Genomic DNA, 70,706 nt, shown 5'->3' with positions numbered 1-70,706 from the left:
TTTGGCTGGTGCTCATAGTGACTTAAAGCAAGTGCAAACCATAAAAAAAAAAAACATTTGTGAAATAACCAGCATCGTAAGTGGCCTCACTACTGTCAGAGGGAAAACCGGTGAGCAAGTAGCAATGGAGGGTAATAGGTAGGTACAGGGCTCCTACTGCTGCCATGAACTCATCCCGAATAAACCAGAGCAGTGGGCAGACTACACGAGGGGCCCTCAAAGCCGACTGTGCGTGAGGTTTGTCTCTCTCCATTGCCTCCCCAGGGCAGGGCGGCGCAGGGCAGCACAGCCTCGGGCTGTCATTCCTATGGGAGAAAAGCTAGACACAAGGAGCTGTGAGAAGGGCCCCGCCCCTCGCCGAAACCGACGAGGGGGCTTACAGCTCTTTACCACCCCCACCCCACCTCCCTCATACATAAAAAAAACAAAACAAAAAAAACTCTCCCTTCTTTCACCCTCTCTCATTTGTCCTGACCAGTTTAACCCAAAATTCTTCTCCTACAAAGACAATGATAAGGACAGTTTCACTGACTCGTACAGTCTCATTGACCAGAATAATCTAAGTCGCTCAGTGCAAAAAGCAAGCTGAGGACAGGTTGCTTGACCTTCATACCATCACAAATAACATTGCTAAAGCACCAAAAACATGTGCTATCAATAGAAATAAGACTTGGTATGTGGTATGATGCAATGGCATTGTTTGTTCAGGCTGATTACAGTGGTTTATGTCCTAAGTTTTCAGCAAAGAATTAGAACGACAGAAAAAGACTGAAATCGATATTAGAAACTTCTCCACCTTAAAAAAAAGGTATGGGAAATTGGAATCTGGTAGACTTAAGAAAATCTGTGCCAGATAAGTTACTTTATTACAAATTGATTGGAGACAGATACACATAACTGTAATATGTGTGGTGTTTTTTCAAATGAGGATTCCATCTAGAGCAGACCATCCAAATAACAGGTTTGTCTTTTCCGACCCGTTCTAATTCTTTGCCTGCAGCCAAATGCAAACACCGGCAATGAGTGAAGCATGTGACTAGGGTTGTTGACTAGGAAGTGCAGTTAATGCCATCCTACCTGAGCGCAGAGACCAATGTAGTTCACACTACAACACAATTCAGTCACACAGCATTGTTTATGACTACACATGGCAGTTAATACTCACCTGCCTCCGCATTATAGATTATGTTTTTGCAGAGAAGGTCGTTGTGGCAGAGAACAACGGGGGAGCCCAGCACAGACAAGCTCTGCTGGAGCCACACCAGCTCTTCTCGGAGGCACCGTGGGCTGGGCACCTCCATTCTCAACCTGGAGGGGGAGAGTCAAAGAGGGTGAACACTGTTTATTGATAGAGGTAGGCACATTACAAGTATTAATAGAAGGACAGATGGAGATAAAGTCAATAGGGGGAACCTAAAAGTCGACTTAGAAATAGAGGTGAGGCCAGAAATAGGAACAGAAAATAAGAAGCATGACAAGTGAAGAGAGGGAAATTAATAACTAATTTTACAGACGGACTTTGCGATACTCTTATGAGGGAAAAAGTGGAGGAAAATGAAAAGTGATTAATTGCCATCAATTGCTGCAACATAAATTAATCCACAAAGAGACCAGCTGATCTGGGTATAGACTCTCTTTTTATGTAATATTTAATACATTTACAAACCTACGATGAACATACATCGAACATTACTGAAAATAATAAGCTCCATTAAAAGAATAAGAAAAGGTCAACTGAAATCCTCCCAATTTTACTACTGAAAAAATGGATGCTGTGACTCAACTTAAGTCCTCACTTATGCTTGTTTACAACTACATTTCCTGCCCATTAAATTAAGTTTTATTATAACAGTGGTGACACCATTACTGACACACAATGCTCATAAACGATGCTACTTGCAAACAGCAGTATAACTATTTTTGTCCATTTTTATTTTCTAGGAAATGTCTTTATTATATGCAAATAAGACATTGCTTTTCCGTTGTTGCTTGCTTTCGTTTAGTTAATTTGTTTATTTGTCAGACAATGCAGTGCTAAATGTTGTTGCACCAGACATGATCACGAGCTGACGATAAACAAACATTGTGCAACACATAATGGAAAGAGCTGGCTTCAATTATTGCGGGCGTAAGCCATGTGCTAAGAACTCCACCTAGTTAATCGTTTTGCCTTCTACATAGTTGAACACCGAAGACGCTGTGGGTGTCGCACAGTCTTTCGTAAGTCCCGGCATTTCCCTAACAGTGTGGGTGCTGTTCGAGGAAATTTACAGCTTGAAAAGTCAGTGTTTGTTTTGGATTCACTTTGGGTGTCACCATACATGAAGGTTGTTGTTATTACAAACTACAGTGTTCAAGCAATCGAGACTCAGTGGTGCAAAAATGCCATATTGTCATTACTAAATTTGCATGCGACTTAGCGCACCTGCATTGTTTTTCGTTGGTACTCACACACCCGGAATACAGGGTAACTAAGGTAAAGTATTTAGATGAAGATAGAATTACAAGGTTTGTTAAGGGTCATCCTACAACACAGGGTTGCACAACGAAATGGGAGTGATGCCAGACGGCAGCAGCATGAACAGGATTAATGAGCATTTCTCATATTTTCAGGGTGCTGCGCTTTTGTGTTTCTTGTTGTTTTAAAATAAACTGTTATTAACCAAAGATGTGAGACATCTACTGTACATATGGTAGCAGAAACTCCTGTATTGTGCCATTGCACATGGGGTTGTTTGGATTTATGAATAACTTATTACAGAGGTAAGGAAGCCATAGTTCCACGTGGACAGATAGGAGAGGCAAGATAAGAGATAAGATAATCCTTTATTAGTCCCACAGCTGGGAACTTGCAGGATTACAGTAGCAGAGAGGATAGTGAAAGCCATACGTTTCCAAACAATGTGATTAGAGCCTGTTTTTTTACTTTCCAGCCTTCTTTAAAAAGGTCTTAAAAGATCCAGAAATCACATATTTATGCCTTAAATTCTTCAAATCTATTCATTAAAGGGCTTATTTTTTGTTGTACTTTATGTTCATTTAAATGCAGGGTTGGTCATAAAATATTACAATAAGCCAATATCCTCCTTCAAGTGACTCATTATTCCCAATTTATACTTTTAATGAGTATACCGCTTTTCAAAAGGTCTGTCCTTGCTTTTTTTATCTCAGTAATTAGGATTTAAAATTTGGTGTGAATTCAAGTCTAAGTACTATTGTGAATTTTTTGTTGTTCTATGTATAGCTTAAATAAAACCTGTAGATAACCGGTTTGGTGAGTCCTCAACTGTACAGTTGTTCTATACCAGACTGGTACATACAGGCACTTTGCCAAACGACGAGGCCACGTCCCTTTTGGTAGGAGAGGGAGCCGAAGATTCTGTAGATATCAATGTGTGTGTATTGTAATTTTGACATGTTATATTTTAATAATTTTTTATTAAACCATGTTTGTTTTATAGACATGTTTGATTATTGTTTTGAGAGCTTACCTGAACCTGAGCATATATGATACCTTAATAAATGAAAGTTCATAGCTATCATGTACCCTCAGTCTTTTCCCTGTCCATTTAGTTCAATGGCCCAACACAGTGGCGAGATATTGTTTTTCTGGGCATCTATACATATTTTACTGAATCACTATCATAAGGCAAAGTGTTGTTTGTGAAAAATCAACCTGTTAATAGCCAACTGTTTGATCTATAGGCTGAGATTTAGTTAGGGACGACTGCCGATGCTTTACTGTTTGACTTAACTGCAGCAGCCTCCCACTCAAGCTCATGTTAGCTATCCATAAGTAGTAACGAAACTGTCACCAGCATCATTTACCCTTTTACCACACTGACAGTGAATATTCACACATCTTAAGTGCCTCACATCTCAGCGGGAAAGCCTCAGTTAACCCCATACACAAAAGCTTTTCAGCTTGGAGACATGCATCATCTTCCTCGGTTCTTGCAAACTCTTGCAGTCTAGGCAGGGCGTGGGATTGTTTTCTCTGAAAAGGGGGCGTGTTGATGAGAGCGTACTCTGGATGATGTATTGCCGGTCTGATGTATAACACATTTTGCAACTCAGCCAGGACTGTGAGAACAGACTGAATTAGGTATTTCAATATAAAATTAAACAGGGAAAAGTCAAATCAGCAGCATTTAAAGATGTGTCAGATTTCAGAACCATCTTCTACATGGCCTCACCTGGCATTTCGCTCAGGGTCCTTGAAGTACTTGGGGATGAGAGCAAAGTACTTGCCCATCTTCAGCCACAGGTCAGACTGGGGCACCCAGCCATTGTGGGCATGGATGGCATGGTACTTGGCCAGCTGCCTGGCAATGAGACTGCAAGGTAGAAAAGACAGAAAATGGGAAGGTTTGAATTAGAGCAGCAAGCATCAACATGTGAATGGGCTGCAGTCTAACAATTTAGTTGTGAAATTTATAGAAACATTTTAATCCATGCAAAGGCAAATATTCCTATAAAAAAGTAAAGAAACAAAAATTGTAAGAAGAATCAGGTTACACAAACAAATCTGTTTTCAAAATAGTGTTGTTAAGGTACACCAACAACATGTGCATGTATGTGGTTGTGTCGGTATGTATGACTGTGACAGTCTGTCAAGCCTGCTCAGTTAGCCACAGGGTGGTAGAAAAAGGTTACAATATGCTTTGTTGAATACAAAGGAAAACTCGTTTTACCTAAAGACAGGTTGGCTGCGAATGTGCTCAGGCTCCAGGGCAGTTCCTTGGAGAAATTCATAGCAAAGGCCGTTGTTGAAGGTGCAGTATAGGTGCGGCGCACAGCGGTTTGCGTGTAGTACTCTGAAACTTTTCACTTCATTTTCCCGGTCAACCAACAATTCTGTTTTGTTGCCATAAATACGGACCAGAACCACATCTTGAACTACCGCACCCACGTAGCAACCCAGCAGCTTATTCGTTATCCCGTCTGTGAAAAACTGCGGAGAGAAATAGAGAAAAGAGTGGAGAACAGGTGAATCAGGGGAGAAATCCTAAATGATCCTGTACTTCAGAAATCTGGCTTGACGCCTACTTGACGTTAGACAACAGTAGGACCATCCTCCACATTATACCATATAAGTACCATAAAAACCTACGTTGTTTTGTGTATTACATAAGTTCTGAGACGAATCTAGCAAGCATCAAAAAAGGAGAGAAGAGGAATGAGTGTAGTGTCGGAAAATTAGGGCATGTCTGGGTTGAGTCAAGCTGAACTGCCACTGCTGTGAAGCTGGGACGTTTTTTGGGGGGGAGAGGTGGGGGATGTCAACATACCAGCCCTAATTGTTCACCAGATAAGGCATTGACTGAGAAAAACAGGTCTGGAATTTTATTTGGCATGAGGAGGCTATGGCAGGCATTTGCTGAGTTCCCACTTCTCTCTCATTGATGACTATAAGCAAGGGTTGCGAAGCATGTGACCAGCTCCATTCCTCACTGTGTTTACCAAGAGGAGCCACACCCCCAGTCTGATCCATGGAAAAGAAGAATACCTCACGTTCTGGGTTACATGTATGCACAGGATTTAATGCTGACCTTATGTCTCACCAGGCATCTCTAGAATCATGTAATGTATAATGTTCCCTTTTTTGTTTGCTACTTTATCTCGATTTGTCAGATCAAAAGAGGGCACTTATAGGATAACACGAAGTGATCCAAAGTAGCCTGTGGTCATGCTCTATTTGTCATCTGTGTTTCTAAGTTAACAAGAACAGACCATGTACACTCAATACAGAGTAGAGCCTCTCATCTCTTCTCATACATTACAGAAACTCTGTCAATGGGTCGCAGCATGATGACAAATGTGAGTTTAGCTGCAAAGTACACCTACTCCTTTACTCTCTGTATACAATTGCTACTTGGTGCCTTATGTTAAATGTAACCACTTCGACGGAGACAGTCTGATGAGCAGGTTATGGTTTTACAGGCTGCGCGAAAAGCAGGCAGAAAACTCCCCATGTTAGATGCTATCCTGAAGTGACGCAGATGCTATTTGAAAAGGCAAACCATTAAACCCGGAGGCGGAGAAATGACCGCAGTACCTAAATGATCCAGCCAGCAACAGCTATTTCAGAGTGAAATGTTTCCTGCATTTCAGCTGCTAAATGTTTCATTATAACAGCTGGTGTCGTGTGTCATACTGTTAGCTGACTTGAGTTTTTCACTGGACCACGTTGCTGGCTTGCACCGGTTTTTTGCAAATGTGAATTAACGCTGTATATATATATATATATATATATATATATGCAAATGGATGGGGGTGGGTTGAGTCATGTCATACCATGCAAACTAAAGATACCAATGTTTAAAATTACATAAAAAAAAAAAAAAAGCACCTTCAGTTTGACCTCGGATGGCTTCCAGTTCGGTCTCAGCTCCTTGATCAGCTTCAACGCACCGGATCTGTAGTCGCTCTCGTCCACTGTCACGTCTATCCTGGGCACCGCCGGAGCCTCTTCGGGTACGTGGATGTAGTTGGCCATGCTAAGTCTTTATTTCTTGTAATATCTCTTAGCTCTGACGATCACTGTGCTGTTAGCAGGGGCTAAATGCGCAATGTATGACAATATGCGAGGAGCGGCGGATATGTGTGGAGCAGCGTTAGCACGTAGTCGGTGTGCGGCAACGCCTCTCAACAAACACCACCCACCAGAAGAAGAAAAAGTTCCTCTGATGCATGCTGGTAGTCGAATGACTCACTAGGAGCGCTTGTTTAGGAGTCGGCTTGCACCGGCGGCGGAGCTTAATCGTTAAACACATAAATACGCAACGTAATGTTGATATTAACAGCACACAAAAACGTATTAGATACATTAAAGTTCCGTTGCGAATATAGACTAACATAATAAGGGTTACAAAGTCAAAAATACGATTCAAACTTGGAGTCGCTCGGTCCCGGTGGATACATACAAGCGTACACCTGTAAGACACTACGCTTCTGACGTCACATCCGCAATCTACTTGAATGAAATGAGCTTTGTGTCCAGTCTGAGCGTTTTAAATGTCAGAGCTGGGAAGGCCTGATGTCGAACACAGAGAGGGGGTAAACCCATTTAACTCAAAGTAATCCGCCTTTTGAATCTCATTAACACACCCACCCAGGTTAGGGGTTAGGTGTAAAGAAAACACGAGGACGTGGAAACAGAATGTAATTCAGTTTTCATTAGTGGATGTTGGAAACATTATAACCAGCTGCGTTAAAGCTATACCAAATTGTCTTATTCCTCATTACATTTCACAACTAAAACCTAATATATATATATATATATTAATTGTATAGATATTTACTTAATAACAGACAGTATAAGGAGAGAAATCGAGCCTTTTTTGTGGTCTCATCATGTCAACTTCCATCTTGTTTCTGCTGTCTATATCTATGAGTTCATGTACATTATTTATTATAAGGATATAGAGTTACTGCATGTCATGAACAATTAACACCAATATTTGTTTTGCAACAAGGACTTAGGGCCAGCAACTTGCATTACTACTGCGACCTATATTTAAAAAAAGTCTGAGTAAACACTCCCCTTAAACCCCCAGGCTCAGTCCCTCTAAATATATAAGTCTAAATATACATTTTATCAATGTTGACACCACTGGGGTTTTTCCATCCTGACCATAAGCCAGTTTGAGCATGTAATGTCTGTTCCAGGCTGTCATCCAATTCATGCTAGATCAGCCCCGTTGCTTGGTGACATACTTTGTAAAACATAGGGGATCGCATTGCACCAATTTTCCTGCCCTCCATTTCCATCAGAGATTTGAATTTTATCTTGATGCATGTGTCACCATGGGCAGTGTTGTCTCACCTTGTAAACAATGCCCTGCTCTCACACACACACACAACACTTACACTTGGTAGAGCTGTCCAGTGCAATCAGTCAGTCATTTCTACTTGGCAGCTCCAGTTGAGTTAAGTAGAGGGTGTCATCTTACACAGGGATACCTTATCAGTAGCTCTATAGGGAAAGCAGTGCTTTTTTTCCACGTTTATTGCCCTTATGTCAACAGTCTCTTCCTTTGGACACTTATTTCTAAAGTTGTAAATTAGGGAAAAGAACTGGAACACGCCCCTGTATCCCCCTCACTACTAAGCTTATTACACAAGTATTGTTGCCTTACACACATAGATTTTTACTCGTTTCACTTAAGGCTCAATGAGTGAAGCACAAGGTTGCCATAGTAACCTTTATCAACCAATGGTAGTAGCTAAATGTGGGCAGGTTGTGGGCAGGTTCCTGTTGGTGAACCACTGACCCAAAAAAACACACATCTACGGTATAAAACACAAACCTACAGGTTAACTCACAAGTGGAAATTGCAATTTGACTTCTTATGATAATCTACATTTTCCATGTAGAGATTACTCTTTCCATTTTACTTCTAAAGTTCTTGTCCTTTTAAAAGTGGATTTTCAGGGGGTTTACAAATAGCAACATCTCCAAGAGCAACATGTCCAAGGAACAATAGACAGCATTATGCAAGACTGATAATGTCTATTGTTATAACGCCGGCTGAGGCACAGGAGGAGCCGTAGTTGCTATTTAGATAGAAATTTGATCAAGAATCACTGAGACAACATAGCAACAAAAGGATTATCTTTCTTTACCACCCTGTATTGCTGAACATATCCCATTATTCTGAGTAAAAAGTGTCAGTGTCTCTTACCTGCATCTATTTCTCATATAAGTTTATGATATATTTGCATTAATGCTAAGACTAAATGAAAAAGCCTTTTCTAGACTTAACACTCAAGTGCTTGTTAAGTACACTTGGTTTTGAAAATTATTTATTTCAAAGGAAAAATACATTCTTTAATTTACAAGTTTCTTGATAAGAACCAAGATAATTGCTACTTCATTCTTGTTGGTTCTTGTCATTGACAATACATTTTTTTTTTAAAAATGGAAATGACAGAATGATCATTTCCTTCTCATGGCTTTCTTCAGGATCAACAAGTTGCTGAATCAAACCCCTCATGCTCAGTCAAAGTAGTCCTCGATATCAATGTTGGGGTTGAGCAGCTCATCTCTGTACGGGGTCAGATCCATCTGGTTGAGGATCAGGTTCTCAAAGGTCTCTTCCAGGTCTGTTTCCCCAATCAGCACAGCTCCCACCATCCTACCTCCACTGAGAACGACCTGGAACAGACACACAGGGGTAAATCGTGTGAGATCGGATGGTAGACTTGATAAACTCTCCGGTGGTGGATGAAATTATTCTGACGAAATCCACAGATGTTGTCCCTTTACATTTTTAACTAATAACCAGCTGATTCTGTTTTGCTTCTGGCTCATTGGCAGCATTAAATCAAACCCGCAGAAAAACAGTGGTTTCTTTTTTTTCCAAATGCCATTGGCTACAACAAGAATGTCAACCAAGCAACTTGTGATTTTTATCATTATTTTTGGGGCATTTTCTAATTTATATGACAGAGGACAGTTAAGAAAAGATTAGAGAGAGAGAGACAGACAGAGAGAGGGGGGTGTGACATGCAAGGCATGATCAAAACCGGGCCATGGTGGTTATATGGCATGCGCTGTAATCGCATCACCCAACATGTGATTTTGATACTGGTTACATAACAAGCATTCATTTGTGTATAAAGTAAATCCTTTTTTGATGTAAGTGAATTGTTATTGGTAAGTGAGCCACACAGGAAGTATTGTGGCGCTGCTAAAAAATACTGGACACAATAACACACAAGAGCGTGAGTGCGTTGACTTTGTCGTCAGTCCCACCTTGACATACTCCTGGCCTTTGGTACAGCGTACCAGCAGCTCCTGGTCTGGTCCCAGCCCCTGCCCATTAAACTTCCCCAGCAGGACCACCTGTGGAATGACCAGCAGAGAGGAAGTTGTTTAAATGCACAGTGTGACTGAGTTTTGAGCTAGATAATAATTGAAATAGCACTGTGAAATGAACCTTGAAGGGTCTTGAAAGTAATGGGTTATAATTTGAGCAGTAGATGATTAACATATTAGTTATTATTTAAACAACTTTATCCCCCCTGCACTAAAATGTCACGCACCTTGTAGTTGAAGAATTTGGTAATGTGTGAGAAGAGTTCGAAGCAGAAGTCCAGTTCTATTGGTTCTGACAGGACGTGTGCCGCCATGCAGCGGCCGGCGTACCAGCCCATCTGACGGGCCTGAGTCCACAAACGCATCTGCACACAGCACACACACTATGAGATTCAAATCTATAGTGGAAGTGTAACACAGTTTTTTTGGCAGATGCTAGATTGTGGCCACAGCTACAACTTCTTATCTGCTCCCTAATCTCACTCCTCATGCCTAAAGCTAATCACGGTCGATGGGTAAGTTCTAGCATCTACCTTGGTTTTTTAGCATATGGACTATTTTAAAACCCTGATGAAATGTACTCGATCAGCTCTCCCACCAGTGCCATAGGACTGAAACAAGCCTGTTTTCTTGATTGCCTTAACCGACTAATTTTTAGAAAACCTGTCCTTTTTTACAGGCCAAAATAATATTGTATATGTTCACAATGTTTAAATATCCATTTTCAATGCTATCCTTCTGTAAATTTAAGTACAGTCTATGTGTAAATTACTCATTAACTTATATCAAGGATATCAGGTTTGTCCTTCAACTCTAGTGAAAGTTTTAATGTGTTTAATGACTGATTAAAAATCAGTTAAGTTGCTTTTGATAACTTGCAATCAGGCACTATCCTATACACTGTAGTTTCTGAAGATGCAAAGTCTGAGGAATAACACAATTGGTCATGCAATGATTTGTCAGTTAGTTTACCTGCTGCCACAGGGCGCTGTGTTCCCAGCATGCAGTGCACATGTCTCCTGCAGCATACACATCTGGCTCTGATGTCATCATGTGGTCGTCTACCTGCAGGCCGCCATCGTCTGCCAGTGCAAACTAAATAAGTAAAACCCAAAAAAATTACGAACCAATATAAAATTAATACTTTATGTTCACATATTGGAGAAACAAAGTAACATCATTTTGTTAAGGTGGGTCTACATGGGAAAAGGTTTTCCAAAGTGAATTCAACACCAGATTCTTGCCCTATAACGGCTATTGAATTAATGAAAGCTGATCTGTCCTTCTAGTGATATCTAGAGGCCTTAATACCCAACATAACCTCAGGCTGTGTACAAGAAGATTCAGAATTGTAGTGTTGAAGCAATTAAAAGAGTACAAGAGAGCTAATTTCTCCTTTACACAAGCCTGCCTTCACAATTCTTTCAAAGACGTTGTCATTGATACATAGTCCTTATTTGCCACTTGATGTGCTTTTCCTACTTGTTGGTCATTTGTGTGACCATATGATGAATAAGAAACAACAAGAATTACTGGAATCTCATTGAAAACTACAAAGATACCCCCAAGCAAATATGATTTGTGTTTTATTTGGGTGAGTTTACTTACATTGTTGCCGTGGAGAAATGGCTCGGTGTTTGGCACGACACCGGTGGCACTGACAACAAAATCACAGCCAAATGTTTTACCATTTGTCAGCTGGATGTAAACTGGCCATGATCCTTCTGTGAAGAGAGAAAAGCTCAAGGGGTGAAAAGTTGGAGGTAAAAAAAAAAAGGGAGCGGGAAAAGGATGAGTCACAGGTCAAATACAAGCAGCTGGTCTAGTTCTCACCATTCTCAGGTTTGAGTGTTTGCTGAGGGGAATTGAGCAACTCCGCGGAGGTGAATATCTTTTCCACCTCACACTGGTATTCCAACGAAACTCTGCGGGACACCTGAGGACATGCGAGCAGAGAGAGGTGAGCCAGGAGGAGAGGAGCAGGGTTTAACATAACAGAAGTTCAAGACATGCATACAGTAGTATCTACACAAATAGACTTCCCAAGCTGACCTCCATGCTTGAGGACTGGTACAGAGGCTCTCAGTAACAAAGCAAACAAACTATCTCACCTGCTCTGCTCCTCGTAGAACTATTCCCTCATGCCAGTCTGGACCGAGGGCACTGCCAGCCTCTGTGGGACCAGAACCAAGCCTTCGTGCATTTTTATCTGGAAATTCCACAAAAAAACAAGAACCGTATCAACTTGGGACAGATGCTACTGTATCAGAATAGAAAAAGCGGAAATGTAGGTGTAAGACATTGGAAAAACCCTAATATGAAGACCTGCTGTGAAGGTCTGGGATGCTCCTGGTTCTGGTTTCTCTGTGGTATAGCGAGGTCTCCTACAGGGAGCATCTCTTTCTGGTTTGTCCACCGCCAGTGACGGAATGAGGAACTGTGCTGCCCCGGCGTCAAAAAAGGTGTTTCCTATGGCTTTATCCTTAACAGCCCAGATCACCTCGCAGCCTTCCACTTCATACCTATAGTGAAGATGTTCAAAAACACTGAGTGACTGGACAGCATGAATAATCTCTGAACATGGTGGTAACGTTTTATGAAGGGCTCAATGCTTTTCAGTTGGAAAAACGTAAACATTTTAATTATAATAAATATGACCGAGACATAGGAACCCAATCACACATTGTCCTAAATAGTAAAACATGAAACTTTTGTTTCAGTATTTTGGTTAAAGTTTACTTACACTAATTCCAGGGCAATCCCACCGTTGCCAACAACTACAATTCTTTTTGCTTTGGATAACTGCTTCTGAAGATCCTGACACACAAAAACATGGAAAACTGTTTAAAATCAACACATGTTTTTGGGGTTTTTTAACCCCCGACAGAGGAGGTTATGTTTTCAGTCAAGTTGGTTTCACTTTTTTCAGATTTTAAGGACATTTCTAGACAACTTCTACATTCAAATTAGAGAACTGTTAATATATATACATTCTGTTAATACCTACATGCTTTAAACAAAGGCAACAAGAAATTGGAGCAGCTACATTTGTTGAAATGTTACAGGATGTACTTTTACACACAGAGCCAAGGCCCAATGCTTGGAATTTACTGTACCTTAGCAGAAACAACACATTTACAGGAATAAAGGGGAAGGAAGTAAATGGCACATAGCACACATTTGTATATATATATAGCTAAATGGTGTTCTTTCTCTTTGAACAAACTACTTCTTGTTACTTATTTCTTCAGTGTCTTAAGGAATTTCAGACCTTTGTGTCAATAACAATGCAAACACCCAGAGTGAAGGTGTGGTACCTGGGCACTGTCTGTGTCCCGTATCCCTAGGACATAAGGGTTGTCGTAGGTTAGGAGCTTGGGTCTTCCCCCGCTGCAGATACACAGCTTCTCATAACCAAATACCCGGCCGTCTGTGGTTTCCACAGACTGCAAATAGAAAGGAAAAAAGAGTAGAGATTAACTTTCCCATCAAGCTTTGAGTTTAGTTTTTATTTTCGCACTTAAGTAAAGAAGTGTTCCTTTTCACACACTCGTGTTTGGACATATAACTCATACTCTTATCACAGTCCTATTATACTTTTCTTTGATCACTTGCTGTAAATGCATGTCCACAAGGTGGCAATAGTACACAGATAATAGTCACCAAAAAGCCTTTGTTGAGATATGTTGCAGGAAATCAGCTTGAATTGTATTGGAATTATAAAATTATAATCAGTAAACAGCTACTGGGGAATTACAGCATGGTTGGCTTATTAGTTACAGTTGTTAATTACATACAAATATTACTAGCTGTCACCATTTCTTGATAAATCGAGGATACCAAACCAAAAACATGTTATCTTAAGCCAGCAAAACATAAAATACAAAATGATTGTATTAACGCACACTATCAAGATCTATCTGTTTCTATTACACTCTGCAAAACAGCTACTTACATGTGATTGTGTGTGAACTGATTTCACAGGAGAGTGGATGACAGTAAGATTGGGAAACTTCTCCTCCAAAACACTGGTTGGTCGCTCCTCAACATCGAACTCTTCCAGTGTCTTGGACACCTTGCCATGGAGAACAAAATAAATAGGTACACATTATCAAGTGCAAATTGTGTAGAAGGACAGGTGTTTGACATAATACGAACCAGGATATGTCCATAAAAAACGAAATAAGTTTTAATATCTGATAAACGTACATTCATTGATTGTATGAGATCACGTGGGAAACAAACCCTGTCAGCTTTTAGTGCACAATATGTGTATGTATGAAGTTTCCCCTAAATTCCACCACCATCATCATCATCATCATCATCATCCTCCTGACCTGTTTATAGTTGGTCACTGCCTTGATATGGGGACCTGCTGTAATCAGAGCCACGTCAGCTGATGGAATCTGGGATGACAGCTGTCAATGAAAATGAAGGTTAATGTTTAGTAGATATAGGACATGCATTACTGAAGAACAGCCTATGCACCTAGCTAGGTTCATAGATGTACTGTGTCGACCTTACGTGTTACTAAACAATTAATTGTCACCTGCTCAACACATGTCACACCCGCGATGCCACCTCCCACGATCACAAACCTAAATGTTTTCTCTTTTCTGTCTGCCATTCCTTACAGAAAATTGCCAAGCTAACGGTATAGGGCTAACACTAGCTCTCTTTGCATTTTCAGACAAAATGGTGGCTTTATGTTTGTTCTCTCTGGATGGACACGTTGACAAACATTTAATACCCAACTGGTAATAGGTTGTTGTATTTAAATGCTCCAAGAAAATTCTTGGGTGATAGCTAGCTGACCAAAATTTCCTTTAGCACATGACAACAGAGCGTAGAGGGAACGTAACTTCCGTGTTTACAAATAACTACGGCAAGCAGCAGGGAAGTTTTCCAAGCGCACAAACTGAGGGACGCGCTTTGACATGCGTTTGTGCAAAACCAAATGGTTATGGAAGCAGGAATATCTCATACTAGCTACATTACATATAAATATACGTATGTGAAAAAAATATTTTAATCGAGGTGTGAAGTTGTTGTATGATCGACTGTTTCAACTTTCCACTGTGGAAAGTGGAAACATTTAATATGCATGTCTTTATCACATTTAAAGACATACAGGATAACAGGAATGTTTTAGCAAAAATGTATAATGGCTGGATTCCATATAACTGGTTTAGTTTCAGGATCGTGCTAGAGTATTTGGAATGGCTCCCTGTTACACTGTCATGGCTTACTGGGACATTCAAACAGAACAAGACCATGGAACTAGTAACACCTGTGCTTTCCCTACTTTAATAAGTGAAAATGTCTGCTGTGGAAAGGTTCTAACAGATTAAGGTAAATCAATTCAAAATGATATAGAAATGATTTGAAAAAGATTTGTTTGTTTAACTTCTTCAACAAAAACAAACGGAGCTTCCCTTCCAACCATGCATTTAATTTCTATTTGCAGGAATATGTGATACCTAATTATATATTCAAAGTTTTGTTCGTGGGCAAACCAAATATTTTAATGACTTTTTTCACATAGCTGCAGTGCTAGATATATAAGGGTCAGTTATGTCCCCATATACTCAATCTACTTAGACCTACTTTACAGTATGAGAGATTAAAAACCCAATTATTTTTCTTTACCCTATAGCTAAATCCACCTACTCATAATTTGCATAAGCATTTTGTGCGTTTGTCAACAATTGTTGAAAGTAAAGACAAATTTTGATACCACAAATTAAAATTAGAATCACCTTCAATGGCTAAGTAGGAATAAACAAGATTCATTTAACAGCTTTCAGTGTCTCTCCCTTACACAGTGTTATGGACGAACATACGGTAAAAGTTAAATATACTGAATGCATAAATTGCTCCATATTCAGAGCAGTATATCCAGTCTTTTAGCGAATCATTTGGCAAAAAAGGGTATTATTGCTAGAATCAGAAAATGTTACCTTATGTTGATTTATTTGTTTTCTAGTTCTAGTGCCTGCAATAAAACACATGTAAATCAATTAAGCAGTAGGAGCAGGCTACAGTCCTTTGTTTTAAATTTTAGTGGTATAGAGAAACCCTCTTGTTTATATTTGGATCACAATCGTGTCTTTAATGTCAGAGATTAATGTAGTCACTTTAATGAATCAGATCTAAAATTCCATCAAAACATTCATCCACCGCCATTACTGCAGTGATAAACAACTCACCAGCAGATAACAGTTGAAGTACAGTGCCATTTGTGATTTTACATGAAGTAATCGACAGATCTTGACACGATCCCCATTCTCTGTCAGGGTGGCGGATAATGGCTGCATTGTTTTTGGATTCATCAGCTAAAGCCGGCACTTGTTCTATTTTTGAAAAACCTTTTATGCCTGTGTTAACCATGCATGGGAGTATTGATGTCAGTGTCTGAGATGATTGGGTCACTGGTAATCAAACGCAGGTTAATGCTGTGCGTCATAGCTCCCCTCTTGTTTTTCATTACGATACCCTGAATAACCCCTACGGAAAGACAACACATGACTATATGGAATACAGTACTGTGATCACAAATATATAGGAATTTGGACAAATGGTGTTTTTTATGATGTAAAAGCACTGGCTGCATATATATATATATATATATATATATATATATATATATATATATATATATATATATATATGAAGGAAGTAGATGTTTTTGTGGATGCATTTAAATATGCTGTGGGGCCCTTGACTATATTATTGAAACCATTCTGCTTTGAAAATGAATCAAGCAATTTTGACATTACTTTAAAAGCCAACCAAATGCCACATTAAAGTATTTAATCTATGCATTGTTAAAATAACAATGCATCGATTAGATAGTTGCAGTACAATGCATGTAAAAAAGACTGAAGTTGAGTTTTATAAGGGGGAGCCCGGAATAATGGAGGTTGACAGCCTCCATTATTGATCACGTCATGGGATCACAGTTAATTAACCTGACCATATTTATTGGGCTGTAAATGGTAAGGGTTTTTATTAACTAGAAGTACAAATACATACAAGCATGTTATATATTTCAACAAAATAAAAAAAATTCTGAACAATTTGCTGTCGAAATGAACATTAATCACAATACAATGCAAACTTTATTGTCCACTGTATTGGAAATGTGTATTTTACCACACCTTTGCACAAGCCAACATTAAGATGATATGAGGTGAAAAAACAACATAGAATTATCACTGATATCTAATTCCACAAACAGAGATTTATCAACTCATAACTTAGTTTGTTGTTGACAAAAGTCATTTAGGAGATATTTCATTCAGGATTTTTTTTTTCCTCAAAGTTAACTTAGAGCAATAGTATGACATTTTTCTTATTTGCTTTCTTGTCTTTATTCTTCTACTGCCAGGAGTAACTGTTAGCTTAGCAAAGTTAATATCTGTAAAACACTGTATTGTCTCTGATTTTACCACGATTACTACAATAATGATATTATCATACTTGTTTTCAGTGCTTACGTAGACGTTTATCATCTTCTTTTTTATCTTGCCCTATATAAAAACCTGAAAAATGCAACACACGTCTGAATTCAGCACTGATTTGTCTGTATGTGTCAATCAATCAGTGTGTCGTTGTCCATGCTGTTGCTATGATGTTTGGGGCTCCTTCTGACAGAGTAGTCTGTCTTATCTAGAGTTCGAGGAGGCTCATCCTTCCTTCATAAATCACCCCTGCAACTGAAATCCTGTGTTATGCACACACTGCTAGGGTACATTTTTGGTGGCACAAGGTGGTAATGCCGATATAAAAAATTGTATTAAGACAGCCAGAAAGCAGTATGCAATAGCTGTCACAATCAGCTAATTAGCCGGCAGCCTTTGCTGCAGAGAGAAAAATAATTGTGTTGTATTACACAAATGCAATCATTGTCTTCTGTGTTTACAAGTGATATCATACAGTTTTTAAATAAACGTATAATAAATGTTTTGGTAGATTTGAACTTTTCATCTGCTGAGGGGCTGTCCATCGTGTTGAAAGTTGCACTTGGTACAGTGGTGTGTTAAGTGTAAAAAATGAAATATTGCCACTTTAATGGGGTTATCTGTTGGACCATTTCTTGGCTTGGCCCGAAAAAATAAATAGCTAGTTGTTTCTGAACTACATCCAAGCTGAGCTAACTGGCCCTTGGTACAAACTGCATATTTATTATATTATATTATTATATATGTTGAACTATTCCTTGAAAATATTTTGCTAAAAGATGACATAAGATTGCATAAAAGCAGAGGTTTAATTTGTAACAAAACAAACTAACAACTGGATTCAGTAGGTTTAGTCTAGCAGTTCACCAAATGACAGTGGGGGGCCTAAAAGGCATTTGGTGTATACACTCTCTAAGGCCTCCCTGTTACCAGGCAATTACTCAGACATGCCATGGTCTATAGGTTAACATTAAATCACCGTATAGGGAGAAAGGCATTCCTCCCATGTTACCTGTGGCAACGCCCAGCACATGACTTTATAACATCTTTTTAATGCAGCTGATCTACTCTGATGTCTTACTTTCAGGGAAACATGATGAAATAAATCAGGAGCTGGATACTGAAATGTAATACACGTAGGAGTACTAACAGCTCATAGCTCCTGCATGCATTTGCTTTAATATGTAATGATATGGCTTTAAACGCATGATGATTGAAAAATATATATTTTCACAATTTTGTTATCAAAATCAACATTTATTTCATATGGCTTTACATCTGCTTTCTTTTATTTATTGTTTTGTCATTCACTTTGACATATTGTTATAGTCACATCATGCCAGAATGGAACAGCATTAACAGAGCCACGACACGCACAAAGTCAGAAAAAGAAAGAACATATATTGACTTTCATGTTTTAAATTAAAGGCACTGTTTCTTAAAGTTTATCAAATAAACAGGAAAACTCTGTTCGTAATCACCATCAGTGTCACCTTTAGTCACGTCATTCTCACAATCATTGTTACATAAGATTTGTGGTTACATCATCAGAGCGCTGGGAGGATCCTCAGTCGCCACTAGAGAGGCAGGAAGATGGGAGGCTGCAGTAGGTCCCTCTTGCCGTAGGTGGAGGATCCCACATTGGTGGGTGCGTAGACGGTACCTATAGTGTTACTGGAGCGGACCAGGAAGTCTGCTAGCCTTTGGGTGACGCAGGTGGCTGTGTTGCACTTTCTTTTCTCTATGTGGTGGCTGGGGTAGGTATAACAGAAAGTACAGTAAAGTACAGAAAGAGAGGATTTAAGAGAGGAGTAATGAGGATTTAATACAGCTGCCGGTTCCAGTAAATGCCTTTACCTGTTCATCGCTGTGAGCCCCCTCTGCGGTCGTGTACCCACGAGGTCGAGGAAAGGGTTGGAGATTAACCCAGGAGCCAACCAGCCGTCACTGTCTGGGAGACCACTTTCCATCTCGCTGGATGAGCCGGGACTGAAGTACCTGAGTCAGAAATGGAGAAGGTCCAAATCGTTTCACACTGATAGCTGATTATACCCTCTTCAAAACATCAACTAGTCCCGGGAGAAAGAAGACAAAGTGGGCACTTAGCTCCACATGAGTTGCACAATGAAGCACTTTCCCACTAAAAGCACAATTGGCTTCCACCTCCAGAGTTATCAATGCGCTGCTGCTCCTCACACAGAACATTACAGTCCTACTTGTTACACAATTTCCATAATACTCAGCTGCTTGTCTGCTGACCTCAGATCTGATACAATCCACATTTCAGGAAATTGAAACATGCACAATTGAATTGCTTGCCACTGTTTAAACTCTGCCCCTTATGTTAGACTACTACATTTTTATTTTACAAGTCGTTTAGCCAAAAGAGCTCAGTGCTCTGCTTGTAGTGTGTACAAGGGCGGCTGTGGCGTAGTGGAGAGCAAGGTAGTTCTCCAATCAGAGGGTCGGTGGTTCGATACCCGGCTTCGGCAGTCGATGTGTCCTTGGGCAAGACACTTAACCCCAAGTTGCTCCCGAAGGCTTGCCATCGGTGTGGACTGGAAGTTGCATGAATGTTAGTTAGAGTCTGATGGTGGCACCTTGCATGGTAGCCTGTCATCAGTGTGTGAATGGGTGAATGATATGTAATATACTGTAAGTCGCTTTGGATAAAAGCGTCTGCTAAATGACTGTAATGTAATGTAATGTGTACACTTACCTGTAGCTCGGGGCAGGGGTGACGCAGCGCAGCAACACAAGCAGCATGAGGAGAAGCACAGGCACCCTCAGGTGATACATTGTGTAGGGCGATTAACTGGATCAACAAAGATACAACAAAGTATGATTTATTGTTAGGGAGGTTTAGGGCAATCCAGAATGCAACATTTGCATGCAATATTAGTTGTAATTATTTGACCTTGCCAAAAGACAGCACAGACATTTACCAATGTATGTACATTATCAGTACATAAGGTCTGAATTTGAAATACATGAAAGTGTGTCATTTCATTGTAAATTCGGAATTAGATTTACCATTATGAGAATAAACAAAAAAATGTATAATTCACATATAGTCTAATTTAAAGCTGTGCTCAATGCTTCAGTAACAATATTACACCGGCAATAACCAAGCACTAACCAGTTCAACACTTATGTTATGATTATTCATTTGTTTCCTGTAGGAAATAGGTTTGCATCTACCAACTAACAATTAATCTTTTTTTTTCAATTAGTTAGTTAATATAAAAAAAAATCCCCTTCACAATTTCTCAAACGTTCCAGTGATGTCTTAAAAATCCTTGTTTCTTGTGAGCTTCAGTCCAAAACCCCAATATATTAAATGTTTTATCACATAAGTAAAAGAAAAGCACCAGATACTATTGCTAATACAGCCACCTGCTTGAAAAATGACACACTGGTTATAAAATATGTTTTTTTATTCTGTCTCTTGATTATTTCAGCGCTAGATACATTATACACACATATACACACACACATAAATACAATGTGTACATAATGTGTGCTTTTAAAGCTTCTGTACCTCACACTTCTGAGTAAAACCCATATTCCTATTTATGTTTGATTGCTTCTGAGACCTCCTTACATCAAAATAGAAAATCCCATTTTTGTCTGAATCATTGTATGCACAATTCCCTTTAATGCAAAAAGACATATTTGGTTTCTTAACACCAAATCATTTCAATCTTCAATTAAAAATGTAAAGTTAATTTGACACAAAGGATTAAAAAATATCTGAAAAACAAGTAAAGATTTAGCAAAATATCCTATTCTAGCCAACAAGAAAATTATTATTAATTTCCTGTAGCACCCTCTCTGTATATATCCTCAAGAATTAGACTCAGCCACAGGTCCTGTATAAAAGACAAACTAAGCCCTTTCAGTAAGTAAGTGTACTAATCTACTAGTAAGTAAGAGTACTTACTTTCTGTTGTGTCAGTCAGTAGCCAGCAGATCCCAGTCACTAGAGCACTCCAGGGTTTGTCAGACTGTCACACAAACCGACTCCAACAGTTATAGGCTCATCCCTCAAACCACTTGTGACATCAGCTCTGTCCAAATATAGCCCTGCATTTTCATTTACAGAATGGGGTGGACGAAGGTGGGGGTGGGTGGGGGGTGCACGGGGGTGTCGGGATCCAACAGGGTTCTTATATATACGCCATACACACACTCAGCTGTACCTTAATGTACACTCTCAAACCTCTGCACATGCAGAAAAATGCAAATTATCTGTACACACACGTCTTCGTACGTCACCATCCTCATCATCACCTTCGTCATCATTGTCATTAGCCTCCGTGATGGGACTGACCCACCATAAACCGACACCAGGGACAGGAAAGTTGTCTTCCCATTTATCTTGAGACATGTAATCAAGTTTTAGGTCACCAAACTCTGGCCCTGCCTCCGCCTCCCTATGGGCTTCATCGACGATGAATTATAAATGTGAAGATTAATTATGGTTAATAATGAATGGTGTCTCATTATTTTGACGGGACACGTCATAAACAACTGAAGAAGTACTAATTAGTGAAGTGATGCTAAAACCTATGAGTAGCACTTGACGCACGTGACCTGGAAATCTGACTAGTTAGCAATTACATCAGCAATCACCTGTCTTTGCAAAAGTTTCTGCAAACTTAGTTTCAAATCTTAAGTATTTCTCTGTAACTTTGAAGCTGCTTTTTCTTATGCAATGTTTTATATCAACAATGGATCAATGTGAATGGTGTTTCTGGTACCCGTAGATTATTATCAACCAGCCCTGCAGTTTCCCTCAGCTCTATGTAGCATTTTAGCATCTTCCAGCTAAATGTTTTGGTTTTATGGTCTTCCCCTTTACTCTTTTTGTTGACTTACCGCTCTCATCTTTGTTTTTGTTTTTTGGTGAGAAAGCTCTTAAAACTGACTGTACACTGCCTGCACAGAAGATTAAAAACTATCTGGTAAACTTCTTGGAGCATTTAACCTTTAAAAAACCAGATACGTTCTTCAAAAGTTGTCGATTACCATAGATCGAGTTAAAACAGGGTGAATATTGGATTTACAATTGTCATTTTGTCAGAAACACGACTCCAAATTAATTTTAATGATGCTGTGTCTTTTGGATGTTTAAATAGGTAATAGGTGTCACTACTGCCCCCTTGTGGCCAAAGATTTACAGGTGAAATAATTTATGTTAAAAAATGTATGACTAACGTCCACTTTATACCAAATAACTTATCACTGTCACAAACAAATTTCCAATGTCGGAATAACATCATGAAAGTTTTTCAATAGTGGTGGAGGGTTCCCCGTGGCTTCAATCTTTTGGTGTAAGGTGGTCTTTAAGTCTCAGCTCACGCAAATGTATAAGTTCACTGACTCCTATCTCTCTAGACCTTTCCAAAAATGTAAAGGTTTGTGCATTATATCATATTTACACGCAGTCCTGCAGCGAGCGGCATCCACACATACTGACTGCGTATGGCGCAAAAGGACGAGGAGGAACCCTGCAACATTTGGAGAAGAAAAACCAGGTAGACAGTAGAGATGTTGGGGTGAAAAGAAGGACAGACTTGTCTATGCCAGCGTCTGCTTGGTGCTGCTTGTCTCTGCTCCATCCAGTTTTCCTTCTTTTAAATTTCCACCATGAGCACGGTGGAAAATAAGTCTTTTCAATGAAAATTTCACAACTGTCAACAATGTTACTAAACTCTGATTGGTGCATGGACATCAACTTTTACTAGCTAAGCCACGCCCACTTCAAAGCAGTCATAAAAAAAATCTGCTGTAGCTTAATCAGAAATTGTGTGCTCGTATAAGACCCCTCTGCTGACAAAAATGGTTTACATAGTCTTCAAATCTCATTTTCTGCTAGATCTTTAGCCTTAAAACCAAATCCTTTGCTACATGGGAGCGGATTTGCTTTCAACTGAAACAGGGCTTTGTTTTGATTAAATAAATAAAAATGAATGTTGGATAGTCTACTGTAGGAGCAGTCATAAAAATGCAATTATCAGAGAATGTGAGAATATTACATTTAAAATGACTACCTTGACCATGTGTCTGATGTTCATCCCACAGCCTCAGTGAGGAGATGCCACCACAGGCTGCAGGCTGCTGGTAAGTGCTGGGGGTTTTCACCGCACCATTGAGAGAGATAAAGTGCAGTTCTAATGGACATTTAACACCCCTAAAACCCACAGAGGTCCAATGAACACCTCCTTATGTTTCCTGTAAACTGCCCAAGAAAACCTGCAGTAACTACAGACAGAGAGAGAGAGGGACAGGATATTTTTCATATTTCTCTACTTTTACATGGATAATGTCGTTTGCATGTATAGTATAAGCTTATAACTTAAGTTATTCAACTCATATTTGTTATTTGCATGCAGATTTCTGCAGCACATATAACAAACAATGTAACTACTTCAAAATGATAGTCTGGCTATGTACTGTACAACTGATTTTGTTAATGCGATTATATCCGGTGTCATTGGCAAACATTGGCTAAATAAATAAATAATAATTATTTGATTTAATATGTAAATAACCTATTAAATATTTAACTACTCTAGTGGATATGAGCAGGGTGTTAAGAAAGGTTAATATGCACAATCTCGAAAGAAAGGACACGATGGAAGGAAAGACAGGACAGAAAAAGCAGAGAAAGGGAGAGATTGAAGAAATAGGTTGGTATGTAGGATTTTAAGTCTATTTTTGTAAGCAGTCTGGGGAAACGTCTTTTGTATGGTTCTGTTTCCTTGTTTCCTGGATTGCTTTGGTATTCTGAGGAGCAATATGTTACAAAGGCTCAATTTCCTGCTCCTGTCACAGACATTAAGCCACTAAAACTCAACTAACCCTAAGTTTACAGAAAGCTGAGTGATCTTTAAGGTATCACACATTCTTCTAAGTCAACTCTTATTTCCTCTATAGAGCAGCTTTGTTTCCATTTTTTACATTCACTGCAGAGATTCAGGCTTGGAGGCTCCAATACACATGCTCAGTACGGCTTTATTAGTATTCATCCAGCGATGGACATGAGAGGGATCAAGGGTCACTGGGGAGTGATTAGTAGATAAGTAGCCAGTGACAGTAAAGGTAACGGTGGCGTGGCCTCTGAGGATGACAGTTCATGTTCATTATTGTTAACTGGGGACATCTATTGCATGATGAACTACTTAAATGACAGATACTTAGTATGTGCAGTATCTACAAACTCCAACTCACAGTCACAGAGATCTTGGTGGAATAACAGCCTGTATTGTGTGTGTGTGTGTGTGTGTGTGTGTGTGTGTGTGTGTGTGTGTGTGTGTGTGTGTGTGTGTGTGTGTGTGTGTGTGTGTGTGTGTGTGTGTGTGTGTGTGTGTGTGTGTGTGTGTGTGTGTGTGTGTCATCTCTTGCTAGCATGATGCATCTACAGACTCAAATATACAGTTAACGTCATCGACACCTACCTGTACTGGGAAAACAAATGAATGACTCCTCGGTCAGGAATGCTAGTGGTTTGTTGTTTTGTCTGACTAATATTGCTCGATTGTTTCCTCCAGCCTAATTATACCACTTTTAATGTTTTTGAACAATACGCCGGTGATGCAGTTAGGCCCCCAGCGAGTTTCCTATTCATTATTGTTGAATCGTAGTTCTCTAATTCAACAGTAGTTGTTTAGAGAAAACATTCAAAGAGAAATAAATTAAAGTGAGCCTTAATTCTGTAAACATTTTAGTGCAACTGATTTAAGACAGGAGACAAACAAATCCTAACTTTTATCTAAACTCTACAAACACACCCAGAATAAGCACCTAACTCTGCAGTTCACCTAAGTTCTACGTTGCTTTATAGCATCTTTTAATTAATTGTTTTGGCTATACAGCCTGCAATTTGAATGTTTTCATTCACTCTCACGGCTCTCATCGTCATCATTTCCATTTGCAGCAGGCATTATGGGGGAAAAAATTAGAATACACCAACTGCACACTTCTACCAGTCCAAAGCCAAACAGAACAAACGGTTAGAGACTAGCTGGTGAACATAGCGGGGATTTTTCCGCTAAATTAGCAAATATTTCTCTCAGGATTTGTTGGCGAGCAAAACCAGAATTATTACATTCACCAGGTGGCCAACAACACAACTCCAAATGAAAAATAATGCTGCCACAATTTTTCTATCATGTTTGCCCTTCAAATATATAAGGTAAAGGTGTCAGTATGTCATTTACAGCCTGTTGCGTTACCCCCAAGTCGCCAAAAAATTAATCACTGCAGGTTTAATTAATAATGACGTACGTTTAAAAATCAATTTGCACTTTAAGCACATAAGACACCTGTGAGGAAGGAACATCATTTTCACATTGTTTGTGTCCACAGCATGACATTGTGTTAACACAAAGTTCTTGAGACTGCACATCAGATCAAAATTTTATGTGACAATAATAACACACTTTCAGGGAATGATTCATTGACATAAAAAATGGCGCTTGGCCGTAAGGTTTACGTCATAATGTTTTTCAGCCTTGGCATGCTGGGCTGCTGTGTATTTCATGTATGAGTCACAAGTTAATATTTTGAATTGTTGGTCAATGTGCACATCAAGTGCCATTTTTATACCCTGTACTGTACTTACTAAATTCCTACTTAGTTTCTAGAGCTGTGAAAATTAGAATGCTGGTAGCCTATTTTCTCTTTTGGACTAAGTGTAATTTAACAGCTCTTCACTGTAATAAAAGAGGAGAACAACACTTTTAGCATTGAGCATGCTATAGCTCTTGGGAAAAAGCCTTCCCTCTTGACAATCAAAGTAAATGTGACTTTCACATTTACATTTCTATAAGAGTCCCAGGTGGTCTTGGTTGAGACCACATTGGTGGACATCTCAGTTTTGTGTGCCGTCAGTTTCTTTGCTGTGTGTTGTCTCTTCCTCTAACTCTTTGTCAGCTGTGAGATGGTCCTCTTTTTCCACCTGTGCATCCGTCTCATCGGATACTTCGTCCACTGACTTCAGCCCGTCTATCTCTATCTTTGCTTCCTCACTTGGAGGAGGAGTGAACTCAACAGTGGTCTCTGTCAGGGATTTGAGCTGTGGTGTCTCCTGGGTGCTATTTGAGGAGTTGTGTCTGCCATCTTCGGGGAGCTGCTCTGTTCTGTGAACTTCAGCTCCATCCTCCAGTTCTGTTGCGATCCTTGCCAAAACTTTGGGAGCATGAGGCGCTTTGGGAGTTTGAGGGGGGCCGGGCTTGTCCTCAGTGGGTTTTGATTTGGTTCGAAGTTCAATTTCCTTTGAAGCTTTTGTTTTTTGCGTCTGTGTATCCCGCTCTGGCTTACGAAATTGTCGTCTGAGGAGGACGATGACGGCAATGATGAAGAAATACGAGGAACCACTGAGACAAGTGATCAGACCCAGGAAGATAATCCTGAAAGTAGAGACAAAAGATGGACAGAGGATAATAAAGGGAGGACATCTTTATTGCTACGGTGTCTATAGTGGTGGAGAAACAATTTTAGAAAATTTATATTTTCACATTTGCAGTGGAAAGCGTACCTGTACATATCAGCGTCATACATGCGACATGCCCCCCTGCCTCCACACTTCTTGATAGACCACTTCAGGCAAGTCGAATCAATCAGGGCTCCGAAATACACCGGTGCAGGAAGTCCACCTGCAGACAAGGCATCACCCAAATATGTGCTGTTACAATATTGCAATGGAGAGAAATATTGTAACAGTCAATCATATTTTGGGATCTATCAGAAACTAGGCCAATTGGAAGATGGTTTATACAACAAGTCCAACAAAAATTGGGCTTGAAACTGAAAGTAAAGAAGCTCACCAAGAGTCCTAGTTACCAAGGTCTGGATACCTAGCGCAAGGGATTTGAGATCTGGTGAGATGCATCTGTAATTACAAATCAACACTGGGTCATTTGTATAGATCTTTTTCTAGAAAGTTGCGAACAGGCAGTGTCTTTAAATAAAATGTTTTGCTGAGAGTTAGATGAGAAGATAGATACCACTTTCATGTCTGTACGCATAATATAAAGTTATTCCAAGGACAAAGACTTGCAACAGCTAGCCTGGCTCCAAGCATGTTTCAAGTCTTTATGCTAAACTAAGCTAACCTTCTGTTGGCTGTCGCTTCATATTTACCACACAGACATGAGAGTGCTGTCAATGTTCTCATCTAACCCTGGGCAAGACAACAAATAAGCGTATTCATAAATGTTGAACAATTAGTTTAAAATGCATATGAGTGACTGGAGACATTACATATTTAATTTTTAATAACCTTAGGAAAAGGATAGTCACTCAAGTCTCGCTTGGACACAGATCTAAAGAATGATAAACATCATATAGCACATATATTCCCAGTTGTCGCTGGTTCCTTCTTGGGCACACAGACCTTATGATGACCATGTAGCCAGGTGTGGCTCCCAGAGAGTTGATGAAGGAGCTGAGAACAGATACAGCCATGTAGGAGGTGAAACTACGGCTGCAGTCCTTGGCATGAGGACACTGGCCCAGCCTCACAGACGTGCTGCTGCCTGCCGGGTAGGAGGCGGACACACAGCTACAGTTGTGGAAGATCTGGTCAAAAGAGAGAAACTGCAATGTTAGCTGGAAGACTTACTGGAAATGGAGTGAAGAATCACATATTTATAATTCAGAGAACTTGGCAATAAAGTAGCAGTTGAATGACTTTGGCTAACTGTGGTAAATATAGTGAATGAAAACAGTAAGATGAAAGCTCCTAATAAAGACCTTGTTATTATAGGTAAACTCTCTAGGTATAAACTGTAACTGTATGTATTAAAGGATTTATAATATATATAATATATATTATATATATTTGTATACGTTTTTTATCTATTCTAGTTCAAGTATATGTTCTTTGTGTTTCTTTCAAATGAGGGTTTGAGGGCTACATGGTACTTCTGATAAACACGTCTAATCTAATGTCTCAAATGCTTTTTAAGGGTGATCATTTTGAAATTCTTAAACAGAATTCCTAAAGAGCTACTCTTTCTGTCAACACTGTATGTTTGTGCATCCCCGTGTGCAGTCCTACTGTGTTCTTGCCGTATCCACTGGAGCTGAGGCAGCCAGCCATACATGGAGAGATGTAGGTGATGCCGCTGTCTGAGCACACAGGGTCCCACTCCTCTGCTGAACACGAGCAGTCTCTGTTACACTCAGAGAAGAGCATATCTCTGTCGGTTGATATACTCTGTGTCCTGCAGTGCAAAGAGGATCTATTTTATTTTATTTTGAGGTTGTAAAAATAGATTCTCTAGTTAAATTAGTTCAATTTGTTAAAGCTGTGGTCATCTTCATAATACCCTCAGCACTGACCCATTGTATGAGATGGTGAGCCCAGCCATGGGGATGTTATCACACTTGGTTCCAAACTGCAGCAGCAGGAGGAGGTATGCCATGAAGGATGTGGCAAAAGAGAGTTGAGCTCCTGACACCAGGCTCAGTTTATACCTCTTCATCAGCAGACCTCCCAGGAAGATCCCCATCGCCACCGCTGGCAGGTTCAACACACCTAGAAGCAAAACACGAGGGGGTCTGGACACTGGAAGGCCCCTTTTACGGGAAGTCTCTCACTATCAGACACCCTATGACATTTTGAGTTTTGAGTTTTGAGTTTTTTTAGTTTAATCTTTGAGCAGAAGGGCCCAGTGGACCGTTTGAACCCTTTCAACTTCATCTGAAACTGTCAAATCATAAAACAATGATTATTTTGTAACTTTCTTTCAGAATGCAGAACGCTGCAGTTTTATTGAAATGTGAAAATTTCAATCATAAATATTTTGAAAAAGAAGAATAAAATGAGTAAATACACTTTGCTTTCTTTCTGATAGCTGCATGAGCAGAATAATTCCACTCTCATGTCTGTAAGCTTAATAAGAAGAAGCTGGAGACAGTTGGCTTAGATTAGCATAAAGACTTTAAACAGCTAGCTTGGCTCTGTCCAAAGGTAAATAAACAATTAACAATTAACAGCACCTCTGAAGCTCACTGATTAACACAGCAGGCTATATTTAGTTTGGACAAAACTATAAATGTAAAAAAGACAAGCTAGCTGTCTCTATTTCCAGTCTTTATGCGAACTGATTTGTGGCTCAAGCTCAACATTTAGCTAAGAGACATGATGACATATGATGTAACGTAAACTCTAAGCAAAAAAGACAAAAAAAATCTTTCAAAACGTCTACAATTCCAAATCGAAGGCTTGAATTCATAACCAATAAAATGCTCTCTTGCTCTATTCATTCCTGAATTGGTCTACATGCCAAGTAGTTTAAGGTTGCTTATTTTGCTTTACTTATGATAGATATTATTGTGCACCTGGAAGTTTTGAGACAATATTCTGACTTTATGACCCTTGTCCCCTTTTGCTACTGTTATACTACATTTATAATTTAATTATAATAAATAAATCTTTTTTTGTTTTTTTTACCTATGAGGAAGTTTGCTCTGGATGCAGACTGGCCAAACTGTTGTTCCATGTATTTGGCTTTAAAGGTGAACAGGCCGATGAAGGAGTTGAACTTCAGGATGCTCCCACAAAGGAGCAGGAAGTAGGCAGGAGTTCCCAACAGGCGCTTCAGTGAGGGAAGAAACCCTGTGGAAGGACATCCAGTAAAAATACGCTACAAGCAATGCCAATAAACCTGCACCCATGCTGTAATTAAATAAAATACCAAATCTGTACTTTATATATCAATTTAACTAGAAATGCAGTGTAATCAATGTCCTGTTATGGGAGGAGGAAGAGGATTGTCTCAACCTTTGGCAATGTCAGTCAGCTTGAGGTTGTGACTGTTGTTGGGAACATCCTCCATTGTCCCATCTAGGGTGTCACAGGTGGGAGTTGGCTTGCCCTTGTCTCCCCCCTGCTTTGGCAGCGAGCGGGGCAGGAACCAGAAGGGAATGCTGGAGAGGAGGAGGAGGGCGGAGGACACCATGAAGCCCATCCACCAGGCGCCCACCCAGCGGGCGTCTTTAGGAGTGATGGTCACACTTTCTTGATGCCAGAAAAGAGCATTCGAGTGAGTTCAAAGCAGGAGCAGGAAGCTTGATGTGTGTTTCATTTTTAACTTTTATTTGGAATTTTAACCTGTCACTTCCTTTGTGTAAAGTTACTTAAGTGGACACCAGATTTGCCTGTCTACATAAAGTGCGTTTCAGTTTTAGTGCTCACTTTTAGAGTGAAGACTAACCCTAACTGATGATGATACATATGTCTTGCAATACAAACACATTACACTTACCGATATCCACATATCCAATGTCAACATATAGTCTGGCACAATAGGAGCCCAGGAGGAAACCAAACATGGGGCCCAGGAGAGTGATGGTCTGGAGACAAGCTGCAAATCACAAGCCAATAGGTAGATTTACATTTTGGACAATGTGGTCGGGAAAAATAGGACTTTTAAGAGAACTCCATTTGGAATAGATATGGTTAGAGTTAAGAAGACCAGGATAAACTTGACCAGACAATACCTTTATTCTATGAGTACGTTTTAACAAAATGTGTCAGTTGCAGACAGCAACCTCCAGTTCTGAAAATTGAAGCCAAAGTGAAACCTGCATTCTTTCTAATGGCCATCAGGGGGCGACTCCTCTAGTGGCAAAAGGAAGTTTGATTGTATGGAAGTCTATGAGAAAATGACATTACTTCTCACTTGATTCTCAGTAAACATTGTAAAGAACAGTTTATGGTCTCAGTCAGTCTCAAGTCTTTGATGACACAACATGATGTTGTTCACATAAATGATGGTCCCATTTAAAATAGACAATAAATTAGAGTATGGTTTAGGGCGTGATTACCTTTTGAATGACATTTTGCTTACACAATTTTGTCCAGTCTGGGAGTTGTCTTTGTTTTCGTCTTACAACTTTAAGGCTCTCACAGTGTGTTTTCAGTTTAGAAAAGTCAATTTTAACATTAACATTAACACAAATGTCTCATTCAGTATTCAGTCATGCTCAGCTCCACCCTCTTGTGTCACTTTTGGTTGCAAAAAACTAAAATAACAAGAAAAAAACGTTTGGGATGGCCAAAATGACAAATTCGAGGGTTCAAAAACATAGACCACAAACCAATGGGTGATTAAACACTGACTCGACTGCTTCTTATAGTGCGTCTATGGTCAATTTGTTTACACAATTTATGACATTTGAACCCTTTAAAATGAGCAAAGATATCTTACCTATGTAGAAGGGTGAATTTTCCGCTTTAGCAAAGTCGTCGATGTAAGAAATGCCCAAAGGTGTGACCGGGGTTTCTCCGATCCCTCGCAGAGCGTTCCCCAGGAACACATAGATCCACATGTTGGAACCAGATTCTCTCACACAGGCTCCATAAAGACACACACAATAGGAAAGCATGATTTTGTTGCAAATATCTGATAAACAGCTATTGTCATGGACACTGCTTTATACTATCTCTGATATATTGTTAAACATTATAATTATAATATGTTTAAAATCATAGTTAAAACCTCCACATGTGTGCATGCGTGTTTGTGTGTGTTTGTGTGTGTGACAGCATTGTTCACAGATTCTATTGATAATTGTGTTTCTTAAAGAAGACTTTGGTGCATGTGTGTCAAAACTCCCATTTATAAGTAAATGAAAAAGAGAAAATAAAGTCTCAAACCAGATGTATGAATACAATGTGATGCTGATTCAATATCAAGGTAATAGGATGCGGCATGAAGCTTGCATACCACTGCATTGTATGTGACTTCCACATTTCGTTTCTCTCTAAATTCATCTCATCAGAGTGTCTGAACAGGATCAATACATTGCATTCTGTGGGCGGATGACGTGTTATTATGAAAGAGAATGAATAGAATAGATTATTCCACAATAGAAGCACTGAAGAATACATAAGCAGATATGTGTCCAAGCCAAATTTATTAGCATTAATATTACAGATATCTGCCTTGCAGTGATGCTATAAGACCTGATTTTTCTGTCTCTTTTCTCTTCCCATCTTTCAGCTCTTGTTGGCTTGCTCTGCAGTACACATACAGACTTCCAGCTTCTATGTGTAGTATGTAGACAGCACGGGAGGTGAGTGGCTTGAAGGTCAGACCAGGATCAGTGCATTCCAGGGATGGTTGAAAGAAAGCCAGGGTTTTTGAACCAGGTTTCATGTTAAGGCAGTCTCTTTGTGTATGCTACGGGTGTGCTTTCTTGTTCACTGACAATAGAGAAGACTTCTCCTATAGTTTCAGCAAGTTGTGCACATTTTATAGTTAGTTATAGATATGTGACTTTGTAGTCATTCAGCCACGATAGCAGCATTTCAGGCAAAGTACAGACATTGAGATATTTCAGTATGGACCAGGGGTGGCCAAACTGTAGTGCTTGTGGGCGGTATACTGAAATTTGCAAAAAGTCACGGACCAAACAATTGTAAATGTGTAGTTTTTAACCAGATACACAGAGAAAATCAGTGTTTCTAGACAAAAATAAAAAACATGCCAGTAAGAAGTGACGGATGTTTAAAGTCTTCTAACATTATAGGCTACTCTTTCATCACCGTAACAGAGTCTTTTTGCAAATGAAGCAAACACAACTCCCCATGATTTCTGTGAAAAAGTACTAATTCTTTCGAAATGTCCGAAATTAATCAGCACTCAGTCGCTATCTTCCATTCTGTTGTAAATGTTTTCATCAACAAGTAATCAATGTAGGTCAAGTTTTTGTTCATAATAGCAACAACATCTAGTGTTCCAACAAAGAAGTGCAATGTATAAACTGCAATTTATTAGAAATAGCCCAAAGTCTTACCTTTGTTGTCTTCCACAGAGGGCTCGATCTGAATTTCAGGTACTTCTGATTTCAGTGGATCCACACAGGCAGCGATGTTCACACTGTCATTCTGGAAAACCTGAATGATCGTGTTGTACTTGTAGCTGTGAAAAACCACAATGAGACATTAAACAAAATCATTTGGAGCTTTTCTCAAAGTCGGACTCTTGTTGGCTTTTACCTTCCCATGAAGAAGTGTGTGAGGCCGGTGAGAAAGGCCCCTACAGCCATGAGGAAACAGCCCACAGCTATGAGTCTGGGCCGATGTAGCTTGGCCCCAAAATAGCTGACCACAGCAAGAAACAACAAGTTGCCTACCTCCAAGAAAGAGAAACCAAGAGCGCAGAGGAAAAAGATATTTAGACACTTAAAGAATCTTCAGCTATAGAGTCAAACAGAAGAAGATGAAGTAAGAACTGATCAGATGCACAAAAGATTAAGGTCAAATAAAAAAAACATAGATCGTACCCATCTCAAAACTGCCATCAATGAGTCCAATGTGAGTGCTGGAGAGATCGAATCGTCTCTCTATCTGAGTGATGGAGCTCTTCATGTAGGTTCCCGTCAGAGCCTTTGAGAAGCTGGCGAAGGACAGCGCCATAATAAACAACTAGAAAAACAAGGAGGGAAAAAATAAGTCATCAAAAAACAAAACCTGTACACTTTAAATGAAAGGTTTTCTGTAATTATCTGATAAATATCCACCACTTCATGCTTTATCTACTATGATTAAATAAAAGAAAACTGTCAACAACATTCAACAACAGCAACATGTTTAAACTTGTCATTTGATACATTGTTCTATAAATACTGATTATAGCCACTTTGACAATAATCTTCAAATTAAAAAGCTAAACTGTTTCTGCCTCCTCCATTGCAGCCTCCACAGTCTTATGTTTTAACTCTCTGTGAGTGGGCACCCTGGGCTCCTTTTATTTCTGAATTAATTCCCATCTGTCATAACTGCAATTTTCCTACATCTTCTGTTATATATGGCATTTCATGTATGAGGCTGTTAAGAGCCTTTTAATTTCATGCTTTAAATTCTATATAACATCTTCAATACAGCTTTACCAAACGGTGTGTTTTTTCGGTATATTACATTATATTGTAAGGATTTATTTGGTGATAATTCTGATAATCATAATTATTTTAGCCCAATATCTACAGACAGAGCTATGGAACAATGGGAAAAAGTCTTAGACAAGATTGTGGAATAGATGTGTTTTGGGGAAATTGCTCCATTACCTTTACATGCTGATGTAGTGCTGCAATCAGACAAGGCTGAGCTCTAAGCTGACACTGAAGTTGATATGCTGATGTAGGGTAGAAATGTCAATGCCAAGATGTTTGAAAGCAACATGTAAGCAGCTCTTGGCTTGATTCTACCTACTTTGGAGGAAAGCGAAAGTTCAATTGACCAACAACTGATGTACTAATGATGTGCATCTCACAATTTAAGCATTTCCATTATCTATGCACTATTTAAGTTTGACCCCTGCCTGTGAAGGGGCAGTGCTAACACCAGCTCCAATACGCTGCCTTTTGGCTTTTTAACTGAATTTATTAATCTCCTGCATAAACAGCAGGAACTTTAACCCACAAGGAAGAACAGATTTACAAGTAACCAGCCGAGGAGTGTTGAATACAGATAGCTTTAGTACTTTCAGAGTGGAGATGCGAGAGCGTTTTTTGCTCTCATGTTCGGGGTCACACAGAGCCTGCTGGCTGGTCATCTTGTCTCCGTCTTTTACTGAGTCCTCCATCCTACACTCGATGTTTGTCTGCCAGTTAATCTATCAGCCCTCAGTCCACTGAAAGAAAAACAGACATATACTGTGGATAGACAATAAAAAAAGGAAGGTCAGGCTAAAGATGAGAACAGAATTCAGTAAAACACTATATTCATATAAGTCATACATTTTGTGACAGCTTATATTACCTCCAGTATGTGCAGTGAATGACCTACTTAAAGGAATAGTTCAACATCTTGTGAAATTAACTTATTCCCTTTCCTGCAGATTAAATATGTAGCTGGAGCCAGGGAGCCTGTTAGCCTAGATTAGCATTAAGTCTGTAAACGGGGGGAAACAACTAGAGCCTGGTTATGTCCAAAGGTAAGCACCTCAAAAGCTTGATTTCTTTTTAGCTTAAATTCTAAGCTAAGATAACCCCACTGCTAGCGGTAGCTGCATATTTTTCTACAAATACGAGAGTGGATATAAATCAATAAATGTATTTCTGTGTTCTATTTGAACTGGAGCGCGGCCTGAATTCGAGATTTCCAACTTGGAAAGTAGAACGAACCTTACCAACCCCGACTTCGAAATCCACGATGGCAGTTCCGTACATCAAGAGTAAAAAAAGCTGCAGTGATATGCTGTTTATTAGTATTTTTGTGTTATTTGTGTCTCATTAAGTCTGTCATAGGTTGTTATCAACCTTTATTTGCTAACAATGGCTAAACTGGCTGTTGCAAACCTCATTAAGTTTTCCGACTTGTTGTACTGGAACGCACTCAATTTGGGAGTGACGTCATTCCTAGCCCTGACTTTCGATGTCTGAGGTCAATGGCTAATTAGAATAATGACATAAAGTCAAATGAGTCATGTCATCTAATGCATACATTTTGTATATTTTGATGTATTCATAGTACACATCATATAAAAGAATGTTAATTTTGATAAAATGTAATGTTTTTTTACAAAAAGTTGGCAGTTGTTAACTTACAATATATGATTAGCTTTGTCATCAGTTTACCAATATTTTCATACATCAATAGTGTACGACATAATGTATCAAAGCATACAATATTAGACGCTTTCAAGGACCTCAGAGTCTCAGTGATTTGCTTTGAGCATAAAAAAAATTGTAATGTTTCAAAAAGATACATTTTAACAATCAGGATCAACTTTTTAGGAGTATAATGGTACTGAGGTGCAAAGTCCTGGTGCAAAGCCAATCCTTAGCCGCTGTACTGGTTACCTGTGTAAACTCCACCGACCAGCGTCTCGTCCTCACAATCCTCTCAGCTCAGTCAACGTCAGGAGCTGCAGGTTGAATCCATATCAGAGAGGAAAATGGTTTCCAGTGACAACTCATTTTTCCTCTGGAAAAGTTGAGAGGGGGGTTGGGGGGGACCTGACATAAGGTAACATAATGAACCAGTTAGAATGTTTTTCGCTTCTTAACTGGAATAACACGCCCTCAGGTTTAGCCTGTTTAATACTCCCTCCCAAGGAGCAGCCAGACTTCAAGGTTTGATCCACTCTTGGCAGACTGGCCCTGGTCTTATCAGAGGAATTAAACCTGCTATAATTAGAGAAAATGGTAGCAAAAATCACTTCTTCAAGACAACCATTGAGGAAGATATAATGAAATACCTAGTGCATCTCCTGGCCGGTTGGACAGGGGTCTCTCTCTTCTTCTTCTTCTTCTTCTTCTTCTTCTTCTTCTTCTGCTCCTCTTTAAGCAGCCATGTGTCTCTGCTGCTACTGAGAGGAGGAAAACCTGCTCTCCCCGAGCTCCTATTCTCCTGTGTGAGGGCAGTGCAGTTTACTTGGAACCGTCAGGACAAAAGGTCTCGCACATTTTAATTCCACACACATGCCAGCCAGTCCAGGAGGGGGACAGGCACAAGAGGACAGGGGGGAGGTAGAGGGGAGACAGATTAGTAACTCCAAACCAGGGCCCTTTGGATTATTTATTATTATTTTATTATTTTTTCTCACAAGGCAAAACATCAGACTCTTGTTGCTTTAAACAGCAATTTCAAAAAAGGGTTGTATGAAATGCAGGTTGGCCTTTTTTCTGGTGATTGCCTTTCATCATGTTCATATCTACTGATAACTCTGATAAATAATTCATATTACATCAGGGCATTTAAACCTAAAATCAACTACACTACACTCATTCTTTAGATTTTCTGGATTACTTTGATAAAAAAAACTATATGCAACAGTGTGCCTCAGTATTAAGAGTGTGCCTGGGTGTAAACATGGGTGAGGGAATGCTGTATTAGTCCAGTGACCGGTGGGAGGTTCGGGCAGCCGCAGGCAGCAGGTCACTCAATCAGCTTTGGCCCCTCACAAATTCCAAAGATTAAGATTAAGAGCCTTTGCATTCCTGCACAGCAACAGCAAAGAAAGGTGTTTGACACTTTCAATTTCTAAAAAAATATTCTTGGCTCTACAATTTGAAGAATGTATTACTTATGGGTTTTTTTTGCACTGTATCTAGTTTCAGGTGCATTAAGACAGGAATGCAGTTTGTTACTTCATCAGGGCGCCTTAGATCATTATTTATTTCATTCTGCATTACAAATTTCCATTACAAATTTGAGGGTGTTCCAAGCATTGGGACACCCTCAAATTTGGCATTGCAGGACCTTGCAGAGGATATGTTTGTGTAAAGAGCGCAGCCTGCTGGTGAAAAAAGGTGCTGCACATAGGTTCATAAGCAACAAGACAATGAGGAAAAACAAGATGCAGTGGATGAATAAGATTAAGGCTTTTTAATACAGAAGAGATTATATAATTTACATTCACAGCTAAAATAGAAAATTAAAAAATTAAAAAATATTGTAATCACTGGTCATAACAGTTACAATATATTATATAACACGGTAAAGGCTAAAACAAAAATAAAAAACTTTTAACTGTAGAATAAACCGTCACCTTTTATCTTATAAAATAGAGAGAACATATTTGGTGAGGGACAGAGTAAACAATTTGATAATAACCTTCAACTTAAAGCAATCTAGACTGATATGTCGATGCACTAAAATGAAGTAGCTGTTTCAAAAGACTTTCAGAAATCATATGGGTGAAATCAAATGCACAGTAACGTTGTGATGGAATAGCCTGTCCATATCCTGTCCCTGTGGGGTCATCTTTTACTTTTTCACTTTTGGAGGACTAAAAAAGAGAGACTGTTCAAACAAGCTTTCTTTTATTTATTTTATTCTTTTATTGCAGATAAGCCCCAGTCTGTCAAGTTAGCAGGTGCTCAACTGGAGAGTGGACTTCCATTTTTTAAGATTAATGATGACCCTTGTGTTTTTGGTACCTTTTACACTGCTCATGCTCTTATCATAGTTATTTTTATTTCCTTAACTTGTTTCTTCAGAGAATGACATATTAAGGCATGGGGTTTCTTTTTTGTTTGCTACTTTTCCTACTGCGTGGCTAAATGTTTGTGTTCGTGGTACAGTGGGTTTTCGAGGCCTTTACACGGAAAAAAGCTGCCTACTGTGACAAAAACTTCACTAAGAGAGCAGTGAGACTTAACCAATAAAGTAAAGCTGCGGGCCAGAAATCCAAAACAATAGACTGAAAGATACTCAAAAGGGTAGGTAACTGTGTACATTAAGGGACAAAAAAAAGTTCAACTGGAGAGACTATTGTTGAATATATGCCAAAAAAATCTTTTTCAGCCTTAGCAGAGCTTGTTAAAAAAGAACATTAATTAGGACTCATGGTTGAAATTATATTGTGAAAAATTGTCTTTAATGTTTACAGATTCAAGGAAAATCAACAAATTTGTAAAAAAGAAAGATGCAAAGAAGGTAGAAATTATGATTAAACAAAATATAGGGAATATAAAAACATATCTAGGCTGATGATACATTTTCATTGAATACTACAGTATATAACAGAGTAAAACACGTACAAACAAGTTATGGTTACACCTTCTAATAGTCCACTGTCCAAACTATAGTGAACTTTCTCAGACAATAAACATTAGTGAGTCAGGTGATTACATGAGTGTCCATGACCTTTAGCAATTGTATGTAATGATGTGATGTAACAAGAAATGTGTGTAAAGTCAGAGAGGTGAGATATCAAGACAAGTCAAATATTGCTGGGGCAACAGTCACAGTAAAGTTTTAACAGGCTAAGATGTAGCCCGTTACAATAACAAAAAAAAGCTTTATGTCCTAAAACAACAGTTCCACACTTTGAAAAATATGTATACATCTAAATGAGATGACTGATCCCACTCTCAGGTCTGCTCCTTAAATTTGAAGGTACTACCAGCAGCTAGGTAGCCAAGCACAAAGCCCGGGATCAGGGGGATGCAGCTAGTCTGCCTCTGTCCAAAGACCAAAATCTGCTTATCACAGCCTCTAAAGATTATTAATTAAAACATAATATCCCATTTGTTTATTCCATAGTCTTTGCTGGTTGCAAGCCCATTTGCCGATATGCTGAATTATACATTTAAGTTATTCATATTTGGCCTCAAAACAAGCAGGTTCGTTCAAATGCAAACTACACAAAAATTGATTTGCACCTGACAAAAAAATCTGTTGTGCTTGTGTCTCCACATCCAACAGATTTGCATTTTCAGGAAAATAGTGCTTGAAGACATAGACTTGCTGTCAAGTATTATTGGTTTGGCCGATCTATTATCATAGACAACTCCTTTTATCTTTCTCAGACAGATTATGCTGCTTTCAATCACTGAATCAGCCCGCAGCAGTCACAGACATACAGTGGGAACCATCTGTCTCATAATTCAGTATGGGGGCTTTTCTCGCAACAAAAACAGTCACCTATTGAGGAAGTCAAATCTGTAACAGTCCAAATTATAGCAGCTATAGTTAAACAAAAATAGAGTATTTCCTTATCCCTTTAAGAATCCTGATCTGATTCACTATCCATGTAATAAAGTTAACACCTGTTACACAACAGGTGTTAACTTGTTAACTAAACTCTAACACACCCTGAATTTAAACCTTAGCTGTCCCAATGGTCCTCATTACAATACTGTTAAAGAAGACTATGATGTATGCGGTATTATCTCACAAACTCTCACTGAAAAACATTAAAGAAGAAAACGTTTTTCAATCACTGCAAAAACATAAACAATATGTCATGTTACTAAGTGATCTGACCACCTCTTAGGCCACGAACACTAGTTGTCTTCTACTAGTAATTTAAACTACACACTGTACATACTTGATTGTACATTTACTGTATACAAAACTGATGTTGAATGTTAAGTTGTGTAACTTTACTTTCATTACCTAACTTAATGGGATTCAAGTATAAATGTGGGACACAAGGTCAAAAGCTAAACGTTCTCCAAATATTTGGCATATTTTGTGCTCACTGCCTCTGACATTGTGCTGAAATGTTTCATATGTGAACATAATCAGAAGTGAAAATCATCAGAAGTGAACGGCATGTTTTGAAGAAGAGCTAAAAATTACCTCTAAGTTTATGCTTTTTTGTGCAGATGTGGATTGATATGATTGTTGTTCATATTAAAACCAAGCTTTAGACAGTGTTTTGACCTTTGAAGTGAAAAAATAAAACTGCAGCTGATGCTTACAGCAAGATATCTGTGTAAAAAAAAAAAAAAAAAAAAGGGTGTACTGCTCGACGACCAAAGAGCGCTCAAACTGTACCATTACCACATTTGGTCCACTATGGATGCAGCACAGTACTTCGGCAAGGAAAGTTCGCCTGCATTACACAGTGGTGCTGCCTTCCTCAAACACCTTAAATAGTGCTCTCATTGCCTGCGTCTTCTTTCTTTATGGCAATGTTGATGTTTGCGTGTCCATTGCCCACCGTGTCGACCTCTACTCCATTTTCTTTGGCCTGATTCCTCAGTGCTAACTTCTTCTGTCTCTTGACAATTTTGATATAGAGGCCTCCCCAGAGCATGTTGGATAGGCAGTAGAGTCCCGTAATCAACCCCAAGAATGTAATTCTGAAAGTAAAGGAACAGGTTAAGTTTGGTGATAACATGTTACACATTGCACCTTCAAAGTATCCATGGTCAAATGACTCTATTCATTGCAGTGGTACAGTTGGTGTGGAATATTAGATGTAATTTAAACTACATTCAAACTTTTAGAGATATTTTAACAAAGATCTTCATCTCAGGTATATTATGGATAGGGTATTCTAGCAATAAAATACGTGATTCAAATGTACCTGAACGAATCAGCATCATAGAATCTGCATGCTCCACGGCCTCCACAATGCTTGGTGCCCCACTTCAAACAGGTTCGGTCAATCAGTGCTCCGAAATATATTGGAGGAGGTATTCCACCTGAAAAAACAAACAGAATCACATTTGCTTACACTTATCAAGAGCCAATTTCACTAATCGTCCCCCCCTCAGTATAAGTATTGTCCTGTAACCTCGATAATACCTTAAGGATGATTATTTTACAAATGTATTTTTTGATTCTTACCCAGAGTTCTCACTATCAGTGTCTGCATACCCAAAGCCAGTGACTTCAGGTCTTGCGGAATCGACCTGGAAGATAAGCCCAAACATTATCACCTCAGACCTTGAAATCAGCATTTTAGGCTTAGAGAAAAAGCAAGAGGCAATATTAAACCACAACGGTGTTACAGAGGCAGTTGACACAAAATCAGTGCAAAAATCAATAAGACACTGCAAGGCATCATTAATAACCAGCCATAAAAGACGTGAGCTGAGCTCTTTTGGCTGACCTGAGCATTACGATGTATCCCGGCGTGCCCCCACAGGCTGAAATGAAAGACCCCAAGGCCGACAAAGCCATGTAGATTTTGAATATGTTATCACAGTTGCTCCTCCTGGGGCACTGGCCCAGCACGGCGGACATGTTCGTTCTGGGAGTTATCATCTCTGCAGCGCAGGTGCAGTTATGAAACATCTAAAGAACCAGAAGACAGAGAGGCGTATAACTACCTTTGACTGTGGGATGTAAGTGGTTTGCTGCAGCACAATATATATGAGTTCAAAACAAGACTTAAAACAATATTGCTATTAACCTTAGCTCTGCAGGAAATGTGACTTATTGTCTTCAACAATTGGCAATTAACCAGAGGTATGATAAAATAAACTTTTCCTGAATTTCTGTTTAATCTTCATCAATTTTCAGCATGAAGTTTAATTGAAATAACGTGTAAGAGGAGCTGTTTTTTGGCTATATTCTCATCTTTAATCTACCAGTCCTATCTTTTTCTATGATGACAAATAAATTGCTGTCTTACCATTTCCTTGCCGGTGCCGGAGGAGGTCTGGCAGCCAGCAAGGCAGGGCGAGGCATACGTCACTCCATTGTAGGCGCATACTGGGTCCCAGTGCTTCACTGAGCAGGAGCAGCCCATGTTGCACTGGGACAACAAGGTCTGTTGGTTGTAGGACAATTGAGAATCCCTGGTGCACACAGACATGAAGAGATTAATGAATAGGGGGATTTTGGTCCAGGGAGGCATAAATTAGTTTCCATGGAGGCATAAATTAGTTTCCATGGAGATCATAAACAGACAAACACATATCAGTTTCAAACTTCGACCTACAGGCCTATTTAGCATGTGTGTTTCTTGTGTTTTTTTATGAGACACTTTGAGGGAAATATATAATAAAAAACAAAACAAACAACATCAGAAAAACAAAGACTGAGTGATGGGAAACTGGTTTGTATGCCACTCACCCTTGATATGACACAGTAAGACCTGCCACCTCTGCCTTGTCGCAGTAGATGAAGATCTGAATGAAAAGCAGACTTAAGGACCCGAGGGAGGCAGCGATCGACACCCTAGCTGCTCCGATGACACCCAGCCTGAAACGCTTCAGTATAAAACCTCCTGTGATGAATCCCAAAGCTACTGCTGGCAGGTTCAGTATACCTGGATGGATGAATCAATTGATCAATGAGTGGATGGATGATCAATACACTTGGAAAACTATAAAATGAAAACGTGCTACTGATCACAATTTTTTGCCATAATATATTACAAACAATGGGTCAAACACACTGGGTAACAAATAAACTCGTTAAAGACTTCAAATATACAGCAAGAGAATGGTGAAATAGTTTCATGGATTGAATATTGAATATTGTTATTCTATGAACTTGAGTTAACCTTAACCAACACCACCTGTCATGTTCCAAATATGTTCATTTAAAATTATTTTAACTATTTGTTATTTAACACTATTAATTACATGAAATGGGTACTTTTTTACTGTTGTACTGTTTTTTTTTCTTCATAAAACTGCTGATGTCATCATCAGTTTGTTCAAGATGGCTTAATTCTTCAACTATTCCGACTTGCAAAAGCTTTACGTTTCAGCCATTGATCCATTACTTTTAGCTAACTTCTTGAGCCAATAATTCAATAATTTTTACTTTTTTAACTATCTATTCAATATTTTTAAATATTTTAACAATTTATTAAATACTCCTAGATATTTTTAAAACTATTTTTGTATTAATTTTACTTAACTGTTTGAACCATTTATCCAATATTTTCATATATTTTATCTATGTATTCATTACCCCTAGCTATCTCTTTTAACCATTTTCCTATTACTTTTAGGTTTTAGCTGATATATCCATTCATTTGCTAACCCACTTGCAACACTCTTCAGGTGTTATGGCTGACCCAATTTTTTACACAATCTTTCTACGTACAGAACAATGCAAAAGTAAAACTGTCAGCTAGCTTTGCTGGTAAACAGTCATAAAAAGCTAATCATAGCTCAGGGTGCTACTTTACAAACACACACAAAATGAGAGCCCACAGTGGGTTACTTAGTGCTTACATTTCAAGTCAACTTTATCACTTGCAATCACACTTCCCTTCAATAACATCATTGTTTCAGTTGCCTTGGGCTACAAGGTGCAGTAAAGACAGAGTGAATGGGGGTCAGTTATGCTCTTTACCTATCAGGAAAATGGCTTTGGAGGCTGACTGGCCAAAGATTTGCTCCATGTACTTTGGCTTGAAGGTGATCATGCCAATGAAGCCGTTGACAGACACCAGGTACGTAAGGATCATCATCGTGAAGATGCTGTTCTTGAAGAGTCTCCTCAGGGACGGAATGAAATCTGGTGAAAAACAAAGAGAATGAAGGATTAAACCAAATAAGTTTTGTTGAGAGGCACAATCGCTTCCTTATTATGCTGCAGTTTATGTCAAAATGTATCAAGTCAAAATTATTGTGTCCTTAAGTCTTTGCATACAAAATAGTATCGTTTTTGAAAATGGCACATCTGTATTTAAAGTTATAATGTTTCTTATTCTTATATTTTACCTATACCTGTTCACAATGCAATTATTAATACACAAATATTTTGTCAGGCATCATTTCTGATGTTATCGTTTTACAAACATTAAAGAACATTACGTACTTGTTTTTGTCCTTTTGTTTTACCTTCAATTTTTGTTGTCTATTTTTTCAAACTCTTCTGTTATTTATTGATTCATTTGTAATATCACTTTCAAATAGTGATGTACTAAAGTAAACGCTGTTATGATATAAGGTTGTAATGAACTATGGCATGGCCCTTAGCTTAGATAACTGTTTACACATGCTTCTCGGTCCTGATGTGTCATTCAACCCTTGCCCAGATTGCATGGTGTGTTATTGCATGTCCAGGATTCAGGGTTACCGATCTGGGCTCTGGTTTGTCTGGTTTGTCTGGTCTTTAAATGGTTAATGATTAAACATCTGTTGGTGTTTTAAATTGTAGAAGTGACATTGTCATGCTGCTCAAAGATAAAGCTGGGGAACAAGAAATAAGAGCGCAGGAATAAGTTATTAAAAAAAAAAAAAAAAAAAGATCTGAGATTGTTTCTGTCAAGTAATATGAGATGATCCGTCCTTATATTGCAGTTTTGTCTGTCAACGTCACCTTAGGTTGGAAAAAACAAATCGCACTGCTTTATAGCATTTTGAACTTCTGCAAAAGCTTGGTTAGTACCTTTCGCCAGCTCCGAGAAGGAAACTGGCTTGTCCTCCAGTTCCTGGTTTTCGTCTGGCAGGAAATTCTCCTGCTCTGCCGTGGTGGCGAGCTCTGTTCCTTTACTCTGGCTCTGCTCTTGCCCCTGCTTGGGCAAAGACTTGGGCAGGAACCAGAAAGGGATACTGGACAGCAGGATCAAAGTGCCAGTCACTAGGAAGCCCAGCCACCAGGCCCCCACCCAGCGGGAGTCCTTATAGTTGATGGTGACACTGTCTGGGAGCAGAAGACGAGCAAAGACTCAGAGTCAGATTATGAAGTGTTGATAGGACTTTAATTGGTTACTCTTAGCTGTTTTGTAATCACTTAATGAAAAACTAGGAGGAAGGGTTTACTGTTTTGCTTAAGGGCACTTTAATGCTAGATTTTGAAGCGAAAGTTATTTGTAATAGGTCTGCACACAGCCAGTTACTCAATATTTATCTTAGAAATCAAGGGAAAGTGACTTAATGGGTTAGAATTACCGAAAGATACAGTCTGGAATGTGTGCTACATTAACACATATTCAACACATCATCTTTTCCCCCTGATGTTATGAAGTCCCATACCTAAATCCACAGATCCAATGTCCACGTAGATCTTGGCAAGGTAGGACCCGAGCATGAACCCAAACATAGGTCCTAAGATTCCCACTGTATGGATGCAGGCTAGGGAATGGAGAAACAGAGAAAGAAAGGTTATGTACTGTAGTACTGTCATATCAATCAAGCTGAGTCTAAATTATACAGGATAGGCACACAGAAAAGCAACAGAGCACCAATAAGGGGACAGAAAGAATAAAGAGAGAGTAATATTTTGTCAAAATGATCCAAGGAGATATAAATTAAAGTAGCTGAGCCCTTAAGAGTGTTAACTAACACAGATGTAGTGTAGTGTAAAATTTCATAAAAACCACAACAAACAGTAGGAGGTAAAAAGTAACCAACCCAAATAGAAAGGAGTGTTCTCTTCTCTGGAGAAGTCATCGAGGTAGGACACACCCAGAGGCATGATGGGAGTCTCCCCAATTCCACGCAGCATGTTTCCCAAGAATACATAGATCCACAAAGACGAGCCAGCGGCCTTTTCACAAGCTGAGCGAGGATAAACAGAATGTGAGATGAAACTGAACATGATATTGACAACCATTTATTCTGCTCCTATGAATTCACTGATTTGGTATCTCATCTGTGTGTTCTGTCTGGTACCTGTCATTGTCTCTAAATCAGGTGTCTCATCTGCCTTGGCCAGGCTGTGGTTAGACATACAGGGCAGGATGCTATGTGTGCTGTTGATACTTGTACTCTGAGACACACTGGTCTCATACTTGTACCTGTAAACAAATTGAGAATAATTACAACGCTGTCTGTTTGAAAAGAAAAGATTCTCTGAAAATTACAGGGCATATAGATATAAATATACTGTTCAATTTAAGTGAAAACGTTTGTGTTTATGCAGCATGCAAACATTCTGTATGTGACAGTGAGATGCACATTCAAGGCTGGATTTCAGTAGGTAACTGCACCAAAAGACCCAGGCTCCCAGGGGCCACAGAATCCTTAAAAGTTACTGTGTGTCTGCTGATTTTTGTGCGTTTAATTTACTGCAAGTCTGTGAGGAATTTGCCCCTATGAAGTATAAGGTCAACTAAGCCGGGTTTTGTTTTATTTCTTAATATTCTGACTGTGTCTTGAAGAGAGGCCAACACTATGAACTTATAAACTAATTTACACACACAATATGTGTCCTGGTAGTCCTTTTTTCTCATAATGCACTAGATAGTCTGCCGTGTGCACAAATATTGAAGGTGACGAGCTAAAGACATAGGTTGGGTGTGAGCCTCATTGCCTGCCAAACAGCACATTTTTGCCCTGACACCCCAAACAGGCTAAATCCCACCATGTGGGATTATTTTTTAATATTATAAACCTCTCGCATATTGTAATCGGAATAACAGTAGTTCTTTGACTCTTCCCATTGTGGTTAAATCAAATGCTAAGATTCCACAGCAGTCCTTCCTCAAAGAACCATATAATGTGATTCTAATTAATGATGTGTATCATTACTGCAGGGCCACAGTGTTACATGTGCAACATTTGAATATCAAGAAGATTATTTAATCCGTGTACTAACAGTCCCTGGAATAAGTGAGGCAGGGCTATGAGGAAAGATCCAGCGGCCATGATCACACATCCGATACCAATCAGCCTGGGACGATGGAGCTTTGCACCGAAGTAGCTCACAAAGGCTATCACCAACAGGTTACCTGGAGAGGGTAAATATTTAAATAACTGAATGAATAATCAACATTTTGGTAAAAACATGCATGTTGACTTTACATGATTAGATCGATACCACTCTCATGTCCGTATGATAATTGTGGAGCTAGAGTCTGCAGGCGGCTACCATAGCTTAGCATAAAGACTGGAAACAAGGGGACTGCAAACATGTTGCAACTTTTTTTCTTCCAAAAAACAATCACACATCTTTTTGTTTTAAAGAAAGCTGCACATACCCATTTCGAAGCTGCCATCTATAACCCCAATGAGAGAGCTGGGGATGTCAAAGCGCCTCTCAATCTGGGTGATGGAGCTCTTCATATAGGCTCCACCAAAGGCTTTGGAAAAGTATACAAATGCCAAAGAGGCCAGGAAGAGCTGGGGAAACACAATGCACACACAACAAGCATGTTTGGTGAAACTGCTCTTCTTTAAAACAAGAACAGTTAGTACACATTTGATTTGATTAGATTAGGTTAAGTGTTTAGTCAGAGTATTTTTAAATGGTGAAACTGAGTAGCCTGTTCTAAAGTGATTACTTTGGTAATAATCTCTGTGAGAGGATTAATCTACTTTTTTGCAGTTCCAGCGATGCAATCAAAGGATTTTAAATGAGGCTTATTGCATTACAAAGCATAAAAGGATGTAATTGCACCTTGCACAGATGTAAAGGGAAAAGGGCGTATGACTGTATTAACACATGATGGATTAGGCTCACACACACACAACACCTAACACACATTCAAAGACCTTCACACCTGCTTGTACCTCTGATTCACTTAGATTTGATTAATTTAAATCTACTCTAATGCAGAAATTCTTGTGTACAGACAAATATAGAGGATATTGCAGTCACCATTTGCAATTTGTCGCTATTTGTCAAATGAAATTGATAAAGATAAAGTTCTGGAGATTTCAATTTTTAGGGAAATCTTAAATCTTTAGGAACTAATTTAAGTCATTTTAAGAATTTCCTTGCTTTAACAGTAAATCCTACTTGTGTGTATCCTTGCCACAAAGATCATTAAAGATTAAGAAGGATTCACATTGCGCTGTAGGTCATAGACTATTATGTGAGTATGTGTAAAGAACAGATAAAGTAAACAAAATTTAATTTCCTCCAGTTCAATAAATCCAATGCAATAAATCTATAAATCAATAAATATTATCAACCAATATTAATTGCTACTGATCTGATAATGTCCCATTTTCTTATATAATCAGTCTGTTTCCAGACAGCATGTTATTAATTGTGCATCCATATTGACAAAGTGAACCTGTATAAAAAGCTCTTAAATCCAATGAATACAGGTCACTGCAACCATGTTTTTCTGCCTAAAAAGCACTTCACTGACTATGAGCCAGACAAAATACTTTTCATGGAGTCAAAGTCTAATTTGGTGTCAAAGTCTTTGATTTTATCTGGTCAAGAAAGAAAATAGGATTTCTTTTCGTTCATGCTTTGCCTTTTACTGCCTCTTCAGGGTCAGCATTTGTCAGACACAGATAATACTGACACACAAATGAAATACAAAGACAAATACATGGTAACTGATAAGGTTAAAGAAAAAGCAGTTTGACAATGACATTTTATAACTCTGGCAATGTCACGGGGGAATTTGTGTTAAAAACCATGGATTTAAATGATTCAGGCCATACGTAAAACAGTGACACTTTGTACAGTGGGGAAAGGGTAAAATTTCACTGACCTTGAGGTTGGAGCAGCAAGCCTCACGTGTTTTTTTGGACTCTACACTCATGATGCTGCTGTGTGCTCAATAGATGCAAGGAAGCAGAAAAACACACCACCAAAGGACCTGCCGAGAGACACAAAGTTAAGGAGCACATCAGAGTTTGAGGCAAACTATGTTAATTTTATCAGATTTAATCAAATAGATTTTCTTGCCAAAAAAATCCAAAATTTTAAAATGAACTGCTTTTCTCACATCAATTACTTATTAAAGAGTTCATTGTCCTCGTGTGAAGCAGTGTATTAAAAATAAATAAAAATTGAGTGCCCAGCCTTTCTAACATACTTGTATATACATCAACATCAGCATGTTACCAAACGTTGTTACCAAATTCCAATTCACTGGTTTACTGATCACAATACAAACAATTTAACAGTGATTTATACTTAAACAGAAGCAAATAGTACAATATTCCTTCAATGCATCTTACAGAAGGCCTTAGTGCAGAATTAGAAGAAGGGAAATAAACAGAAAAGTATTTACCTGAGAGGCAGCAGTGGTCCTATGAGGGATGGGAAGGATGTGGTAAAGCAGCTGAATGCTTGTTGTACCTGGCAGGACTTTGTGCTTAAAGCTAGAGTCTTATCACAAACAGACTATAACATCACCTGTAATCAGTAACCCAGCCACTCGGGTGCACTTGTTGATCATGTCAATAAAAAGCTCTCCAACCCCTCCAGCACTCACACACACGCAGACACGCACGGACAACACAAACCCAAAAAGTGACTGCCCCGGCTGGGTAAGGTCCAGTGGGATGTATGTCTGACCAGCACCGGAAGGTTCAGGGGTTCAGGGAATGCAAACACACACAAACACACACACTCACGGTCTGCGCACACTCACACATCCTACTCTGTGAACATCATAAGCCTTCCAAGTATCCATCCTTTTGTACGCACAACAAACAGCAACAGCGTGAAGCTGCACAAAGCTTATTTTACAAGCCTGCTGTTCTCTGTTAGTTTGCTGTTTTCAAAGACTGAAATGCTTTTCCTCTCCTGGAGAAATTCAGCTTTTGTAGGGCTGGGTGTTTCCTTGGCCTGATCAAAGTCTTCCTGTCCTATTGATAGCCCCTAACAATGGCTTTCTCTCTGTGTCCCAATGGCTGAGTATCACACATCACATCACCTTATCAGTTTTGTTAGATAGAGTATGTAAGACTTTCAATGAATATATACTTATATATTGAAAATTCAAAACATCAAGGAACATTTTTGACATTATAGTTGCAGCAGAAATGTCACTCAATCAGATATCAGTAATGACATTTAGAATTTACAGTTTAACTTACAGTTAAATCGTAAAGGGCAAGTTCATCTAAACTACAAAAGCACAGGGTCTTTTCTTTGGTTGAAATTGTTATGAAAAGAATAATGGGATTATTTAGAGAAACAATGATGATCATTCTGTAAAGAGATGTCGCTGTGTTTTTTGTTGTTGTATTTTTCAATGCAGTTTCAAGTACATTTCCTTTAACTTCATTTTACTGGTGTTAAGACAGAAATATGTTAAGACACAGATAGAGTGTCTCAAAAACCTGGGCAAATCCAACTTATCTGCATGGCTTGATACCACTATTGAGACGCTATTTTTTTGTGATTTAAGTGAAACAACCCTTTATTTTCTGGAAAACTCCTTTTTGGCAGAAATGGGAGTGATCGAGGCCAGATCTGTCTGGCTGACAATAGGTACTTAGGTTAAGAAGTAGATATAAGTTGGGTTTATTTCTGCACCGAAAGAAGATACATACTACAAACTTTGGCAAGTAGACAATGTTTTAGTTTATTTGATCTAAAGCAGATTAAGCAATTGCCCTAAACAAAGAAATAAAGTGAGGGATATACATTTATAAGCAATTCAATTTGAATACATTAGATTTTGTTGTGAAAATGTAATAAAGGAAACGTGATGAAAAAGCTTATTCTTGGCTCCGGTCTGTGCAGCCAAGACTTTTCAGCTCATGTTACAGCCTTTGCACTCACAGCTGGTGATGTGCTTGTAGGTGTAGTCCAGGGTCTTGCGTTCGAGGCACTGCAGGGTCACTTGTCTCTTCTCTGAGCTCTGAGCCTTACAGCAATTGCTCTTCTGCGTCACCTGCAGGTCACCGTGTAACACGACCCTGTTGCAGTGAGCCGAGGCACCAAGGTGGGGAGGGGAGAGTGGGAGGGGAAGGAAAGAAGATGGAGGGCAGAGAGGCATCGACAAAGACAGAGGGAGGGAGAAAGATGTGTTATTTTATCCTTAACCAGATATAAAAGTCAGGAAAGTCTCTAAAATCCACACAGGACTGAAGTAAAAGTACTAAGAAAAAAACTCAAAATGTGTGTCAATACTATTGGTAGCGATTAGTGAGAGGAGTATTTCTTCTCACCTGGGCGGAGACAGACATTGGCCCTGACACACAGGCATCTGAACGACGGTGGTACAGTTGTCTAATGTAACGTTGATAGCGGTCATCTTCGGATAACAGCTCTGGTTACCTGAAGTCAGAGAAAATGAATACGGGAGGCAGTTTGATGATTGGAAGCAAAGCATCTACATAATGTGAAGACATTTTCCTTTTGATCAAGAATTTAATTCAAGAAAGCCCCACATTATTTTCATTTCCAATGGTTAAGTTGCTGAAACTAAATTGTCATACTTCTCCAAACTAAGAGCAAACCTTTTGCACTCCAGTAGGACGACAGGTGCGTAGGAGAATACCTTAAGTAGACAATATAGAACAAAAACTCCCGCACACTGGCTTCTTCACTTGCATATCAGGTTATTTTAAAATAACCTGATGAAGGTCTATGCACCGAAACGTCGTGACTAAAATACATTTATATGCAAGTGAAGAAGCCAGTGTGCGGGAGTTTTTATACTTCTACAAACTGAAATTGTAAATCAGTTTTTTATTGATTTGACTTAACTTACATGAAAAGCAGCAGTGTTGGTCGTCCCAAATTCTGTCCTCCTGGTGAATACAGCAAAAGACCTCAAGGTTATATGTGTGTTGTTCTAGTTATTCTTTAACACTAAAATATGTCTTGGCTCCATTGTTTCAGCTTTTTAAGTGAATGGAAAAATTCCTTTACACTCGCATTGCCATCTCCTAACCTTTTTTTATTCCAAAATGGACCCCTGTAGGAATGAACACTCTTTCTACATGCAATGAATATAAATATTGTTTTACTTCATAACAAAACAATGCTTTAGTGGGAATTGTCGTAATACATGAGTTATTACTGTAGAATAAGGCAGAGCGGGGGGTGTGCAGTACCTCGGGACACATGTCACTGGGACAGACTCTAGTCTCAGTCTGAATACCCTCTTTGCTGCAATTGAATGAAGTGCAGGGATGGGCGGCATCCATCCATCTGTCTCCTACCTACACACACAAAGATTGATATCACAACAAGAAAATATACAGTACAATGCTTCATTTCATTTCATTTATCTATAAAGCGTGTTCCCTTTAAGGGTCTGATGTAGACTGTTATTAGATGAGACACAACGTACCTGGTATGTTTGTTCATGATAAATGCATGTCTTCTCAACTGAAAAATTAGGTAATAATGTGTGATTAGTTTTAGTAATCATGTGTAATCATGTGGGGAAAGGAATGTCTTTGATAGAAGAATACTACTAGAATACTAGAAAACATTTTTTAAAAATATTACAACGTGCAGTTACTTACCACAAATCGCTTTACAGCAAGGGCTGTTTACCAGTATAGACTTGGAGCTACAGATCGGAGCTGGCTCAGGTTTAAGAACACACTCCTCTGTGCGAGTCTGGTTGTTACATGTACACAGGTAACAGCCGGACCTCCACATCTCACCAGGCTGAAAGACAGAAATACTTTTAAAATCTAGAATCCAATCTTGCATCAGGGATATTACAATTTTTTCACAATGATGAGACAAAGTTACTCACCAGTTTGGGCTCACCGATCGGTCCTTTACAATCTAATGGACGAGACACAAACACATTACAAATACATTAACACTAGTAATGGCAACACATAGGTGTGAGTTTCAGCCTTTTTAGGCCATGTTACTCACAGGAACATTCCGACACACAGATGTTTGAGTGGTTTCCTGCCTTGATGAGGCCGCTGGGACAAAAACAGCCTTCTCTGTTGCGGTCCAGGGAGCCTCCTTGATAAAGCATTCTGTAAAACCAAACAAGAAGAGAAACAGAAACTTTGGAAATCTTGACAGGGGAATCATTTTCTATTTAATAAACTGAGAAATAAATGTAACAAGTTATTAAAATTTGTACAAACCCTCCATAGCAGAAGTCATCTAGCTTGTCACGACATTCGCTGTAAACCAATCCATCTGCACAAGTCACATCTGAAACATAAACAAGGACAATTAATTGATAATGTAAGTTTCGGTTTAAAGAGGAATTTATCATTTGTATTTTTTATTCAAAACATCATTATCAGTCAGGCCAAAAAGACATAAAAAACTTAAGTCCCTAGTCTGACTGGCTTTGCTTTACAGAGAATAAGAAAAAATTATAAAAGATACATACTGCAGCTTCCATCAGTCAGTGCTCTCCAGTCAACACAGACACCATTAATCCTGCATTCCGTAGCAGCTTGCTCTAGTGAAGAGCAAGGACCACTCCTGCATGAATCAAACTCACAGTTCTTCTTTTTAAGTTTCAAATTCACGTACTTGCTGCAATTTGAAAAGACTCTGTGGAAACAAAGACAGTTGACTGTATTAGTATGAGTTTGCTAGGGTGGTACTAGCTAAACACTATGTCACTTCTAGGTGGCTGCTTGGATGTTGTTAATGTGTTACAGGTAACTGCTAGGGCATAAGCAGCTAGGGTGTATGGGGTTACTCTGGGTGGCTGCCACTAAGTGTCTGCATTAGTCACAAGGTAGGTAAAGCCAAAGCATTGTACCTTGCATTTATGAAATAAATTGTAAACAAACACAGTAATTCCCAGTTTTCCCAACAATGCCCAGAGGAGGTGTGTGTGTGTGTGTGTGTTAGTGAGTGGAGCTTACTGGTGGTCTAGCAGCTCACATAGACGGCTCGCAGGGCAAGGCTTGGAAGTGGTTGTGGAAGGGGGTTCTGTGGTGGATGTGTAACAAAGTATGTCCCTCGGTGCAGAAGCACAGGAAGGTTTATCTGGATCTTCATACACCCAGTCATAAGCTGTCTTATCACAACAGCTGTCTTCCTCCATCTGCCCTCCTTTACGGATACATGATCCAACACCACATACACCTGGAGAGGAGACGGAGAGGTGCAATTTGATGTATAATATACACATATACATTTCAATTGATATAAACACTCTACGTGCAGTTTTCAGCCAGTACATTACATTAAATAAATCTAAAAAAAGAGAAAAGTGGCTGGTGAAAAAAGGAGGTGTAAAATGTGAGCAAGCAAATTGAATCACAATCTTCTTTATGTTTCTTTCCGCCTGGGCTAGTGATCAGAAAGTGTTTAATGCAGCGTTAAGCTAAACATACTGTTGTTAGCCTACAAGCCAATTTAGAAACATGTTGGCTATTGTTGTAAGTTGATAGACTTACACACAAACAACCACAGTTAAAATAGTTATACCACATGAACTTAACCACACCAGTGGACCATTTAGCTCCATTACCCACCACATTGTCCCTGGGTGTTGTTGAGGAAGTGCTCCATGGCCAGACTGACCACCAGGGTATAGGACGGACTTAGGGAGACATAAGAGCGGATCTCTGGGAGGTAGATCGCCACTGTGTACATTGTGGTCTCAAACCTAAACCCATGCTCCTCATATGGCGGCTCTATGGTCACATTGTTCAGAATGGCCTAGGGCAGATTAGATCAGTATCAAACCAACTCTCTTAGTCTTCAATAGAGCATGGTATCTTTATACATACAGTAAAACATCCTATATCACAGAAAATGATTATTAGCATCCTTGTAGCCAAATAGCCAATATATTGTATAGGGGTCATGGCATACTATAAATAAATAGAGTTGTATTGTATCCTACCTGTACTTCAAACACATCTGAAAGGATACTGAGTGTGGCTATATTGTTCTGATATTTCAAGATGATGCTTTTAACACAGGAGCCTGGGAGGCCTGCTATACAGTCTACGTTTTCCACAGCAATGGTCAGATCATGACGTGGTGACCGCTCCTCCACCAGGATGTAGGTGCATTCGTCCAGGAAGTCAAAGTTTACACCTTGAAAAGAGATGTAGTGGGGGTCCCCATATAGCTCACAGCGACCTAGGGAGGATAAGAGGGGATTTTAACAGATAGGGACACAAAACACAAATGTATTTGGAAATAAAAAAAGATTTAGCCACACTAGGAATTGCTTTGTTGGTCAGTCAATGCACCACTATGATCCTGACTATATCTTAACAACTATTGGTGGAATTGCTATGAAATTTACTACATACATTCACCATTCCCACAGGACTGATTAATAACCTTGGTGATCCCTTAACTTTTCCTTTAGTACCATCACCTGGTCAGTGTTTATATTTGTCCAATACTTAACATCATTACCAAATACCTGCAAAACATTCCCATAAGCCTTAACTGTATTTCTTGTTTGGTGCTGATAAGCAAAATTTAGCACTCTAAACAAAGATGGTGACCATATTTAACTTTACCTGCAAAATGTCAGCATCTTAACTTTGTCATTTTGAGCATGTTAGCATGCTGAGGTTTGCATATGGGTCAAGGCACCAATGTCCTTAAGTTAATCCTCACAGAGCGTGGCGTTATAAGGATAGATACGTGTAGTAAATTTGGAGAAAGATTACTTGATGCTGTTCTAAAGAGCAGCACTTTATACTCTAAAATAAAATACCATGCCTAATCACACACAATAAACAATCAGAAATAGAAATGTGGAGGGAAATATTAAACACAAAAGAAAGAAAAAAGGATAAATGAGACAGACAGGGATACACTTACAGTCACACTTCCATGTTTCACAGCATCCATCCGAGACTTTTGTGTACTGGTCTCTGGGGCAGTTGGGAATTGTAGACTCCGGACAAACCACTGAATTCAACTCTATCTTCCCACCTGCACAGGTCTTATGGAAGCAGTCCTCTGTCCACATCTCCCCGCAACCCCAGCGTTTTCTCCTCTTCAGGTCTATACACTCACACACTGGTGCATTGATAAACACAAACAGTTGAAGACAGTGAACAAAGCAAGTACTAAAACATATTTTAGGTTTATTTAAAGAACTGATTGTTAGGATAACTGAGAAAACAGAATAATGTGCAGAACAATTACATGGCACGCACCCTTGGTTGAGCTTGAAATCTCAGTGGTATTTGTTGTTGGTGGCATCGTCGTGAATTCAGACGTTGTTGCTTCTAAGACTCTGGCATTGGTTTGAGTGGTTGAATTTGTGTAAAGGTTAGATGTGACGACTACTGCAGTTGTACCAGAGGATTCAGTTGATGTAGCATGGGTTGATTGAAGTGTTGTTGCTGTTGGCTGACTATGCGTTGTTGTTGGTTGTGTTGAGAAGGTTTCTGTTGGCGTAACTGTGGGTTTTGATTCTGTTGTCCATGTTGTTGAATTGCTGGTGAATAAAGTAGTAGTGGTTAGCACTGTGCTAGTAGGTTCAAATGTAGGTAACTCTGTTTCGGTCGTCTGTACTGTGGTTGATGCAGTGTTATTAGTTATCATTGTAAGCTGGGTTGAGGCAGCAGTTGTCATTGAAGGACTTGTGCTCATTCCAGTTGTGTTGGGTGAGCTAGTAGTGACTTGAGTTGCGTTAGTCATTTCTGTAGGGGGTACTGAGGATACAGTTGTGGTTGTAGTTGTTGGTGAATAGTTGGTGGAGAGCACAGTTGACCAATTTTCAGTAGTAGTTGAGACATTGGTAATGGTCGTCATTGGTGAAGAGGTGGTGGGTGGCTTAGTTGACCATGTTTCAGCCGTAGTTAAGGAAGTTGTAGTTGTTGGTGGAGAGGTGGTGGAGAGCACAGTTGACCAATTTTCAGTAGTAGTTGAGACATTGTTAATGGTCGTCATTGGTGAAGAGGTGGTGGGTGGTTTAGTTGACCATGTTTCAGCCGTAGTTAAGGAAGTTGTAGTTGTTGGTGGAGAGGTGGTGGAGAGCACAGTTGACCAATTTTCAGTAGTAGTTGAGACATTGTTAATGGTCGTCATTGGTGAAGAGGTGGTGGGTGGTTTAGTTGACCATGTTTCAGCCGTAGTTAAGGAAGTTGTAGTTGTTGGTGGAGAGGTGGTGGAGAGCACAGTTGACCAATTTTCAGTAGTAGTTGAGACATTGTTAATGGTTGTCATTGGTGAAGAGGTGGTGGGTGGTTTAGTTGACCATGTTTCAGCCGTAGTTGAGGAAGTTGTAGTTGTTGGTGGAGAGGTGGTGGAGAGCACAGTTGACCAATTTTCAGTAGTAGTTGATACATTGGTAATGGTTGTCATTGGTGAAGAGGTGGTGGGTGGCTTAGTTGACCATGTTTCAGCCGTAGTTGAGGAAGTTGTAGTTGTTGGTGTAGAGGTGGTGGAAAGCACAGTTGACCAATTTTCAGTAGTAGTTGAGACATTGGTAATGGTTGTCATTGGTGAAGAGGTGGTGGGTGGCTTAGTTGACCATGTTTCAGCCGTAGTTGAGGAAGTTGTAGTTGTTGGTGTAGAGGTGGTGGATGATGTAGGATTGGTGGCAGGTGTGGTGGTGGATGGAGGAAAGGGAGGTGCTGTTGGAGTAGAGGTGAAATTGAGGTTTGGTGCTTTGAAAACAGGTTTTGATAAGTCACATATGCCACAAAAACAATTTCATGGTTTTCTTTTGCTGGTAACAGACACATGAAATAGTAAATACAATGGTGTGTAAATAAAAGTTATACTTACGGCAGTTTATTGTTCCATTTTCACAGCGGCTGGAATGAATAATATAAGAGAGTGAGAAATATCCAGTTGTCAATGTAGTGAATTTACCCTGGTCATTTACATAATTAAACAAAGTGTATTTATTAAGAATGGCCCAACTTACCACTCAATGGACTGTATCATTACCACTGCCCGAGGTTGAATGATAGTGTCATTAAAATAACAGGTGCAGTTTCTCAATTTAGTGCATTCACCAGTATTTTCATCATAGTATGGCTCCTCCTTTGAACATCTGGGGTAGCAGCCTTTTCCAATAACAAACAGAATGTTTATTTAGGGTGCAATCTAAATTGTCTGCATTGACTAGAAAAGAACTCTTGAATTGATTTAAATTGTGAGGACAATACTGCCAGAATTAGACACAAACTAAATAACATTAGGAATTCTTTTTCAATTTTCATTTTAGTAAATTCAACACATTATTAAGATTTAACTTTAGCTGTTACATTTGGATACAACTGAAGAAGTCTGATTACCTTCCAGCTTGTGAGTGATGTAGTTGTCTTTGCTGCAGCTTAGCATCTCACCGCAGGCTTCATAGTGCCAGCTACACTGCCCCAGCTCGTTGTAGTAGTCACAGTAGACCGCTGAGTTTTAAATTATCGCAGGTAAAATTGTTAGAGACATAAAGAGTTATAGCTTACGTCTTGCAAGCATCAAATAATATTTGACACACTTTTTGGATTGTTGGCTATATCGTTTGATTACTTTATTTATGTGTATCAGTCCTGAGCATATTCACTAAGAAATATTTGAATATTGATAAAACATTATATAAATCACCTAGCCAAATTCCTTGTATGTGCAACGTACTTGGCAATAAACAGCTTCTGATTCTGATGAGTTTGAGCCATGTGAAATACTAAGCCATGAAATAACAGTTGGAATTTACATTTAAATTGTCTGCAATACTTAATGTGTCCTATTATTCTACTCTCGCAAGAAAGTAAACCTAAACAAAAAATAATGCATCTTTAGCACATTTTAGCATAGCCCAATAGGAAAGTGAGTTTGAGAACTGACTAGTGCTTATGTAATCTATGTTCTTTTTATAAGTTTAAGTAAGAAGTTGTTCTGAAGAAAAGGTGGACATCTGAGAAAAGGTGGACTTCAGATTTAAGTTCAAATTAATGATAGTGAGGGAAAAAAGGGTCTTAACTTACGACACAAATCAGGTGTCCTCCATTTTACACACACATCCTGGTCGCTGCAAGCCTCTGCGTAGGCTGCCACAGCTGTGCAGAAGCCAAGGAACTTCCCTTCAAACTCACAGGAGCAGGACTCCTGTACACAGGCGTGGTAGTAGGGATCTGGATCCACCTGGGGAGTTTTTATTGACACAGTTAAGGGCTTTCTCTCCTGTGCAGGTCTTTTACTGAAAATAGTTAAATGGTTTTATATTGCAACGTATAAAGAAATCATAAATCTCTAACAAATAAATGCATTCACAGGAGTCTAACCCCTGACCCTGGTTTTTGTGGCATGCTGAATATGTAACATGCATACTTTTAAGTGGCATTCATTGAATGTGTCTCCTGTAATGATCATACAGCGCCGCTGGGCCCAGGCTGAGCAGTAGGAGTTGCGTTCACATGGAAATATCTCAGTGGTCACATCAGAGCATGGAGGTGTGGTGGCTTTCCAGCTGTTGCCAAATGCCATGGGATTGGACACCACTAAAAACAGATTTTGGTGTTATTTTGACCACCATGACAAAAGTAAAGGTATTTTATCAAACAGAGAGAAAATCAATTAACCTGCTGAGCCACTTATCAGTAGGTCATTCATCTCATTGGAGTCAAAATTTCCACAGAGGCCGCAAACTTGGTTCTGTAGGAGAGATGGTTAATAAGTCAATGTAAAATGTATTTAAGGTTCAGAAAGTACACTAAAGATGTAAGCAACTGCAGCTTAAAAAAAAATGGAAGTGTCTATTTTGATATTTTCAAAGTCAGAAATGTTCAAATTCCAATACATAGGGGTTTTGATATAAATCTGAGTTGACTTGAGCTGGTTGAATAAGTAGATCAGTACAAAGTTGAGAAATAAAGCAAGAACACATATAGTAATTGTACAAAATGCTGATTTCAAATTTGAATTCTAGCCTTATGTTTAGAAGTGTCTCCTATTTTTATATTTAGTCTGAGGATCTAAGTGACAAGTGATAAATTACAGGTTTTAAAAATCACTCACCCTCCAGTTTGCTTGCAGCTCTATGGTGATCCGGGTGTGTTTGTCCCAGATGAGAGTTATTCCTTTGCTTGGCACTGAGATTACGATGTAGAGTCCCAAAGTGTGTGTGGAGTAAAGTGAATCTACCTGCGGAGTCCAGCCTTTATGGAGGCGTCTGGTCACCTTCATGTCGCTCAGTGTCAGGGTGACTTCCTCCTTTTAGGTGAACACAAGTACAACTCATGGTATAAGAATAGTTTTGAATGTTGATGAACAAGTTACTAGACTTTTACTGATTGACAACCATTTATGTGTATAATTCAGTCGGATAAACAGCTATCCACCTGAAGGTCGAGGATGATGGAGCGAGAGCAGGTGAGCGCCTCATCACAGCAGGGGACGCTCTCCACTCTGACAGAAAAGGAGCCGTTTCTATTTCCACAGTCATCCTAAAGCAAGAAGAGTTAAAAAGTTAGCAAAATATGGCAAACAATAGTCTAAACTTTTGAAAAATGCCCTTTAGTATTTAGATGATGTCATTTATCCTTTGGAGATGCATTGGAGGCCTACAATGCTTGAGCAAAGAAACATGTGAGCAGTGGACTTCATTCCTCTTTCTTGATTGGTCTCACCTCTACAAGTGTGTACTGACATTGTCCACCAAAGCGGTACCATTTGGAGTCAAAGGTCTGGAAGTGTCCGTTTCCGTAAACTTGACACTGCTTAGGGCAAGGCTCGTCTTTGCAGTGCCACTGACCCTGACCACAGATACTGGAACATAAAGTGATGTAAACCTTTTAGTCAGCCTCTTCATCAAGGCTTTATTGGCTTTTGGCTAGATAAGCCCTTTAGAACGAACAAGAAGCAGTAAAATTGCAGGTGTTACCATGTTTTACAGTTGGTTTTGACGTGCTGTCCTGCACTGAATACTTTGCCACTGTACACACAGGTGCAGTTGTCCAGAGAAACACAGTTTCCATTATGGTCCTCATACTGGTCATGTGGGCAGTAACAGCCACTCTCACAGGTCATATTGGCACCCTTAAAATCATGCAAAAATAAAATCTTTTAATATTAGGAAATGTTTTAGACATCACAATAAAAGAAACCTATATTTGGACAAAGGGGAAATGCAAGGGATATAATTAATTGACAGGAAGGCTATGTAAAAATAAAAACGACAGATTTCTCTAGCAGCTCCTTTAAATTATTGTACAAGAAAATCACATTTCCTCAAGAAATATGTATCCCTAATGTTAATGATAATAAACAGCCATATTATGCATCAACTTTAAATAAGCATGCCATGTATGTAAAAACATATAATCAGTTGACCTACCGTTGGTTTGCTAATGTAGTCACAGGTCTTCTGAGCTGTGTTAACTGGGTTCTCGGAGCAATGAACACAAACCTTCCCATTTCTGCACCCTGTGTTAATTATATTTCAGTCAGTTTGATACATTGTCAAGTTTTACTTTTCTTTTCTTTCCTTTTTTGACACTTTTTTATTGCTAAAATTCTGGGTGAATTTTCGCTTTTAACAAATGAATGAAGTTGAAATAATGGAACAAAGATAACAAAGGATTAGTATGATGATGATATGATTATGTTAGAAGAATATGTATTTACCACAATCCTTAGAACAGTGCAGCTCTCCATTCTCGCAGATGCTGCAATAGACACAATATTTGTTTTAAGATATAGCATCATTTTGCTTAAGTATTGCTGAACAACACACTTAAGCGATACTTATTTCGCTTAAGTATGTGTACATCAAAGGTGAAGACGACACAACTGAGCACACTATAACAGCATTGGGAAGACTTGTTGAGGGCAGACAGTGGATAATAGTGTAAGCATTTTGAATGGCTTTAAATACTCAGATGATCAGCTCACCACTGTCGTCCGTCGATAACGACAGACCCCGGGGCTGTTGTACCGCCATGATATTGACAAACACACGCTGACTTTGGGGTACAGATTTGTCCTTGGTTCAGGTGAGTTCCGTCCGGACAGCCACAGCCCTCCACAGGATCGTCGTCCAGCCAACAGCGAAGGTCAGGGCCAGACAGAGAACGGCAGGTGTGGTTGCAGGCTTGCGTGTTGTAGGAGAATTCTTGGTTCTTCTGACATTTCGGAGCTGGGACACAACATTAAATGTACCATTGATTTTCTATACTACATGTACTAAAATGTGACATTTTCCTAAACATAAATTTACACTCTTGGCGGTTGTAACACAGGAGTGATTCAGAGTAAAGCTTTTACATCTACTGATATAAACACATGTTGTCTGAAAGGTTTTTAATTATCCTTTTATCTTTATTAGAAAAGTGAAAAAACAACAATCTCATAAACAACAGAATTAATTTGATTTAGGCTTTTTGGACCAGTTGTTATGTTCAACAATACTTAGTGGCTGTTAACAAAAAGTAGGAGGATGCAGACAGAATAAGTTATATATTTATCAAACTAAACTCACTGCAGTTTGTGGCTTTCCTCCAGTCACCGATTGCAACACCCAGACTGGCGCAGGCTTTGGCATAGCTGCCAAGTGCAACACAGAAGCACTGCTGCAGACTGCTGCCACAGTTACATGTTCTTTGGATGCAAGCCTGGAAATAAAAAAAATCAGTTTAATTCTAACATAATTCAGTCGTGGATATGTTAATTGCTGAAAGCACCATAACTTATTAAGGATTGATATTGGGGCAAAAGTCTTGTTACCGTGTGGTAGTGATCAGTTGGGATATGACCGTGACACTTAGCAAATATCCCCGTTGGGTCGTTCAACACAGAGCACTTTCCTTCAGCATATATCTCTGCAAAAATAAATATTGAAATCATTAGGTATGTTTGCTTTTCCTTATAGGTTGAGTATATGATCATATTACAGCTAGTGAGCAAATTCAAGTGATTTTATATAAAAATTGTATAATTTTATGTCTTTTTCTTTTAATAACTTCTCATCCGTGATAGGCAGACGAATAAATTATTGAGTATGGATTTATACACACTAGTGCAGTCTCTGTTCAAAAACGTGCCTACTCAGAACAGGCCTATTGCTGGGACCTCGGTATATCTTGAGAACCATCCATCAAAAAACCTTCACACTCGACACTGTGCTTCCTTGTCCGGGGTAAAAATACACCAGCTATGACATAGTTTAATCCACTAGCAAGGCTACAGTATACACTACACACTGTGTACATAATGAACTAATAATAAATATGTGTCGTAGATCTCAAGAGCTCACACTCAACACTGGACTTTCTGCAGTCCTCAGCAATATACAAGTGTTAAGTCGTTCAGATGAGCGGTTCTCGAGAAAATTGAAGGACATATAGACAGAAACTATTTCCGACATTTTTGAAGCACATTTATATTATTGATTGGTACCATTGTCAGTGTTGATGCAGGTCTTGGGTATGTTCACTTCACAATCACCCACACTCCAGGACTGAGTGAATGGTTGAGCTGAGTTCTCGATGATCCCGCTGCTGGTGGTGAAGTCATCTGTGGTGTCATTGTTGCTGTTGCCACAAAGACCTGAAAGACATAATGGCTATGAGAACAAATCAAATGATATCATGCCACAGAGAATATATTGTATTTGTTTTTGTTTAATTTTGGCCTTGAGAGCTAATAAAAAAAAAGTCATAATGAAAGTGAATCCCAAAGTGAATATATTTTAGCTTGTTTGTAGACTTCTTTACCTGAGATCATGCCAGTGTCGTTTCTGGGTGGGGTGATGTACAGCTGGATTTCAGGATACAACTGGACTTGGAAATTCATACCAAAGGATGTGTGGACCTGGACGAACATGGAGGACCGCCAAAAAACCAGAGCATGATCTGACAGGAGACAGAATTTGGTTTTTGAATGGTTGGGTGGGTGGGTAAATAAGCCATTATGGATGGATTACTAGGCTACTACACATATCACACATTCAATTTAAGGTCCAGTCAATTTTTGCCATTGATAACAATAACAACAATTATTTTTTTACCAGACTGATGAAGTTCAGTGATCTCCTCTCCTCTGAATTTAACCATGTTCTGTAAGAATATATACGTTTCCTGCAAATCCAAAAAAGAAGGGTATTTATATTCCATGACTGCACATTACTGGTGCTTTACATGTGTTTGATAGATTATATTATTTTAAATTCAACCCTCAAAGACTGCTTGTACCTGAAAAAGCTGAAGAATAACTGTTGTCAGAGAGGGTGCCTTTTCAGAAAACACTATTACTATTGTCCAGTTGAGACCCTTAAAAATAAAAGAGCAGTTAGTATCATATAGAGACTACATGGGTTAATGGTACATGTTGGGGCAAGTCGGAAAAATTCACCTGTGAAGCCACATATGTACATTTGCCAGGGATGGCATATTGTTTGCCATCGAATGTTGTCACAAACTGGCCTTCGATGAGACATCTGGGAGGGCAGAGGTTCTCTGAGCATAGCCATTTCCCACTGTCACACAAACTGTGTGGAGATAAAACCTCAATTAAAAGAACTTGAGAATAGTTTGTTTTATTGATCCAGAATAGAAGTATCAAAACTTTTCCTGCTAGGGACCCTGTTGTGATTCTGAAATAAAGTTTGAATTGTATTACCATGACTGACACTTGGTGCTTCGTACGTCTCCGGTTGAATAGCTCTTGCCAGCAAACACACAAGAGCAGCTGGACACGCTGACACAGTGATAGCCATCCGCGCGATCATTAAGCACTTCACCTACAATGCAAATACGTATACCTTTTATAATTAGGCTCATGGAGGCTAAACAAGTAATGAAACAACAAATGAAGAGCTACATCATAAAGTCAGATAATGCTGTCTCACCCTCCGAACAGACACAGGAGCTGGTGAGTTCCTGGTTGGAGGATATGGGGTTCGGGTTGGAGCAGCAGGGAACAAAGGCCGGACCCTGTTCTACATAAACCAGGTCTCCTGGACAACCCGGTTCCACTGCATTGACCCACAGAAACAAGGCAATCACATCAAGTGTCCATCAAATGATTGTCCTAACATGCCAAATATTTTTTTAAATCTAGTTTTAAAGAGCACCTACCACATTTGGTTATAGTTCTCCACACGTGCCAGGCATAGCTTCTGTCTCCACACTGTTGTACAACTTCTTTGAAGAAAGCACAGCCGATGTATTTGCTTGTTTCATGGTTGTAAATGTTCTCTTCACAGAGTTGGATATAGTGAGGCGTCCTGGCTTGCAGACAATCCAAAGTGTAGGAAAAGAACTCTCTGCATACCTACAAATGTCATCAGAGAAAACCCCTGAACATCTGAAACTAGGACATATTGTATGGAGTGAGTGTACTTGTGAGTGCTTTTTGAGTCTTTGTCCTAAAAATTTAAATCTCCACCACTGATGTAGAATATAACAGAGTAGAAGAGAATGAAGACTCTTTGATTCTGCTGCTGTGCTCATTGATATTGGTAAATGCTGACAATATGGGAACTGATCTTAATATTATTATTTTTATTCAGTGGGTTTTTATTTTCCACCTTATGTTAAGCATTATATGTATTCTATTTCATCCTATTTTTTATTTTCATCCTATTTGATATAGTGTGTTTTATTGCCATCTTACTTTCCATTAATTATGGCAGGGTGTATTTCCTTTTATTGTAAAGCACTTTGTGCTGCCTTTCTTGTGTGAAAGGTGAAATACAAAAGAAGTGTATAAATATTGTTATTGGTATTATCATTATCATCATTATTGTTGTTAATAAATGTAGGTGTGTTTACCTTAATTTTATCTTAGCACAGCTGAATGAATTGCTTCCCAAAGGAGTAAATTAACAAAAAAAAAAAAATTAGCAGCATGACATTTATGACTCAATATTTAAAACTGCCATTAAATCCTATAAAGTCACCACTTTATAACAAAAAACTTGGTAGCTTCAATTAATTCAAGCCCTTTTTCAATGAGATCAATGAGTGAAAAAAAACCCAAAGAAAGTACATAGAGCAGAGCAGTACCAATAGCAGACTGGTATCTAGTATCATCACAGCATTAACTCGTTTGTGTTTGAAATCCGAACAGTCAATCATTATAATTGTTAACTCACTGGATTTATAGCGGAGACAGGATCTCGGGTTTGACATGTGTCCTCAGCAAGCACGCTCTCTGTGATCAACTGCTGCTTGTTGCCTGATGTCATGAAAATTGTGCATTCTTAGAGCGAACTGTACGTAAATGAATGTCAAAGTATAGGCTATTACAACGACAAATAGCCAACACTATAATTGCTTCTGCTACTAAAATCACTGCTGTAAATTTTACTACTGCTTTATTACAACACAATCGAACCATAATTCCAGTCATCTAACCATCATACCTGGGGCGTTGTGTTTTCCACACAGTCCAGACATCTCGGTGCTCAGCTCTTGCTCCAGCTCCACCTTAACAACAAGTTTAAACAAATGGGCTTCAGTGTGTGAGGTTAGTGTTGAATGTTCCAATTAACTTAAGATATTGATTATGTGTGCATGCATTTGTGTGCCTGTGGATATGCTCTTAAGTGTGTTGTGTCTACTGTATGTTGTCAACTCACCCACACAGTGTCTATTCCTCCAGGTACATTGTGCCAGGTGACAGATAGAGGAAGCAGCGAGCTCCTCAGTCTAGTGTAGATGCCGTAATGAAAGATATGCTGGTAGGTGTGGTCGTATGGAAGGGAAACACTGTCAGCAAACAAACATTTACAGTTAACAAACAGATGGACGGGAACCACCGGGTATTTTGCACACTGTTCAGATGCTTTACTTAAGTCAAAGTACCACACTGTAAGAAATCCTGTTGCGAAAATGTCAATTAAGTAAAAGCATGTAAGTACAATCAGGATAAAGCCATTAAAGTATTAAAAAGAAAAGTACCCAATGCAGAATAAATTAATCAACCTAATCAATCACAAGTATTAAAAAAATGTAAAGGAAAAGCAGGAAATCCTCATATTGTGAAGCTAGAACTGTGAAAGGTTTTTGCATGAAAAATGACTGTGATTATCAAACTAGTTGCCAATTCATTTTATGTCAATCAACTTATCGTTTCAGCTGCACTTGTATATTTTCATATGTTCTATGTCCAAAAATCTAAAGAAACTAGTAACTAAAGTTTTCAAATAATTGTAGTGGTCTAAAAAGTACATTATTTCCATTTAAAGTGAAGTGGAGGAGAAGTAGAAAGTGGTCCAATACTTGCATAAATGTACTTAGCTACACTCGACCATTTGATATCAATACAGATACAGAGAAAATGGATTTAAACTAAATAAATACAAAATAATTTAATAAACATTTCCTCTTTGTCAGACAAAACTAAGACCACCACCTGACGTAAAACAGGGTTTTTTTTTCACTTCTGTCTAAGTCTTCTCACTTCCTCAACTTTGGTTAGAAAATAATGATAAAACTGGTGAATTATTACAGTTTCCATCTCCCCGAAAGATCAGTCCATATTTGACCTTGCAGAATGTAACCACTTCACTCAACCCAGAGAGACACATAATTAATAATGCAGTGTCCCACACTCAAAGCTAATGATCAACTAACATTGGTGGTATTAAGAACACATAATAAAAAACCTGGTTGTGTGGCTGATCATGAATGTCCATTAAGGTGAATGATTTGTGCATTTTGGCAAACACCCAAGTCATTACTTGGTGTTCAGTGTAGATGCAGTTTTCTGTAATGAAACGGTATGAGGGTGGGTTTGAGTTGGGCCCGAACCTTTTGTCCTCCACCAGGATGCTTCCATTCTGCACAACTGTCCTGACTTTGTTGATGAGGATCTCCACTTGGACCAACAGCCCGTTGTCCCCTCGCCGTATGATGAGATCACATCCCACCCGGTTGTGGGTGAAGCGTGTGAGTGTGAACGGGCAGTTGGATGGAACATAGAAACTTGACCCATTGAAAGGCTGGACGACCCCGCTGCCAAATGTCCTGCAAGTGTCTGAACATAATTTACAGATTAATGCTAGAAAATGCAGACATAAGTGAGAAAGTCAGAAATGAAATACCATCATTTCTAAAAATCAATTCAGATATCAATTTTGAAATCCAATAAATATCTCTTCAATCACAAAAAAACAATTTAATTCACTTTTTGTAGGAGTATAATGTATGATAATATTTTTAAGAGTACCATTTTTAAATGAATACGCCAAATGCTCAACTTTTATTTAAATTCTATAAAAAAAACTAATTAAATGGCAAATCATGTTTATTTGCCACACAATCATACACAGTGCAACATGATATTTGTTTGTACAGAGCTGCAGAAAGCAAGTGGTAAAAATTGACAAAAATAAACCTTTTATTTTTATTTTTTACAAAATGAACAGGTAAACAATATATCAGTATGTTTCAGAGAAACAAATCCTAAAGAAAAACAATGAAACAGCATGTTTCTATAAAAAAAATTAAACAATATAACCAGTATATATGACATATGCAATGATGTTAAAAAGTAATCTGTATAATGAACTGATCAATATCCAGCATTGATTGATTTGTACTCACATTTCTGAGTATCTGTTGTGGTGACGGTTTCCCCTGTGCCAAAAACTAGGAGAGAAATACAATGCCACGGTGGAAGTGAACATGAATTGTAATGACAAATTATAAATTATGAATAACAACATAAATAATTACGAATAGGGTTCTTATTGTTATACCACATACACTATTAGATATGTAAGGCACAGATAATGCAAATCAGTGGTAGTAAAAAAAAGCACCAATAGTGCAATATTAAATTCTAAAAGTCCTAAATTAAACAATTTCACGTAAAAGTATTGTCTTCTACTTCGATGTAAAGTAAAATTATTTTCATATACCTCTACTTTAGTGTACCAAAAGTAAAAGTACTCATAATTGAGAACAATTGCTCCTGTCAGTGTTAGCTAATTGACTTATTACTTTATTTGATTATTGAGTGGTGCTGTATCATAGTTTATGAGACTATCATGTGTTTTGAGTGTACATTCTAAATTTGTAAAGCAACAAGTAACTGAAGCTAACGGATAACGTCGTGGAGTAAAAAGAACAATATATATTTTTTGAGTTGTAGTATAGTATAAATATAAAGTAGCATGCAATTTAAATACTTAAGTACAGTAAACATACATTTTTATTCCACCACTAATCTAGTGGAAACATCATGAAAAACAACTTAAAATATTGCATCTTTTCTTTCTATAATTTTGCTGTTTATGCTGATAAAACTCCATACAAATTTTTGGTTATACTGTAGTAATTAGAAATTGCAATATTCACATTTTTCTGTTTAAAAGTATTAACTCATATTTAATGATTAAATTAACAATTGCATCATGTTACCTGAGGCCAAAAAATAGCAAAATGCCAGCATCCATCGCTGTGAGGTCATGCTGCCTGATGCTGCAGGAGAGCAGGTTAAACCAAGAGGAACTGCACAAACAGTCCACCACACGGCTTATATGTGCAGTGTCCCTTCACAAACATTCGGAACCACCCACCACGCGCTCATGCACACAATATACCAGGAAACGAGAAAAAAAAATCAGATTAAACAGTAAGCTAATTAGTAGTTTGCAGGAACCCAGTTATCATATTGCATTCACAGTTGAATAAATCTATTTCATGATATAACAACAATACATCTGATACGTACTCCCGTGGGAAATTGCGAGTGTGTGTGTGAAAGATAAATCCTGAATAGAAAGATGTCAGGTTGGATGCACAAACACAGTGTGGACGACTCAATATCAACTGCTAGAGCGAATTTGAAACTCAAGCCTGTTCTTTCATTCCTTTACAACCAAATGTTTCCTGCCAGAAATAGCAACAATGTGTTAATATTTGAGTCACGTAACCTCACACATAATGGGTAAAATATTAGGTGTCTTGTTGACAAAGAGGGATGCTTACTTTTGGCATTGGGGAACTAGACAAAGCTTTGCTGGTTAACAGAGGACAAATGGATCAATGAAAAAACGAAAAATTTGACTTGATGAATGGTCAGGGTGCATGAACCAGGATGTAGTTAGTTATTTTTCAACTTCAGAGGTGAGGGAGAGTACCACGTTGACGTTTAAAGACGTGTTTGCAGCTACTCAGATTTCTTTTCATGCAAAGATTATACTTAGAGCTGCAAACTGAGTTCACAGAGGTGTTAAAAGAATAATGGCTTATCAAGAAATCAGTAGGCTGAGATTTAAACCAAGATCTATCACGCGTTCCAATATAAATGTAAGTGTGTGTAGATATTAAGACTGAGGAGTACTTTTACTGAATAAAACTAACCTGTAACCATTTAACTACAACTGCAGTAACTTGTTGTTGGTTAAGGTTAAATAATGTGAATACGTATACATTTATATTTATATCGAAACTGTCCCATGTTGGAAATGATAAATAAACCATTCTGCTCTGCTAACATTTCCCTGGCATAAGGTATTACTACTTGGCATAACTCATAGACAAGTTCTATGAAAAGTTCTGTCAGTGCAACATAAACAAAACATTTGATAATTAAAAAAAAAATGGTTGTCCAGAAGCAAAACCTGTTCTGCCTGTTTCTCCTTTCTCACAGAAACACAAAGATGGGTCAGTTAGTACACAGCATACTGTACATTGCTTTGAATTCAAGTTTTGAATCACAAAACCTTTAACATTGTAATCACGTAAAGCTACATTCACACATTTTGGGTCACAAGGGACCAGAA

At 38.8% G+C, this 70,706-nt stretch overlaps 6 protein-coding genes across 6 annotated transcripts in view; all 6 read right to left on the bottom strand.

Annotated features, from left to right (window-relative positions):
- etnk1 (ethanolamine kinase 1) overlaps positions 1–6,675 on the bottom strand; it is a 14,288-nt gene extending 7,613 nt beyond the window's left edge. The window contains exons 1-4 of the mRNA XM_054624392.1: positions 6,353–6,675; positions 4,695–4,954; positions 4,197–4,337; positions 1,166–1,308 (exon numbers count right to left, since the gene is read on the bottom strand). Of these exons, the coding sequence (XP_054480367.1) occupies positions 1,166–1,308; positions 4,197–4,337; positions 4,695–4,954; positions 6,353–6,499 (691 nt within the window). The 5' untranslated portion in view covers positions 6,500–6,675. The remainder of the gene's footprint in view (positions 1–1,165; positions 1,309–4,196; positions 4,338–4,694; positions 4,955–6,352) is intronic.
- Positions 6,676–8,925: 2,250 nt separating this feature from the next.
- On the bottom strand, positions 8,926–14,708 carry pyroxd1 (pyridine nucleotide-disulphide oxidoreductase domain 1). Its single transcript, XM_054624763.1, has 13 exons — positions 14,373–14,708; positions 14,161–14,241; positions 13,779–13,898; positions 13,141–13,269; positions 12,567–12,640; positions 12,149–12,345; positions 11,935–12,032; positions 11,657–11,759; positions 11,432–11,547; positions 10,796–10,918; positions 10,051–10,188; positions 9,761–9,850; positions 8,926–9,160 (listed from the first exon to the last, which is right to left on the bottom strand). The coding sequence occupies exons 1-13, from the start codon at positions 14,448–14,450 to the stop codon at positions 9,002–9,004; spliced, it is 1,506 nt and encodes a 501-aa protein (XP_054480738.1). The 5' UTR covers positions 14,451–14,708; the 3' UTR covers positions 8,926–9,001.
- A 4,155-nt stretch (positions 14,709–18,863) lies between these two features.
- On the bottom strand, positions 18,864–20,085 carry LOC129112801 (calcitonin gene-related peptide 2). Its single transcript, XM_054625034.1, has 3 exons — positions 20,006–20,085; positions 19,144–19,284; positions 18,864–19,038 (listed from the first exon to the last, which is right to left on the bottom strand). Exons 1-3 carry the CDS (start codon positions 20,083–20,085, stop codon positions 18,864–18,866), a joined length of 396 nt encoding a protein of 131 aa, XP_054481009.1.
- A 6,079-nt stretch (positions 20,086–26,164) lies between these two features.
- LOC129112844 (solute carrier organic anion transporter family member 1C1-like) lies at positions 26,165–34,889 on the bottom strand. The gene is made up of 14 exons (XM_054625080.1): positions 34,788–34,889; positions 33,592–33,733; positions 33,305–33,437; positions 33,103–33,227; positions 31,512–31,658; positions 30,567–30,665; positions 30,083–30,319; positions 29,753–29,917; positions 28,639–28,834; positions 28,355–28,520; positions 27,689–27,873; positions 27,120–27,184; positions 26,831–26,948; positions 26,165–26,702 (listed from the first exon to the last, which is right to left on the bottom strand). The coding sequence occupies exons 1-14, from the start codon at positions 34,887–34,889 to the stop codon at positions 26,165–26,167; spliced, it is 2,418 nt and encodes an 805-aa protein (XP_054481055.1).
- A 3,719-nt stretch (positions 34,890–38,608) lies between these two features.
- On the bottom strand, positions 38,609–49,583 carry LOC129112313 (solute carrier organic anion transporter family member 1C1-like). The gene is made up of 15 exons (XM_054624362.1): positions 49,377–49,583; positions 48,852–48,959; positions 47,379–47,520; positions 46,997–47,129; positions 46,072–46,196; positions 45,811–45,957; positions 45,433–45,531; positions 44,846–45,100; positions 43,805–43,969; positions 42,569–42,764; positions 42,126–42,291; positions 41,601–41,785; positions 41,336–41,400; positions 41,073–41,190; positions 38,609–40,845 (listed from the first exon to the last, which is right to left on the bottom strand). Exons 2-15 carry the CDS (start codon positions 48,900–48,902, stop codon positions 40,632–40,634), a joined length of 2,061 nt encoding a protein of 686 aa, XP_054480337.1. The 5' UTR covers positions 48,903–48,959; positions 49,377–49,583; the 3' UTR covers positions 38,609–40,631.
- Positions 49,584–50,656: 1,073 nt separating this feature from the next.
- Positions 50,657–69,407, bottom strand: LOC129112365 (mucin-19-like). The gene is made up of 44 exons (XM_054624432.1): positions 69,340–69,407; positions 68,521–68,565; positions 67,726–67,951; positions 66,552–66,681; positions 66,336–66,399; positions 66,066–66,148; positions 65,047–65,242; positions 64,818–64,943; positions 64,589–64,709; positions 64,322–64,457; positions 64,162–64,239; positions 63,978–64,047; positions 63,685–63,822; positions 63,368–63,517; positions 62,696–62,790; positions 62,451–62,583; positions 61,865–62,108; positions 61,598–61,638; positions 61,308–61,396; positions 60,855–61,009; positions 60,601–60,739; positions 60,313–60,417; positions 59,990–60,184; positions 59,554–59,626; positions 59,303–59,472; positions 58,960–59,116; positions 58,273–58,383; positions 57,900–58,041; positions 57,758–57,786; positions 56,179–57,603; positions 55,838–56,038; positions 54,897–55,138; positions 54,523–54,709; positions 53,908–54,130; positions 53,421–53,587; positions 53,167–53,236; positions 52,943–53,052; positions 52,815–52,846; positions 52,576–52,723; positions 52,398–52,435; positions 52,159–52,266; positions 51,813–51,852; positions 51,268–51,376; positions 50,657–51,015 (listed from the first exon to the last, which is right to left on the bottom strand). Exons 1-44 carry the CDS (start codon positions 69,386–69,388, stop codon positions 50,850–50,852), a joined length of 6,756 nt encoding a protein of 2,251 aa, XP_054480407.1. The 5' UTR covers positions 69,389–69,407; the 3' UTR covers positions 50,657–50,849.
- Between the last annotated feature and the right edge of the window lie 1,299 nt (positions 69,408–70,706).

The sequence above is a fragment of the Anoplopoma fimbria genome, chromosome 23, assembly GCF_027596085.1.
Source record: "Anoplopoma fimbria isolate UVic2021 breed Golden Eagle Sablefish chromosome 23, Afim_UVic_2022, whole genome shotgun sequence".
Lineage (NCBI taxonomy): Eukaryota > Metazoa > Chordata > Actinopteri > Perciformes > Anoplopomatidae > Anoplopoma > Anoplopoma fimbria.
Note: the sequence above shows the minus strand (reverse complement) of the source record. Positions and strands in the feature narration are given on the sequence as shown.

Coding starts and splice junctions, on each gene's coding strand:
- pyroxd1 (XM_054624763.1), bottom strand. CDS start 14,450: ATGGCAGACAGAAAAGAGAAAACATTTAGGTTTGTGATCGTGGGAGGT. Junction 14,242..14,372: donor GTGTGACATGTGTTGAGCAG/GTGACAATTAAT, acceptor TTTCATTGACAG/CTGTCATCCCAGATTCCATC. Junction 11,760..11,934: donor TTCTACGAGGAGCAGAGCAG/GTGAGATAGTTT, acceptor GCATGTCCTCAG/GTGTCCCGCAGAGTTTCGTT.
- LOC129112801 (XM_054625034.1), bottom strand. CDS start 20,085: ATGTATCACCTGAGGGTGCCTGTGCTTCTCCTCATGCTGCTTGTGTTG. Junction 19,285..20,005: donor ACCCCTGCCCCGAGCTACAG/GTAAGTGTACAC, acceptor TTTCTGACTCAG/GTACTTCAGTCCCGGCTCAT. Junction 19,039..19,143: donor GGGCTCACAGCGATGAACAG/GTAAAGGCATTT, acceptor TACCTACCCCAG/CCACCACATAGAGAAAAGAA.
- LOC129112844 (XM_054625080.1), bottom strand. CDS start 34,889: ATGGAGGACTCAGTAAAAGACGGAGACAAGATGACCAGCCAGCAGGCT. Junction 33,734..34,787: donor CTCGCATCTCCACTCTGAAA/GTACTAAAGCTA, acceptor TTGTTTTTCTAG/TTGTTTATTATGGCGCTGTC. Junction 33,438..33,591: donor TGATGGCAGTTTTGAGATGG/GTACGATCTATG, acceptor TCTTGGAGGTAG/GCAACTTGTTGTTTCTTGCT.
- LOC129112313 (XM_054624362.1), bottom strand. CDS start 48,902: ATGAGTGTAGAGTCCAAAAAAACACGTGAGGCTTGCTGCTCCAACCTC. Junction 43,970..44,845: donor CTTCTCGGAGCTGGCGAAAG/GTACTAACCAAG, acceptor GTTTTTCACCAG/ATTTCATTCCGTCCCTGAGG. Junction 41,786..42,125: donor CCGGCACCGGCAAGGAAATG/GTAAGACAGCAA, acceptor CTGGTTCTTTAG/ATGTTTCATAACTGCACCTG.
- LOC129112365 (XM_054624432.1), bottom strand. CDS start 69,388: ATGACCTCACAGCGATGGATGCTGGCATTTTGCTATTTTTTGGCCTCA. Junction 64,944..65,046: donor GAGAACTATAACCAAATGTG/GTAGGTGCTCTT, acceptor GGGTCAATGCAG/TGGAACCGGGTTGTCCAGGA. Junction 52,267..52,397: donor ATCATGAACAAACATACCAG/GTACGTTGTGTC, acceptor TTGTGTGTGTAG/GTAGGAGACAGATGGATGGA.